Raw genomic sequence first — 70,572 nt, 5'->3', positions numbered from 1 at the left:
TCCTTGGAGACATAGCCAGGAAGTTTCCACTGTCAGTCCTCCCAGGCCCACCAGAGGGTGAGGGTAGATGCCATTCACTGTGGCTTTTCATCCTAGCCACCTAGATGGTATTTAGAGCTCTTCCAGTTCTGAGAAGGGCCAAAGGAGTGGAGAGGAGGAGGAAGAATAGGATCGTTAAGGCCTTCCTCCCCCCCCCCCCCCTTTTTTTTTTTTGCCGGTCCTGGGGCTGGAACTCAGGGCCTGGGCTCTCTCTGTCCCTGAACCGCTCTGTGCTCAAGGCTAGCACTCTACTACTTGAGCCAGAGCGCCATTTCCTGCTTTTCCTGTGTATGTAGTAGTGAGGAATTGAACCCAGGGCTTCATGTATACTAGGCAAGCACTCCACCACTAAGCCACATTGCCAGCCCCTTCCTTTTTTTTTGGTCAGTTGCGGGGCTTGAACTCAGGGTCTGGGTGGTGTCCCTGAGCTTTTCTGCTTGAAGCTTAACACTTCGAGCCACAGCTCACCTTGCAGTTTTCTGGTGGTTCATTGGAGATGAGTCTCTTAGGTTTGTCTGCCTGGGCTGGCTTGAACCGTGATCCTCAGATCTCTGTCTCTTGAGCATTCAAGTGTGAGCCACCAGAGCCTAGCTCCTTGTATTGGTTTTGGAGAAAGTCCAGGATGTTGGAAAGTGAAAACTTGTCAAAGGATGAAGATACAGACTAAGATACTTTTGTTACCACAGGCCCTTCATTCCCATGAACAAAGAGATTCATAAAACTATGCAATAGGTTCAGTTTTTGAGGAATAATGCCTTGGATCTTTCTAGATCTTTTTGTACTTCATGCATAGAAAGCAGTACTTGGCCATTAACTTATGCACTTTTCTATCACCCATCACCTGTAATACATTACAGAGAGGTTCGATCATTTACTCACTTTCTATTAGTTTTTGTGTCAATACTAGGGCTTGAACTCCGGGCCTGAGTGCTGTCCCTGAGGGTTATTATTATTTTTGCTCAGTCCTAGGACTTGAACTCAGGGCCTAGGCACTGTCCCTGAGCCTCTTTGTGCCCAAGGCTAGCACTCTACCATTTGAGCCACAGCACCACTTCTGGATTTTTCTGAGTAGTTTATTGGCAATTAGAGTCTCACAGACTTTCCTGCCCAGGCTGGCTTTGAACTACAGTCCTCAGATCTCAGCCTCCTGAGTAGCGAGGATGACAGGCGTGAGCCACCAATGATCAGCTTAAGAGCCTCACACTTGCCTGGTCGAGCTGGCTTTGAGCCTGGGTCATCTGATCTCAGCCTCCTGAGTAGCTACAATGACAGGTGTCAGCCCCCAGAATCTCGCCACCTAGGGGGATTTTTAAAGCATTTTCAAGCCTCAATATGTATGTGAAAATACCATACAGAGGGGTTACAATTACATGAGCAAGGTAATGAGTTCCTTATCAAGCCTTGTTGCCTCCTCTGTTTCCCCTTACCATCCTTGCCCTCCCAACCCCCTGCCCCCAATATTGTAAAACAGTTCTATAGGGCATTGCAATATGTAGCCAAAGTTAGGAGCCACTGCAGTCCTACAAAACCCAACAGGCCAGGGGTTGGGAAGGTGGCTCAGTGGTAGAGCGCTTGCCTTGCAAAACCCAACAGGCCAAAGTAATGGAAGGCCCCAGTGGTAAGCAGCTGGCACCTGGGCTCCGAGTTCAAACTCAGGGCTGGCAAAACATCAAAGACAAAACGGAAACCTTGCTTCATTCCCTTCACTGCCACCTGAAAACCCTTGGATTAGATTGGTTTTGTATCACCCTTCACGATGAAAATAGTTCCCTGTGGTAAACGTGCTAGGTTCTGGGAGTGCCAGAGCAAACTAGTTCTACTAACCTCTCTCTCGCCTCTCCGCTGGGAAAACTTGTCAGGAATTTCCCCCACGCTCTACACAGCTCTTCCAATCTCATTGGCCAGTGAGACAGATGGGTAATCTCATTGGCCAGGCCTCCAACCCCATTCTGACCGTTCCTCCTACTGCAGCGGAGGCACACCCTGCTCCCTCTGTGCCTTTGTTCACACCTGCTTCAGTGCCTGGACCATGTACGTGCCCACCAGTCTCCACGCTGGTCCTGTTCACCTAACCTTTAAGTTTCTTTTAAGCTTTGGTTCAGGGCTCATCTCTAGGGAACCTCTACCTAGTAGCCCAAGGGCATATTGAGAAATATAAAACCATGATGTATATCTAGTTTTCCTTTGGCTATTTAAAAAAAAAAAAATCTGGCTTGAAAATTAAATATGCAGCACAATTTTGCATATATGGTTGCTGTTACATATACTAACTTTTTAGTATTAAAGTATGTGAACAAATTACCTGAGAGAAATATGAAATGTTGTAAATGGTAAATCAACTTGTTCACAGCTGATTGATTAGATGGTAAATTCTAGAGCTTAGATTTGAAGTTATTCTGCATAATAGGATTATGGGTAATGAAACTTTTTTTTTTTTTGTCAGTTGTGGGGCTTGAACTCAGGCCTTGGGCACTGTCCCAGAGCTCTTTTGCTCAAGGTTAGTGTTCTACCACTTTGAGCCACAGTGCCATTTTTGGGTTTTAGTGGGTAATTGGAGATAAGAGTCTTATGGACTTTCCTGCCCAGACTGCTTTTGAATTTCAATCCTCACTTCTCAACCTCCTGAGTAGCTAGGATTAAAGGTGTAAGCCACTCTGGCCCAGCTAAACTTTTTTTTTTTTTTTAGTAGTTTTCATATTTTCTATGAAGAGCAAGAATTTTATAATCAATAATAAATTATTTATTTACATATTTAGTTTTATTGAATTAACTGAACCAGTGTCTCAGTTCACCTTAAGCTGTTGAATATTATCCCCTTTTCTCTTCCCCACCTCTGACATTGTTAAGTCTGATAATTTTTTTAACTGCTATTCTGTAACCATATTGTTTTATGATTTGTTTTCTGCTTTGGCTAAAAGTTGAAAATAAATGGCATGAACACTGATAACCATTTGAATACTGTTCACTGCAGATCGTAGCTTTTGTATTTGTATTTCTTTTGGGGAACAGCTGTTTGCTTTTTTTTTCACTATAGGTTTTAGTTGCTTTTGGTTTTACCTTGTATGAAGCATATAACTTTATAGCACATCTTCACTCATTTCCAAGTTGTCTACCCAATGTACTCTCTCCATTTTCCCCTATATATTTCTCTTCCAGGTACCTCTAGCTCCTGTTCTAGTCTGAGTTTTTGTTTTTGTTTTTAACTTCTGGGGCCTGGACACTGTCCCTGAGCTTTTTTGGCTACAACACTAATATCACTTGAGCCACTTCTGACTTTTTCTTTTTGTGTGATACTGAGGAATCGAACCCAGGGCTTCATGTATGCTAGGCATGCACTCTACCACTAAACCACATTTCCAGCCCCTCTACTCTGTTTTTGATGTCCCTTGTCTATTATCCTGTTATACTTGGTTCCATTGCTTCCTGAATCAATTACTTTAGTCTTTGTTTCACTGCAACATAGCTTGACATTACTTACCAAGGAGAACAGTTTAGCACTTAACCTACCTAAACATTTCTCTCTGTGCCTTGTGCTTGATTGGTAGTTTGAATCTGGAATTCTAGGTGGCAGTTTATCCCCAGAATTTCATGATTTTCATTTAGTGCTTGGATCCATTGTTACCAACGAGATAACTGAATCTAGTCAGATTTTTTTTTTTTTTTAATGTGCTTGAACTCAGGATATAGGTGCTGTTCTTGAGCCACAGCACCACTTCGAGCTTTTTACTGGTTATGGGGTTTCCCCGATTTGTCCTCCCAGGCTGCCTTTGCACCTTGATCTTTAGATCTCAGCTTCCTCAGTAGCTAGGATTACAGGCATGAACCGTGGCACTCAATGTGTGCACCATTTGTAGAACTGCATATATATCTTGGTTACAGTATTACCATTTTAAGTAAACTATTTAAATGAATAGTTAGACAATGTATACTTGGTGTTACTATTTTACAAAAATATTAACCCAAGTGACTGATTAGAAAGTTATGACTGCATGCAACATTGTAGTATAAACCCTAAAATAGCCACAGGCTGACAGAAACATTGAATGGATAATAAAACTCTACAGAGCCATATATCTATAACATTTTTGTTAAATGTAAATGCATAGGAGAGACTAAAGGGAAATCGAGAGATTAAGTGTTTACAGTGGTTAAATTGTCCTGTGTCAGCCTGTCTTTTGGGATTAGGAAAGCAAAGATTAAAAGAGATCAAATTAGCAAGGATTTGTTGTGTGTGAATGTAATGACCTCAGAGTGAGAAAATCCACAGAGGCACGGCTAGAGGTGACAAAGGACTTTTATTTACACTAGAATGGGGGCCTCCGACAACGACATTGTCCTGGGCTGGATACCCAGAACCCAGAGCAGCCTCCACCACCAAACTTCCAAGGAGGTGAGCCTCTGTCTCTTCCTGCTCTCGGCTGCTTTTCCTGGGAGGCCTGGACCGGCAGCAATCTTGGGTAGGTGATCCTGGTCCTGGCTGTTCCCACCAGTTCCCCACACAGCCCCCTGCAGCCCAGGGATGGATATATATATGTATGTATGTGTATATGTATATGTGTATGTATGTGTGTATGTATATGGTGCCCTACCCCCGCTCCAACTGCCTTCTGATGTCCCCCCACCTCCCACCAGCCTCCTGCTGCCCAACTGCTCAACCACTTCTTGATGCCCAGCCCCCACCACCTCCCCCAGGGCCAGATCCATGGGCAAGGTGATGTCAGAGTAGGGCGGGACTTCCTGCCCTGCTGGTTGTCACATGGGTCCGGTAGGGTCTAGAGAAATACGGCCACAGTTTATCAGGACCCTAATAACGCCAGGCAAAGAGTTCAATCAAGGCATGTAGGATGGTGACCTTGTTCTGTCTAGGGTGGGGAAGCTGGGTGGTGGGAGGGTATTTGGAAAAAGAAATCTCCTCTCAAGAAGAAAAGACCTCGCGCTGAGCACTGGTGGTTCACACCTGTGATCCTAGCTACTAAGAGGCTGAGATCTGAGGATCGAGGTTCAAAGCCAGCCTGGGCAGGAAAGTCCATAAGACTCTTATCTCCTCCAATGAATCAACCAGAAAACTAGAAGTGGCACTGTGGCTCAAGCGTTAGAGCACTCACCTTGAGCTGAAGAGTGTGGGGACAGTGCCTAGGCCCAGAGTTCAAGCCCCATGACTGACAAAGGAAAAAAAAGAAGACCCTTCTGGCCTGGGTCTTACACTAGAAAGTGGAGGTCCCCTTTCTAGTGTAATACAACAACAAAATAAACTTCAAAGTAATCCAGTGATGGAGGCACGTGGGTAACAGCACTCAGAACAACCTAGCAGTAAGTACTGTTGTGGTAAGCTGTCAAGAAGTTGGAGCCCAGAGCTCAGTGGTGTTTGTGTTCCCCCACTGGGTGAAGCTGGGTATGGTGGGGGCCACTTCATTGCTGGTCACAGAGGTTGTGGTTGCCTAGCAACTTCCTAGTTCCTCTGTGTTGACACTGTCACCTAAGCCAGGAGACAAAGTCTGGGTGGACCTTAGAGTCAAAAGTCTTGTGATATGTCTAGTTCTTTATTTTCCTGGTCACAAATTTGCCACAAAAAAATCCCCGCTTATTTTCTATTCTTGGACCTAACTAGAGGCATTATGACATGTTTAATGTCTAAAAGGCAATGGGAAAAAATGTGAGTATACTTTTGAATAGTTGATCCAATTCTTTGCCATTGTAGTAACTTTCTTTTATCCTTCTTTCCCCTCCCCCCCCCCCCCCCCCCCGCCCCTCTCTTTTTCTTTCTTGTCCTGGGGCTTAAACTCAGGGCCTGGGTGTTGACCCTGAGGTTTTTCTTTTTTGTCAGTCAGTGGGCTTGTACTTTGGGCCTGGGCGCAGTCCCTCAGCTCTTCAGCTCAAGGTGAGCGCGCTACCACTTGAGCCACAGCACCACTTCTGGTATTCTGGTGGTTCATTGGAGATAAGAGTCTCATGGACTTTCCTGCCCGGGCTGGCTTTGAACCATGATCCTCAGATCTCAGCCTCCTGAGGAGCTAGAATGACAGGTGTGAGCCATAGGCACCTGGCTCCAGCTCCAGTTTTTGACAGTTTATTTAAGATAGGAGTCACACTTTCCTGCCTGGGCTGGCTTTTGGACCTCTATCTTCAGATCTCAGCCTCCTGAGAAGCTACGATGGCAGGCTGGAGGTACCCAGGTCTGGCTTCTAGCATTGATTTTAATGAGACCTTAGGAACCAGGGTAGAGCTAGATTCATAGTTATCTTGGGGGAAGTTGCCCCATCCCCATGTTCTATCGACTTCCTAGGGTATTTTACGCATGCACACAGAACCTCTCGTAAAAAGGCCACACAGTTGCTTGAGTGGTAGACTTGAGTGAAGAAGGCTCAGACAGCACCCAGGCCCAGAGTTCAAGCCACATGACCAACCAAAACAAAACAAAAAAATGGACTACATGTGTAGATGTGTATTGCCTTTGTGTTTTCTATCTTTTATTTTTTGGTGCCACTGGGGTTTGAACTCAAGAGCTTCTCAATCTCCCAGCTTGCTTGCTTGGTGCTTTAACACGAGCCACAGGCCTACTTGGCTTATGTTTTACCACTTGAGGCACATCTCCAGCCTGGCTTTTTTGCTAGTTATTTTGGAGACTGGAGTCTTGCAGACTTTTCTCCTCAGGCTGGCTTTTAACCATCATTTCCCAGATCTCAGTCTCTTAAATAGCTAGAATTACAGGCATGAGCCACCTGGTACCTTGAATAATTACAATGATTATCACTGTATTTTGAATGTTATCTGTGCTCTCAGTTTTGAGTTGTGCTCAGGAAAAAAAAAAAAAAAAGGTAGGCTGGGCACTGGGTGGATCACACCTGTAATCCTAGCTACTCAGGAAACTGAGATCTGAGGATTGCATGCAGTTCAAAGCCAGCCTCTGCAGAAAGTCTGTGAGCCTCTTAGCTCTTATCAACCACTACAACATGGAAATGGACTATTCTGCTTTTTTTCCTTATGGTGTCACATTCTCATCCCAAGAATTATGGTGTAAATTGTTAATTTCCCTAGACAAAAGCGGTCTCTCTTTCTGTCCACTGGGACAATTGATCCATCTCTACCTTAACCCCTCCTCCCACAGCAGTGCTTGAATGATTTTCTAATGAAAGAGCCTTGTCGATATTCAATACAAAAGGAGATAGAGATTGGAAGTGAGACTTATCTAAGTAAGTGAGCTGGAGAAAGTATGTGAGAAATAGCCAGTAGAATGACTTGGACATTTTTGAAAGTAGTGGATAATAGTATTCAGGCTTGAGCTCGGCTTTGTGCTTACTAGGTAAACACTCTATTCTACTTGAGTCATAAACGTCCAGCTCTTTCTTTTAGTTTCTTTTATCGCTAGGCTATGGAGCTTTTACCTTTGGCCAGCGTTGGATTGTGATCCTCCTTCCACTGCTTTCCAAATAGCAGGGATTAGAGATGTGTGCCACCATACGTGGCTGGAAATTTTAAAAGCAATCAATTGCTGTATCTTCCAGGGATGTTGGAGACAAGTATGGGTGGGCATAGGTGGAGACTACTTTATTATTACACTCATTTTTCTGTCATTCCTGGAATTAGTCTTTTTAGAGACTCCTAACATTCATGCCTTGAATATAAACCACAAGTATTGCATGCTTTCCCCTCAGCTCAGCTTGGATGGTGGTGGTGGGTTTCCATTTGTTTCTGTTTCCTTCCTCCCTGTGTGTGTGTTGCTGGTCTTGCCAGCAAATCCCTCATGAACAATGATCACATCACCCTATGTGAATCTCTTCTACCACTTGTAAGTCTGAATTACTTTTTATTTATTTTTTTGCCGGTCATGGGGCCTGAACTCTGGGTCTGGGCACTGTCCCTCAGCTCTTCAGCTCAAGGCTAGTGCTCTACCACTGGAGCCACAGCGCCACTTCTGGCTTTTTCTGTTTATGTGGTGCTGAGGAATCGAACCCAGGGCCTCATGCTTGCAAGGCATGCACTCTACCGCTGAGCTACCTTCCAAGCCCTTACTTTTTATTCTTGCTTTTTTTTTTTTGGTGCTGGTCTTGGGGCTTGAACTCAGGGCCTGGGCTTTGTCCCTGAGCTTCTTTTGTTGTTGTTCCTCAAAGCTAGTATTCACCCACTTGAGCCACAGCTCCACTTTAAAGACTTGCCTGCCAGGGCTACTGGCTTCCAACCGTGATCCTCAGATCTCATTCTGCTGAGTTACTAAGATTAAAGGCACAAGCCCATTGGTGACTGGTCAGCTTGTTTTTATGGCTTCTGAGACCTTTAGAAGAAGAGTCTTGCGGCTTACAGGGTTCTACTTTGCTCCATGCAAGAGATTCACTAGGATGTTTTCTTTCAGCTTGGAAGAATTAGCATGGTGACTCTGAAATTCACCAAGACTTCCAGGAAGAAGATGTCAAAAGAATGAATACTAGGACTCTCTATTTGAAGAAAACCACTCACGTGAGAACACAAAAGAAATCTCTCTCAAAGAGATTGCTAGGCCTTGCCTTTTTCAGTGAAGGAGGGTTTGAGGGAATAACCTTCATTCTCCCCTCCCCACCCCGAAATGAGTAGTCAAGAAGAATCTAATAGAAAAAGCTTGATTTTGACCTCCAGCATAGTTACACATCTTAAAGAGTTTCTACAGAAAAAAAGCCCGCCTGAGTGGGAAGCAGGGAAGGTAACACAGCAATGAGATTTTGGACCAGCGGCCCCCATGCAAAGCTAAGAAGAGGGAAATATTATTCAGAGCTCACCCCTTACCCAGCATGAGAGAACTCATACTGGAGGGAGACCCGATGCGTGTGCAAGTGTGGGCAAACTTTTCATCATAGCTCATTCCATGTTCAACAGGAAAGAATTCACATCGGAGTGAAATCATACCTGCGGGAGCAGTGCAGGGAAATATTTCAATGTCGCTCATTCCTTTCTCAGCATCAGAGACCCCCCAACACAGGTTATCGATGTAATGGATATGGGAAGGCATTCCACCAGAACACATACCTCATCCATCCTCAGAGAATTCACACTGGGGACAAGCCTTACTCATGCAACCACTGTGGCTCTGCTTTTTGGCCCACAGTCAAATCTCACCTGACACCAGAGGATTCACACTGGGGCAAAGCATCATAAATGCAGTGAGTATGGGAAGTATTTCCGAAGATAGACTCCAGTCAGCCTCAGAGAATTCATACTGGAGAGAAAGCCTATAGGTGTAAAGAACATGGCCAAACCTTTTCTCAGATTCCATCCCTAACCATGCACCGATGATTTATCCCAGCCCTATAAATGTAAGAGGTTTTGGCAAAGCTTTTGTGTACAGAACCCCATGTACTAAACTTCAGAGGATGCGCATGGATCAGAGGCCCTACAAATGCAGCGAAAGTGGGAAAGCCTTCATTCTTTTTTCAGCACTAGAGATGTCACACTGATATGGCAAGTGCTCGAATCAGAATCCCTACCTCAGCCTACGAGAACTCACACAGTGTTGTGGCCTTCTGAGTGTGAACAATGTAGGAAGGCCTTCGCTCACAGCTCGTCTTTTACCAAACATCACAGAACTCACACTGGTGAAAAACTGTGTACATGTAGTAAGTGTGAAAAAGCCTTCTGTAAGTATGCATAACTGAGTGAGCATAAGCAAATTCACACCGTGAAAAGCCCCACAAGGGCTTGGACGATGGAAGAGTCAGTGCTTTCCAGACTTCAGAAACTTCACAGTGGTGAATAGAGTGAGTCACTAGGACTGTGCCTAGGAAGAGAGAGAGAATGTTGGAAAGATTGGGAGTTTGTGCGTGCGTGCGTGCGTCTGTGTGTGTGTGTGTGTGTGTGTGTGTGTGTGTAGGTCCTGGGGCTTGAATTCAGGGCTTGGGGATTGTCTCTGAGCTTTTGGTACTCAAGGCTAGTGCTCTACCACTTAAGCCACAGCTCCACTTCCAGTCTTTGGTGGTTAATTGGAGCTAAGAGTCGCACCAACTTTCCTGCTGACATTGAACCAGGAATCTCAGATCTCAGCCTCCTGAGTAACTAGGATGACAGGTGTGAGCCACCAGCACCTGGCTTGCATTTTGTACTTCACGGGCACTTTCTAAGTTTTGAGTTTTTTTTCCTCAATGCTGGAGCTCTACCACTTAAACCTCAGCTCCACTTCCAGCTTTGTCTGGAAGTCTCATAGACTTTCCTGCCTGGGATGGTTTTGAACCCTGATTCTCAGAGCTTAGTTTTCTGAGCAGCTAGGATGACAGGCATGAGCCAGTGTTCTCATTTCCTGAAAAAGACCCTTTATTGGTAGAAAGCAGCCTATCTGGGAATTTTAATGTGAATCATGTTCTCTGCTGCATGCCATTCATTTATACCAACTATTGCATGCTGCAGCTTAGGGATATAATGTCTCCCACAGTCCCACTATCCTGCAGGAATAGCTAGCAGGAAGCCAGGTGCTGCTCTCCTAATGCTTCATCCCTGCAGTAAATGTGGAGATGAGGAGGGTGTGCCCGTACTTGCTGAATGAGTACCATCCTGGAAGCTTTGCAGAAGGGAGAGATCAACGTCAGGGCTGTAAAGTCACTGGGGAACAAGTGAGACTGCAGCTAGGGTGTGAGAAACATGACAGTCCAAACACTTACTCTTGGTCTGTTGTTTCGGTGTTGGGTATTGAACTCATGGCCTCACTCAGCTACATTTCCAACCCGAACATTTCTTGTGCTCCTGAGATTTGAACTAAGGACCTCATGCATGCTAGGTTACAAGATACCATTGAGCGGGCTGGGAATGTGGCTTAGGGGTACAGTGCTTGCTTAGCATGCATGAAGCCCTGGGTTCGATTCCTCAGTCCCACATGAACAGAAAAAGCTGGAAGTGGTGCTGTGGCTCAAGTAGTAGAGAGCTAGCCTTGAGAAAAAGCAGTTCAGGGACAGTGGCTTTTAGAATAGGGGCTTGCTTCCCAACTGGGGGTGTGCCTGAACTGCCATACTCCCACTTTTAGGTTTCCCTTCTTTGCTGAAATCACAGGGATGACCACCTTCTGTGAAAAGGGAGTCTCTGGTACTTTGCTGAAAAGCCTTTTTCCTAATCTCAGCCTCGCACATAGTGTAGGATGGCAGGCATCCAGCTATGAGTTGAGATGGGCCGAGGCTGGCCTTGAACTGTGATTCTCTTGTTCTCAGCCTCTCAAGTCATTATTATTACAGATGGTCAACCTATCAACCTGTTATCATTATTTGATATTTACAAGTATTACCCTAATTTAATCTTTGGTATCATGATTTTTACAAGTACAGTAGGCACTGCTGGGTGATGTGGCTCATGCCTGTCATCCCAGCTGCTCAGGAGGCTAAGATCTGAGGATCAAGGTTGAAAACCAGCATGGGAAGAAAGAGGTGACATTGTCCAAAAAGAAATGTACACTTTACCTGACTTATGTAACTAAACCCTTTGCACATCACCTTTATAATAACAATAAAGTAAACTTGCCGGGTGCTGGTAGCTCACACTTGTAATCCTAGCTACTCAGGAGGCTGAGATCTGAGGATCATGGATCAAAGCCAGCTCAGGCAGGAAAATCCATGAGACTCTTATCTCCAATGAACCACCAGAAAATTGGAAGGGGTGCTGTGGCTCAAGTGGTAGAGGGCTCGCTTTGAGCTGAATAACTGAGGGGCAGTGCCCAAGCCCAGAGTGCAAGATCCACGAAAAAAAAAAAATCCAGCCCAGGCAGGAAAATCCATGAGAATCTTTTCTCCAATAAACCACCAAAAAGTCAAAAGTAGAGCTGTAGCTAAGTAGTAGTAAAGCATTAGCCTTGAACAAAAAAGCACCTTGTTCATGAGTTCACTGCCCAGGAATGGCACAAAATACTAGTATGCAGAGACGACAAACCCAGATTCATGCCTTGAGAATCTAGGATTTAACCTAAAGCAGAGATCTTGTTCTTTTGGTCACTTGTTGAGAAACGATCATCTGGTGTTCATGATGAGGTATGTCGATCTTTCTGGCAAGAGGATATTAGTGAGTCTAGCGTGATGAAAGGCTTGACAATTATCCAAGGAAAGTGACGTGGGGCGATAACGTGATGGGAATCCAGGAGGAAATGACACTGAGCTCCTTATGTTCAACCTTCTTTCAGAATCCAGGAACTCACACTGAGGTGGTTGTGTTGGTCCTTTCTATAGTCTCTGCAGTTAAGTTCAGGGTTCCTGCCTAGAATCTTGGCTACTGTTAGGAGGAACCATGGAGACGAAACTGCTAAACCCTACCCTACCAACAGGTTCTCAACAGTGGCACAGGTATATGATGTCACAAAGGTGGAGAGATTTAATGGTTACTTCCAGTTACCTGGGAAACATCCAGGAATTGTGCTGGCAGTTTGTGTAGAGGTTTGTTGTTGTTGTTGGTTGAGGGGCTTGAACTCAGGACTGGGACACTATCCCAGATTTTTAACACTCAAAGCTAGCACTCTACCACTTGAGCCACAGTGCCACTTCTGGCTTTTTGTTAATTGGATATGAGTCTCTTGAACTTTTCCTTACCAGGCTGGCTTTGAACTGCAATCCCCAGATCTCAGTCTCCGAATAGCTAGAATGACAGGTGTTGAATATACTTCTTTTTTTGCTTTATTTGTCGGTCATGGGGCTTGAACTCTGGGCTTGAGCTCTTCAGCTCAAAGCAAGTGCTCTACCACTTGAGCCACAGCGCCACTTGTGGTTTTCTGGTTAAATGGAGAGAAAAGTCTCATGGACTTTCCTGACTGGGGTGGCTTTGAACCGAGAATCTCAGATCTCAGCCTCCTGAGTAGGATTACAGGCATGAGCTACCAGTGCTCAGTGAGTATATTTCTTTTGTTTGGTTTTTTTTTTTTTTTGGGTCCGGTCGTGGGGCCTGAACTCTGGGCCTCGGCGCTATCCCTCAGCTCTTCAGCTCAAGGCTAGCACTTGAGCCACAGTGCCCCTTCTGACTTTTTTCTTTTTGCTTATGTGGTGCTGAGGAATTGAACCCAGGGCCTTATGCATGCAAGGCAAGTGCTCTACCACTGAGCCACATTCTGAGCCCCATTGGTGAGTATATTTCTTTAAAAAAAAGTTTTTTTTTTTAATTATAAAGGTGATGTACAGAGGGGTTACAGTTACATAAATCAGTTAAAGAGTACATTTCTATCAGGGTGTTGGTGGCTTGTGCCTGTAATCGTAGCTACTCAGTAGATAGAGGTCTGAAGATTATAGTTCAAAGCCAGCCTGGGCAGGAAAGTACATGAAACTGTTATCTCCAATTTACCCCTAAAAGCCAGAAGTGGTAGGGTGGGTCAAGGAGTAGAGTAGCAGCCTTGAGCAAAAAAGCTAAGAGAAAACACAGCCCTGAGTTGAAGTCTAGTACCAGCAGCCAAAGAACACATATTTTCTGTACCGTTATGTTAGATTTATAAAATTTATCTTGCAAATCACTTATAGTATTAACTGGGATGTGAGACGAATGTACATAGTACAATCTCAGTTTTGCTTAAAAACACAGTTTACATATACGGACCCCCAGAGAGAGAACTAACAAAACACTGTAATAATAGTATTTAGCATCTACAAAATTGGAATTTCCAGTGGGGGTATTGATCAGTTTTATCAAAAGTTTTCCTGTATTTTCTAAATATTCTATAACTAACTTGTAGTATAATAGGAAAAAAAATGCTATCTTAAAAGTGACAGGAAAAATGTTATTTGAAAAAAATACCTCATATAATTTCAAAGGAGACTTTAAGTCCAAACATTTACACTTACTCATTTTCTTCTTCATGGCCGAAAGAAAGGAGGCTACTGTTTTTGATTTGCTTTTGTGAATTCTTTTTAACTGAGTCCTGCGTATTTACTTCATTTTCATTTGTTTTCTTCTTTTTTGAGCTTGCTGTTAAACCTGAGTATTTTTCGCCTGCGGTGCGCTTCTCTGGTTTTCGATACATGATTCTCCCATCAGCTGGAGCTGGTTCTTCATCTGTAACAAACCAAAAATTTAAGAATTGTCTTGTAGCCAAGCACAGTGGCTCACACCTACGATCCTGCAGCTTGAAGGCAGAGGTCAGAAAGATAGCAGCTGGAGGCCAATCTATGGAAATAAGTACCAGTTACCTAGACTCTCGTCAATTGCTTTGTTAGCTTAAATACCTAAGGGTGTAAGGGGGTGTGTGTGTGTGTGTGTGTGTGTGTGTGTGTGTGTGTGTGTGTGTGTGTGTGTGTGTGTGTGTGTGTGTGTGTGTGTGTGTGTGTGTGTGTGTGTGTGTGTGTGTGTGTGTGTGTGTGTTTCCAGCTTTTTGGTGGTTCACTGGGGATCAGGGTCTCACAGACTTTCCTGCTCAAGCTAGTTTTTAACTACGTTCCTTAGATCTGTCTTCTGAGTAGCAGGATGACAGTTATGAGCCACCAGCGACCATTTAACCACTTTTTTTTTTTTTTGTTGGTTGTGGGATTTGAACTCAGGGCCTGGGTACTATCCCTGTGCTCAAGGCTAGCGTTCTGCTCCTTTGAGCCACAGCACCACTTCCGGTTTTCTGGTGGTTAATTAGAAATAGAGTCTCACAACCTGCCTGGGATTGGCTTTGAACGGTGATCCTTAGATCTCAGCCTTCTGAGTAGCTAGGATGACAGGCTCGAGCCACTGGCGCCCAGCTTATTGGCTTGGAAAAAAAAAAAAAGTTTATTGGGGATAAGAGTCTCAAAGAATTTCCTGCTGGAACTGGCTTCAAACCACAATCCTCAGATATCAGCCTCCTGAATAGCAAGGATTACAGGTGTGAGCCACTGGTTCCTGGCTCCACCTACTTTTTAATAGACTGCATTTACTTAAACTTGCCAGTGTGGCAAGTTTACTTAAACTGCCAGTGTGGCAGGTATACTTATTGTCTCCATTTTACCGATGAGGTAACTGATACTCTGAGGTGGAAAAAACTGGCACAATGTTCTACATATGGTTTCAACACTGAAGATGGAACCAAGGGCCGCCCCCTGCAAATGAAGGGTACAATTATAGAAAATGATGCATAATCTACATTATTTACATTGCTAGGGAAAAAACCCCAACAAAACAGATTACTTTCAGACATACCGGCTTTGGCAGCCTTTATTTCTGCTTTAATTTTCATGACTTCTTCAGCAGTCAGGTCTCCCTTTTTCAAAACCACCACTTGGGGCTGTTCGTCATCTTTGTCACTGTGCTCACCATCTTCGTCTGGGATCTGCGGCTGGATTCTCTAGAGGAAAATGTGCAAATAACCTGGTAAGTGGCTGATCTTGTGAACCAAATATAACCACTGCCTCTGTAAGCAACTTCAATGATAACAGTAAGAGAAGAGGAACTATCAACTAAATGCAGTAGGTGGTCAATTTTCAATTCCCAGCGCTCCCAATTGCTACATAAGGAAAATGACTATCAGCAGATCACCCAAGGATTCAGCTCCATCTTACCATGATAGATAGTTAATCAAGTTGGGGGTTCTCTGCTTTGGGTACTACCAATCATTCCCAGCCTATTCAGGAATCTGCTGAGCTGTATCCATTCCCTTTGGTCCTAATCAACACTTGGACCTTCATTTCTTCTCAGAGTTAGACTAAAATCAAAGCAGCATATAAAACATTTGTTGTCCTCAGCCAGGCACCAGTGGCTCACTCCTGTCATCCTAGCTATTCAGGAGGCTGAGATCTGAGGATCATGAGTCAAAGCCAGCCCGGGCAGGAACGTCCATGAAACTTCCCACCAGAAAACCAGAAGTGGAGCTGTGGCTCAAGTGGTAGAGCACTAGTCTTGAGTGGAAGAGCCCAGAGTTCAAGCCTTACAACTGACAACAAAACATTAGTTGTCCTAATATAAGAACCAGTGGGCAGGAAGGCCCGCCCCTGCACTGACATCATTGCCCTGTTCCAGGGAGGTGGGGGGGGGGCAGGGTGTCAAGGAGCCATTGGGCAGTGGGCAGCTTGGGGGAGGGGCCTGAGTGGCAGTTGGAACAGTTGGAGCTGTTGGAGTGGGGGAGGGGCACAGCCTAGATATAGGCTGCGTGTTGTAAGGAGCAATAGGGTAGAGAGAAGGTGGAGAGAGAGATGGCACCAGGTGGCTCCTGGAGCAGAGCAGGGCAGGCCTGTGGAGAGGCCTGCGGTTTGCAGAGAGGCCTAGGGAGAAGCCTATGGAGAGTGGAGAGGCCTGCAAAGGAGGAAGGAAAAGGAAAAGCCTTCCCCTTTGGAGCTTTGCAGACCAATTGGAGGTTTGTAGACTGACAAATTGGTGGTTTGAAGACCAACTAATAGGAGGTTTGCAGACTGACTAATAAAGGTTGGGGGTGACCACTGGAGGCTTGGAGGTCAAGGTTGCTCTTGGTTCTGGGTAGCTAGCCCAGGACAAAGTAGTCACAGACCCCATAATGTAAATAAGCATTTTTAGTGAAAATCAAACTCCTTTGTCACCTTTAACCGTGCCTCCGTGGATTTTCTCACTCCAAGGTCATAATATTTGGAGGCCCCCGTGAGATAATCCATCTGGATGGCATCGGGCCTTGGCCCTCGGGAAACCCCCTTGTAGGTGAGAGCCTCAGCCCTCAGGGGAGAGAGCCTCCCTTGAGTGTGTGTTTCCTGAGGATCAACATGGGCAGGAGTCATTTGGAAACTCTCCAGGGGTGAGTCTGGGCAGGTTTGCCGGACTGCATCTGGGGAAACTCAGTGGAAGGTGTAACTTCTCCGAGTTGGAGGCCGGGATGAGGCATCTTACCACGCCTCCTGGGGCTTCATCAAGAAGCCATCTGGGACCTCTTCCAGAGGCCATCTGGGACTTCTTCAGGAAGTCATCTGGGACATGTGGGACATGTCTGTAGCTACTTGGTTACTAGTTCTGTGTCCTGTATATACCTCTACTCACTCCTTTTCTCCAGGATGAGAAAACAAATGTCCTGAAGCTCTTGTAAGTGAAACTGTAATGGAAAATCTCCTTCCCAGAGGAAGACCCATCGGTGCACACTACCTCCTGTTCTGTGCCATCAGCACTTCCTAGACAGGCACCTGGGGGAGATGGTGGGCAAGCCCCCTTTCTGAAGTGCATCTTCCCTTTACAACCCGTGACCCTGTATAACTGGAAACAACAAAATCCATCCTCTTCTGAAAAACCCCAGGGGCTCATCTCTGTATTAGAGACAGTATTTTTCACACAGCAGCCCACCTGGGATGATCATCAGCAACTTTTACAGGTGCTTTTCACCTGGGAGGGAAGGGAGCGAACCTGGTGCAGTGCCTTGAAGGCGGTCCTTGGACCAAATGCTTCCCCCACTGATGATCTGGTCGGTCTGGAGGGAGTCTCTCCCCTGACTCACCCAAGATGGGACTACAACAGCAATCGAGGTAAGGAGGCGGTTACCAATGATTGTCAGACTCCATAGCAGGGATACGGGCAGTGGCTAGGAAGCCAACTAATTTATCTAAGGTGAGTGAGACTGTGCAGCTCCCCAGTGTGTCCCCAGCTGCTTTTCTGGAATGGCTCTTGGAGGCCTACAGGACCTATACACCTACAGATCCTGAGGCCCCAGAGAATCAAAGAGCCCTAAATATGGCCTTCGTTACCCAGAGGCCCCAGATCTTCAAACTGCTGATAGCGGTTGCCCAGCAGGTGTTTGATAACAGAACTACCCTGGAAGAAAAAGTTTAAAAAAAAAAAAAAAAGGCGATTCAAGGACAGGGATCAAGAAACCCTCAGCTGCAATGATATAACTCATTTGTAAATGGCAGTAGGGAACCTCTAGGACTAGACCGATTTGCTTATTGCAAGCAAAATGGACACTGGAAAAAAAGAATGTCCAAGGAGGAGAAAGGAGGTTTAGATTCTAAACCTGGGAGAGGATGAAGAATGATGGGCTCAGGGTTCCAGCCCCCTGAAGCCCATGGTAACATTGTGAGTACTGGAGCTGCCTATTCGGTATTGAAAAAAACCAGAAAGACCAATAACTATGCAAAGACTAAATGTCCAAGGAGCCACTGGAATGAATGAATCCTATCCACGGTCCCTGGCTGGAATAACCCACTGGGAGAAGGAACGATTACCCACTCCTTTCTCATCATCCCACATGTCCTTATCCACTCCTGGGACGAGACTTATTGAATAAAAGCCACAATTTCTTTCCAAGAGGAAGATGTGAAATTATCATTTGTCTGCTGGTAACCTGTCCCCTTGGAGAAGAATATATGTTGCTGCCCGGAGAAGAAAGCAAAGAGCTTCAACCATTACTGACTTACTTCCAAAACAAAGTTCATGAGGTTTGGGCGGAGACTAACCCACCTAGACTGACTGCCCATCCCTGCTCAATTTACCAGTCAGGCACTGCTGGTCAGAGTGAGACAAGATCCCATATCAGCAGAGGCAAGGGAGGGGATGGTGGCTCACATTAAATGCCTGGGGGGAAATGGAATTCTTGTTCCCTGCCATTCACCTTGGAATATCTCTCTTCTACCTGTGTATAAACCAGGCACCAATGACAGACAATCTGTGCAGGATTTGAGAGGAGTAAACAAGCAGGTGGAGACCATCCACCCTATCGTACCTAACCCTTACTCTCTTCTCGGCATGTTACCTCCAGAACAGCACATTTACACCGGGTTGGATTTAAAGGGTGCTTTCTTCGGGCTGCCACTGGCCAAGGTAAGCTAAGCCTTTGAGTGGACAGATCCAGAAGGGAGATTATCTGGAGAACTGACTTGGACCAGCTTGCCACAAGGTTTTAAAAACTCCCCCACCTCATTTGAAGATGCCTTGAGCTAGGACTGGTTAAGTTTTAGGCAGTTACATCCTGAAGCAATTCTACAATACATCAATGAGGAAGTGGTGCTGTAGCTCAAGTGGTAGAGCACTCGCCTTGAGCTAGAGAGCTGAGGGACAGCGCCCAAGCCCAGAGTTCAAGCCCCACGATCCACCAAAATAAAATAAAATAAAATATGTTAATGACCTGCTGCTGGCAGCCCTGACACATGAGAAGTGTTGGCAGGCCACAGAGGACCCCCTCATCACCCTGTGCCAAGTGGGGTATCCAGTTTCTGCCAAGACCCAAATGTGCACCCAGAAAGCAACCTATTTAGGTTACCAACTGGAAAAAGGGAAGCGTATGCTCTCCTTAAACAGGATAGAGGCCATTTTGAGGATACCGACACCTCAGACCAAGGAGCAGGTCAAGGAATTTCTGGGAGCTGTGGGTTCCTGTAGACTGTGGATCTTGGGGTGTGCAGATATGCTAAACCACTCTTCCAGCACAGCAGGAGAGGTAGGGCCCTTGGAATGAGAACAGACCAAACAGGCAGCCTTCAAGACATTAAAACAGGCTTTGATTTCAGCTCCAGCCTTGGCCTTTGCTGGACCTCTAGAAGCCTTTTCAGCTCTTTGTGGCAGAATCCACAGGTATTGCCAATCCACAGGTTCTGATCCAGATCTTGGGGCCTTGGAAAAGACCAGTAGCCTACCTCTCCAAGAGACTGGGCTCGGTGGCAACCACCTGGCCATTTTGTTTGAGAGCAATAGTGGCGACAGCTATCCTGGTAAAGAGGCTGATTAACTCTGAGACAAGATCTGCAGGTAACTGTGCCACACTGGGTGGCAGCCTGATAAGAGCTACTCCTGCAAGGTGGCTAACAAATGCCCGAGTTATGCAGTGCCAGGCCCAGCTATGAATCAGCCAAGAATCAACTTCATGAAGGTAAACGCTCTCAACCCAGCTACTCTTCTCCCAGATGACCCCAGGGAACACATCCACAACTGCACTAAAATCCTGCAGAATATCGGTGGGCTTCGGGGAGACCTGACAGACATTCCTGTGACCACTCCTGATGAAGTAGTTTTGTCAAGGATGGAGTTCGGTATGAAGGGGCAGCCGGGGTGTCAGCAGATAATGTAATCTGGGCACACGTCCTAAATCACGGGACCTCAGCTCAGAGGGCTGAGCTAATCATTCTCACTCAAGCCTTGAGGTGGGCAAAAGGAAAACAGTTAATAGTTACACAGACAGCTGGTATGCTTTTGCTACAGCTGATGTTCATGGGGCCCTATACAAGGAGAGAGGATTCAAATTCTGGAGGAAAATTAAAAAACGTTGAGCTATTGGCCCTCCTGGACGCCATTTGGCTTCCCCAAAAAGTGACTGTTTTTCATTGTAAGAGTCATTAAAAAGAAGAGACCCCTGAGGTTCAGGGAAACAACCGAGCTGACCAGGCAGCTCAGGAGGCTATTCTGAAATTAGGGGTGCCTCTAGAGCTACTAGTTATTACAGCCCTACCAGAGCTGCCAGAAATGCCTTGCTATTCAAAAGAAGATTTAGAGTTAGAGACACTCCCCTCTGGATGGAGAAAGCTGCAGGATGGATGGATATTCATCCCTTGGGCTCTGGGGTGGACCTTGGTGACATTGACACATCAGAACATTCATTTAGAGTCAGTTATTGTGAAAACATCTCTACATTTTGGTGTAAATAAAACTCCCTTAGTCAGGCGCCAGTGGCTCACGCCTGTAATCCTAGCTACTCAGGAGGCTGAGATCAGAGGATCACGGTTCGAAGTCAGCCCGGGCAGGAAAGTCCGTGAGACACTTATCCCCAATAAACCACTAGAAAATCGGAAGTGGCTCGGTGGCTCAAGTGGTAGAGTGCTCGCCTTGAGCTGAAGAGCTCAGGGTCAGTGCCCAGGCCCAGAGTTCAAGGCCTAAGACTGACAAAAAAAAAGAAAAAGAAAACTCCCTTGTCACCTTTAACTGTGCCTCTGTGGATGTTCCTGCTCTCAGGTCATTGTACTACCTTTGTTCATCCCTTATTGTGCCTTTCTTGTTTGATGGGTAGAGAGATATATAGTTACATAAAACATTTTGTATATAATACGTATTTTTTTCTGTGACTTCTTGGTTTTAATTAGAAAAATTTCTCAAACCTCAAACTGTGTACTCACTGTACACCTATAAATACAGCATTTTGCCTGATGACTTGGCCTGGACAGGTAGTAAGCCAGTAGCTCACGCCTATATTCATAGCTATTCAGCAGGCTGAGATCTGAGGATCTCGGTTCAAAGCCAGCCCGGGCAGGAAAAGAGTGAGACTCTTATCTCCAATTAACCACCAGGAAACCGGAAGTGGCACTGTGGCTCAAAGTGGTAGAGTGCTCGCTTTGAGCTGAAGAGCTCAGAGATAGCGCTGAAGCCCAGAGTTCAAGCCCCATCACCCACAAAAAAAGTAAATAAAAAGCTAAGCTGTGCACATGACTATTTTTTAAATTTATTTTTTAATGTAGTACTGAGGAGTAGAACTCAGAGCCTCATGCATGCTAGACAAGCACTCTACAACTAAGTCACATCCCCAGCCCAAAAGCTATAATTTTTAAGTGTTTAAAACATTTAATTCAGTACTGGAGACTAAACCTAGCCCTTTTATTTTGATTTTAAGATTGAGTCTCCGTTGGGAATGTGGCTTAGTGGTAGAGTGCTTGTCTAGCATGCATGAAGCCCAGGGTTCAATTCCTCAGCACCATATAAACAGAAAAGGCCAGAAGTGGCACTATGGCTTAAGTGGTAGCATGCTAGCCCTGAATAAGAAGCAGCACAGGGACCGTGCCCTAGGACTGGCTAAAATAATGAGTCTCTAAATTTGTTCAGGTTGGCTTTCACTTCCCAATCTTTGTTTCTTTCTCCTGAAGACCTGGTACTACAGGCTGGTACCATCTTGCCTAACCTCTTCATTGACATAAAAAGTCTTCTCACAATGCTTTGAGATAATGCATATCTTATTTTTTCCAAACCAGTATCAAGCATTCATATTCATTTATTGCCTGAGCTTCCAAAGTAGCTGAGTCAAGAAAAGCTGCGACACGTTAACCAGCAAAACGCCAGAAGTGGAGCTATGGTTCAAGTAAGTAGTCGAATGCCATTCTGCAGCGGAAAAAACTCAGGAATGGGTTAGACCCTGAGTTCGAGCCCCAGTACCGACACACACTAATAAAAACAAACACAACCATTCCTTGGAGCCTTCTGTTCTCTGAGCAAGCTTCACTGGGCAACTACAACTCAGGTAAACCTCCGAAGGTTTGGAGCCTCTAGCCGGCCTAACCTCACCTCACCTTCTCTGCTGGACACTGTGCCCGACTCATAGATAGCAAATAAATACATTATTTTGTCTCCATTCGACACGGGCCTTTATGGGGGTGATACCGGTGTTCCACCTTGCCATTCTAGCACCTAACCTGGGAAACAGCAAGGGACCCTTTCTGCAGCAGGTAATCCCGCAGACGCGAGTCTGGAACCTGTCTGGAGGATCGCGTCGCCTCAAAAGTTCCTGGAAAAACGGGGACGGCACCCGCCGCGCCCCTCAGTCCCGCTCACCCGCTCTGCGAGTGGGTTACGAGAGAAGGGGGGACAGGAGCGGGCTGGGTCTACAGCCTTCTTCCTTTCCCGAGGACCGGGTTGAATGAAGCAAAGTGACGCGTCCCCTAGCCGTTCAGAGGCTGGCTGGAGGATCCGCCTGGGATCCGAGGCCGATCGGAAGCGGGGTGTGTGTGGGGGGGGGGGTGGGTAATGGACGATGGGGAAGATGAGACTCCAGCGGGAAGAGGAAGCTGTCAGCACCCGGCCGAAGCGCCTCGCTCTCTCGGGCTCACCTTGGTCTCCACGGTGGGCCCTTCCTTGTAGCCCACCCGCTCCTTGAAGCGGGACAGGAACGCGGGCTCCGCCGGCCGCACGTAAGACACTCGATTCCGCTTGCTCATGGCCTCGGCGGCGACTGGAGCGTAAACGCCCGCTCCCGCGTCGCCGGCGCGCTCTCATGACGTCACGCACGACCACGCCCCCGTTCCCACCACGCCCCCCCGGAGGCAGGCGGGCGGGCGGGATGGGCGGGGCCTGCGGTGACGTCACACGCCCGCCCAGCGCGCCAGATTCAAATCGACGGCCATCTTGCGAGCGCGAACGGAGAGCGTCGAACCTCTCTCTCCTCGCCCGCCTGCCCCCGCCCGCCCCGCCCGCCCGCCCTCCCCCTTGGCCCGCGTCGCGCGTGGCGGCCGGGCGCTTCCTCTCAGGCGGGTGTGTGTGTGTCCTCATTTTCGTCTCCACTCCGGGACCCCCGTGGGTTGCTATGGCGTCGGTCTGCAGAAGTAAGTCACGAGCCGCGGGTTGGCGGGCCCCGGTCCCCGCATGTGGGGTGGCGGTGGGAGTGGCGATGCGGGGTGGGGAGCGGAGGCCTTGGGAGGACGGAGGCCCGCGGCGTTCATCCCACCCTGAGGTGACCGACGCCGCCGGCCCGGGCCCGGCGTCCGCCCCGGCCTCTTCCCCTGACAGCGACGCTGAGGGAAGGAGGCAGCTCGTTCGATCCCTTGTCCTTCGCGGGGGTGTCTCAAACCCGGTCCGGGGAGCGGTAGGGCCGGAGACCCCGAGCCTCGCGTGTCTTCCCCCCGAGCACCCCACCGCAATCCCGAGGGAACCCCCCCCCCTTCCCAACTCTTAGTCTTGAGGTGTTTTCTCTATCCGGGTCTCACCCCAGGAGGGTTGCATCTCTGCTGCGTTCATTCGATTGTGTGTTGACGGTGCCGATCCTGGGGTTTGAACCCCTCCGGGCCTGTGGGCAAACTGTCCCCGAAAGCTTTACTTGGCGTTCTACTCCTTGAACCCAGCTTCAATTCCCTCTTCCTTTTCCTGAGATGTTTATGAGAGAGAAGAGTGTCAACGAACTCCTGTTCCTGCCCCAGGGCTGGCTGGCTGGCGGGCTGCGGATCGCGATCCCCGGATCTGTTTTCTGAGCAGTGTAATGACAGGTGTTGAGCCACCAGCCCCTGAGCTCTTACTTAGCCTTCTTTTTACCGTTATTGCCTTCCTATCGGCCCGTGTCACCGCCACCTAATATGTGTTTCCACATTTCTTACCTTTTTTTTTTTTTTTTTTTTTTACGACGAGTGATGTTCTTAAAAGGAAGATTCCTCTTTCTCAGATGGTGAATTTACAGATTTCTCTCTCTCTTTCCCCCTCCCTCCCCCCATAAACACATACACACTTGCCCCTCCAGTCACAACCCTCCCCCTTATCCAAACCCTTACTTGAATATACCTTAGTACACAATCTATAGATACTGTTTTAATTTTTTTTTAAATCTATGATTAAGTTTATGCTAGAGATGCACAATAATGTCAAAAGAAAATGGTGTGTGTGTGTGTGTGTGTGTGTGTGTGTGTGTGGTGTGCAGTTCCTGGGTTTGAACTCAGGGATCTGTCCCTTCGTTTTTTCCACTCACACTGGTGCTCTACCACTTGAGCCACAGCACCACTTTTGGCCTTTTTTCCTTCCTTCCTTCCCTTCCTTCCTTCCCTTCCTTCTTTCCCTTCCTTCCCTTCTCCCCTCCCTCCCTCCCTTCTTCCCTTCCTTCCTTCCCTCCTTCCTTCCTTCCCTCCTTCCTTCCTTCCCTTTTTTTGTGCTTAATTCTAGATCAGAGTCTCAAGGACTTTGCTTCTGAGGTTGAGATGTTTTGTAATCATCATTTTGTCGATGTATATTTGTCACACTATTATACTGTGTTGTACTTATCCTTTTATGGTTGTCCCAGATGAGATGAATGATACAGGCAATCAGTGCCAACAAGGTTATCTGAACAGAAGGATACTTGATTCTGCTTGCTTGTGACAATCTGTTAGTTGTCCTACTGTTAGTTGATTTGACAATTGACAAGGCTGGCTATTTAGTGACTATTGGAAAGGTTGTGTGTACCACACGAATTTGTCCCCAGGTTTTGGGGAGCACAATGGCATCTTGCTACTCAGCATTTAAAACTGAATAAGTTGTTAAACCATTTTTCCATTTAAAAGTTTAGTACTTTTGGATTCCTGCTGATAGGTGATAACATGGAAAGAGAGGTGGCAGACAAGGGAGAGGACTACAGTATTTTCACAATAGGTTCTAAACTCAAGGACATCTGTCCTGAAATCTCCGCCCCCCCCCCCCTTTTTTTCTTTCCTCCATTTGTGCTTGTTCTAAGCCTCTCCATTTTCACTAGATTCTTAGTCATTTGCTGCTTTTGTGTATATCTAGCACCTCTTACATTGCATCTATTTTATGAACTTATTGGATGGGATGTCTGTTAATGGAATGAGGGCAGGCCTGTGGTTGAAGAAACTGAACTCTGTGTGTATGCCTGTGCTTGCCAGTTCTTGAGCTTCAAATCCTCACATCTTAGCCTCCTGAGTAGGATTACAGGCGCCAGGCAAGCTTTCAAAATTTTACCTTATTATTATTGTTGTTGTCAGTTGTGGGGCTTGAACTCAGGGCCTGGGTGCTGTCCTGGAGCCTCTTTGTGCTAGTGTTCTACCACTTGAGCCACAGTACCACTTCTGGTTTTTGAGTGGCTAATTGGAGATCAGAGTCTCACAGGGACTTTTCTGCTCTGCCTGGCTTGGAACCATGATCCTCAGATCTCAACTTCCTGAGTAGCTAGGATTACAGGCATGAGCCACCGGCACCCAGCTCATAATTTTTTTACCTTATTCTTACCAACATAAATTGGAATGAAGTGTGAGCAAGCATGGGGTTGGGTGTCGTGTGCTAATGGTTCACACCTGTAATCCTAGCTATTCAGGAGGCTGAGATCAGAGGATCAAGTTTAAAGGCAGCCCAGGCAGGAAAGTCCGTGAGGCTCTTATCTCCAATTAACCACCAGAAAACTGGAAATGGTGCTGTGACTCAAGTACTAAAGTGTCCTTGAGCTGAAGAGCTGAGGGACAGCACCCAGGTCCCACATCTGACCAACAAAACAAAACAAAACGGGGTTAGTGATGACTGTGGTTTTTGGCCTGTGCCAATGGAAAGATGAGTTGTCATTTACTGACTTGAAGTAACACTTTTGGGTAGGCAGAGAGGATCAGGAATTTGGTCTGGGAATCAGGTTTGATATTATCCATTGGCAGTATTATAATGGTCAAGTGTGTAAGAGTCTGAGTTTGAGGAGGATAGACTAGTGGGAATGTTAAATTTGGGGATCATTTCTGTGTGTGTGTGTGTAAAATATATAGTCATGAAACCAAATATCATCAGTACCAAGAAAGTACACAGGGATAAAATGGACAAGATGGTGCTGGGCTGGGCATAACACTGTGGATTGAGGAGTCTGGGCAATAGAATCGGCCCAAGCAGCACCTGAGCAACGTGTTATAGGTCAAGGAGATTTATGCAATACTAATCCCCTTTTCTGACTTTTTATCTTTTTTTCCTTTTAGCTAATTTTCGAAATTTGACAACTCAGTCTGACCAGCCAAGGTAAGAAAATAAGAAAAAAAATCTTGTCCAGCCCCAAAGAATTGGTGATGTGGTATTTCTAAAAGAACTGTTTAACATAATGGGACACCTGCTTCAAAATTTAGCTTGTCCTTAACTAGTGGAGATGTATGGGGAAAATGAGTTACCTTTCCTCCCTCCTATAAATTGTATAATTATCCTGTTGAGGTACTTACTTTATTATTATTAGAAGGAAATAAGGGACAAATAGCTTTTGGAGTTCTTTGAAATGAACTGTCTTTGAATTTATTTTTGGAAAAGCACATGAATGTACCTATCAGGCAGTAAATCAACATCAAGAAAAGGTTGGGGTGATTTGAAGCAAAAAAGTTAAGTTGGGATAGATCTCATGCTTATTGGCAGAAACATTATAAAACATTATAGACAACACAAGACTCAGACCCATTTAGTTAGTTGTTGTTTTTTTCTGGTCCTGGGCTTTGAACTCGGGGCTTGGGCACTTTGCCTCAGCTTTTGCTCAAGGCCAGCAGCATTCTACCACTTGAGCCATGGTATCACTTCGGGCTTTTTCTGTGATTAATTGGAGATAAAGTGTCTCATAGACTTTCCTGCCTGGGCTGGCTTGGAACTGTGCTTCTGAAATCTCAGCCTCCTAAGTAGCTAGGATAACAGATGTGAGCCACAAGTACCCAGCTTAGTTTTCCTTTGTACAATTAGCTTTGTTATTTTTTTCCTTTGGATTGGCCTGCTTGTTTGTGTTTTTCAGTTGTCATTTGTTGTTGGTTTGTGTTGGTGATAGTACTGGGCCTTGTGCTCCCACTTGGTTTTTCAGTGAAGGTCTGCCACTTGAGCCACACCCCCACTTTCTGCTGTTACTTTTACTTGTTGTCTTTAGTCATGAAGGTGATGCCATCAAAGTTTTTGTGCGGATTCGTCCACCGGCAGAAGGCGGGAGATTTGCTGATGGAGAACAGAACTTGTGCTTGTCTGTGCTCTCGTCCACTACTCTGCGGCTACATTCTAACCCAGAGCCCAAGACCTTTATGTTCGATTATGTTGCGGACATGAACACCACTCAGGTAATGATGACTAGAAACTTGACATTTTCTTCTTGGAGAGTGGAAGGCATGGTGATTTGTAAGGATTTCATTTCTGGCTGGTTTAGTTTGGGAGATCTCAATCACAAACATTCCATGAATATTTCAAATCTAATTTTGTTAATTTTGTTCTTTAAATCATCGAACTATACCAGAATGACCCTTGCCCATTTTATTCCTCCTCACCTCAGAGATGGAGGTGAATGGTGGCAGTCTGGGGCTTGAACTCAGGGCCTGAGCACTGTGGTGAGGTTTTTCTGCTAATACTCTACTACTTGAGCCACAGCTCTACTTCTGGCTTTTTGCAGATTAATTGGAGATAAGTGTCTCATGGACTTTGCTGCCTGGGTTGGCTTTGAATTGCCAACCATAGTTTGGAGGCATGAGCCACTGGCACTTGGCTGGATATATACTCTTTAGAGACACTTGATAAGTGATAAGTACAGTTCATGGCCTAGTTAATGGATTTAGTATTATTGCCAATAACTACTCTTCTAATTGAGGTCAATATAATTGAAACTTAGTGCTATCTCATACAACTTTTGGTAATTTGGATGTGTTTTATGTCTGAGCTGTCTGTTACATTAACCTTTTGCTACTTAATTTTAAGTTAATATTATATAAAATTTAAAGTCTGTACAAATGGGTATGTCTCCCTCTATTGTGGGTAGTATGTCTGAACTAAGTTTAATTTAAATTTAAATAGCTGCATAGTAGCTAATGACCACTGTACTGGACATCATTGGTCTGGAATATTCTCTTTTATTTTTTGTTGATTGTGGAGCTTGAACTCGGCCTGGGCACTGTCCCTGAGTCTTTTGTTCAAGGCTCTACTACTTTGAGCCACACCTCCACTCCCAGTTTTTTAGTGGTTAATTGGAGATACTAAGTTAACAATAAGTTAAATATATATTATATATATGTTAAACAATAAGACAATAAGTTAATTGGGACTTTTCTACCCACATTGGCTTTGAACCATTATCTTCAGATCCCAGCTGCCTTAGTAGCTAGGTTTACAGGCATGAGCCACTGATGCCCAGCTGGAATATTCTCTTGTTCATGCACATGAACCTTTTTGGCAAGATCTCCCTCCCTCCCTCCCTCCCTCCCTCCCTCCCTCCCTCCCTCCCTCCTTCTTTCTCTTTACCTCCTCCCCCCCACTCTCTCTCTCTCTCTCTCTCTCTCTCTCTCTCTCTCTCTCTGCCAGTCCTGAGGCTTGAACTCAGGGCCTGGGCCTGAGCTTCTTTTTCTCAAGGGTAGCATTATACCACCTGAAGAAGCACAGTGCAACTTCCAGCTTTTTCTGTTTATGTGGTACTGAGGAATCGAACCCACAGCTTCATGCATGTTAAACAAGCACTCTACCACTAACCACATTCCCAAACCTCTTTTAAAAAAAAAAAAAAAAAAAGTGTCTAGTTCACTACTGGCAAGTAGAAATAAAACATTTAAACAATGTTACTAAGTTAGCTTGATTAGATGTTACATATGGTCTGGTTCCTAACCTGCACCTCATCTTGATGGTCCAAAACAATAAATGGCCATATAAATCTACAGAAGATAAATGGAGCTACGTGTGCGTGTGTGCGTGTGCATGTGTACGTGCGCGCGTGTGCGTGCGTGTGTGCGCATGCTTGCGTGCATGCATGCAATGCGAGAGTGCTGCTCTTGGGACTTGAACAGCCTGAATGCTGTCCCTTAGCTATTTCACTCAAGGCTGCCACTCTACATTTAAACCACAACTCTACTTCCCTTTTGATGGTTAAGTGGAGATAAGGGTCTCATGGACTTTGCTGCCTCTGCTGTCTTCAACCCAGGATCCTCAGATCTCAACTTCTTGAGTAGCTAGAACTACAGGAGTAACAACTCACCTATCATTAGTTGAAGTTCTAGCATCTTAGATATTTTAGCCATTATTCTATAGTCAATGTAATCTTTATGTTGTCAAGTAGGTCTAAGCACTCTCATTTTTTAAAAAATTGTATTTCTTTTTTCTGAAATGTGAACATGTTGGGTGCTTACATTTGTAGGAGTCGGTGTTCTCAACTGTGGCTAAAAGCATTGTGGAGTCGTGCATGTGTGGTTATAACGGCACCATTTTTGCATAGTAAGTGTCCACTGTGTTCATGGTATAGGAGTGAGCACTTGTATTAATTTCCTATTGTGTTTTTAATGAATTATACCAAATGTAGTGGCTTAAAGCAATATAGACACATAATCCTACAATTCTGTAAGGTAGAAAGTCAACATATGGGTCTTTCTAAGCTAAAATCAGGGCTGTTTTCCTCCCTGGAACCTGAACAGGAAAATCTGTTACTCTGTGTTACTAGGACATAAGCAAGTAGACTATTTTTTTCCCCAGATTTTTCAAAAAGTAAATTTAGAATTTGATATTTTTGCTATGCATCTGAGTCATTTGAAAACTCAGTTGCTATCTACTGTGACATATAACTTTTGTTGTTTGTTTTTGTTACTCTGATTTCTTTTTAAGTGGAATAATGTAAGGAGATAAGATCTTATTTTAAAAAAATTTAAATCTGTAAGAATTTCTTCTTTTTTTTTTTTAAAATAATTCTGGGGTTTGAACTCAGCTCTGGCCTTGCTAAGGAAGCACTGTACCATGTGCGAGAGGAGTGAGCACCAACATGTGAGACACTCTCCCCAGCTCTTTTTTTTTTTTCTTTTTTCTTTTTTTTGTCAGTCATGGGTATTGAACTCAGGGTCTGGACACTGTCCCCTGAGCTCTTTTGCTCAAAGTCAGTGCTCTATCACTGTGAGCTACAGCACCACTTCTGGTTTTCTAGTGGTTCACGGACTTTCCTTATCTTCAATTAGCCACTATAAAACGGGAAGTGGCACTTTAGCTCAAGTGGTAGAACACAAGCTTTGAGCAAAAGAGCTCAGGGACAGCGCCTAGGCCCTGAGTTCAAGTTCCACAACCGACAAAGAGTCTCACAGCCTTTCTTGCCATGCAGGCTTTGAGTTGCAATCCTCAGATTTCAGCCTCCTTATTAGCTCAAGTTATAGGCACAGAGCCACCAGCACCTAGCCTCCCTGAGCTGAGAACTGAAGGAAAGCTTGTATTTATTGTCTGATATAAAATTAAGGTATAGGCCTAGTACAGACCAGTATAAAGATACTGTCCACTTTTTGCAAAAGAAAATTCTGATGGCCATGTTTTTATTATATTGAAGCACTTGTCTGTACTTAACTCTTGGTTATGGTACTGGAAGAAAAAAAAATAGATCATTCCTTTTTCACCTCATAGAATTCTAAAAGAGAGCCAGGTACCAGTGGCTCACACCTGTAATCCTAGCTACTCAGGAAGCTGAGATTTGAGGATTGTGGTTTGAAGCCAGCCCAGGCAGAAAAGTTCCCATGAGACTTATCTCCAGTGTAACCACTCAATAACTGTAAGTGGCACTGTGGCTCAAGTGTTAGAATGCTAGCCTTGAGCACAAAGAGGCTCAGGGACAGGACCCAAGCTCTGAGTTCAAGCCCCACAACTGACAAAAAAAAAAAAATTATAAAAGAGAAAATAAGTTTTTGCGGAGACATTTTATGCACTTGTAGCCCATATTGAACTAGAGAAGGTAGGAGGGTTTTTTTTTTTTTTCCAATTTTTCTTTTTTGTGTGTCAAAATACTAAATAGCACATTGTTTTTTACAGTGGGCAGACTGGCTCAGGGAAGACTTTTACTATGATGGGTAAGTAAAGGTGAATGTTTGTGGCTTATTGTATTTTTTTCTGTGATGACAGCAGGGGAACATTTTGTGGAAGACATTTTAAATGTGATGTTGACTAAATTTAAGTAACAGTGCTCCCCAGGCTTCTGCCATATATTGAGATTCTGGATAGCAAATCCATTGGTTAATCATGCTTGTAGCAGTGGCTCCTACTCAGTCCTTAGCACAGACCAGTTTTTTTTTTAGTGGGGTTTAGTAGATTTTCATATATGAGTATATCTCTGTAAACTCTCTGTCAAGATCAAGATTCTTGGTAATAACTCCTACTACTGCTTCATCCCCTATTGTCATTAATTAGGTTGGTTTGGCTTTGTACTTCCACATATGAAATTGTACTATAGCCATTCTTCTGTTTCTGGCTTCTCTGCATTAAGCTCCTATTGCTGTTTGTACTAGTTTATTTCCTTTACTATGCCTTCCTGTAAAACTTAACCTAGTACCTATGGGTTTTTTGTTGTTGTTGAAGTTGTTGTTTTCTCATCCAACAATAGCTATTTTAAAATACTGCTTGATGGCTTCTGTGGGCCATTGACGCAGACCCATGACAGGCAGGTTTTCTTACTCTATCTTCACAAGCTTAAATACAACTTGTTTGAAGAACAAGTAGAACATAGTACAATATGTTATCTTATTTACAAATTGGCTTTCAGTGTTGCCATTGGGTTAGAATAAAAATCAAAAGGCTTCTTATTATCTTTACCTTCTTTTTTTCTTTTTAGGACCATCTGAATCTGATAATTTTTCTCATAACTTGAGAGGACTAATCCCCCGAAGTTTTGAATATTTGTTTTCCTTAATTGATCGTGAGAAAGAGAAGGTAAGAATGTACAAACAAAATTGTTCCGTGAAATGTCGTTTTGAGTTCATTAGCTAGTAATAAAGTTATCTCATGAGCATGATCTTTCATGAATCTGAAAAGTAGATAGATAGGCTAGTGTGGTATAAATGTCCTGTCAGTTCCCAAGATAAAGTTAAAACTCTAGGGACTGGGCAGGTGGCTCAGTGGTAGAGTGCTTGCCTTGCATGCATGAGGCCCTCAGTTCGATTCCTCAGCACCAAATAAGCAGAAAAAGCCGGAAGTGGGTCTGAGGCTCAAGTGATAGAGCGCTAGTCTACAGCTGAAGAGCTGAGGGACAGCATCCAGGCCCAGAGTTCAGGTCCCACAACCGACAAAAAAATAAAAACGTTGAGAGTTTTCAATTTGAGGTTTTAGGTTATAAAGCATGCATCACCCTTTAACTGGTGTGCTTGCTTACAAAAAAGAACAGTACTGCTTCTCAAAAGATTTTACAAGATACAAAGTGTAAAGAAAATCTCAACCCAAAAAAAGAGAAACTCTAATATGCCACATCCCATCTACCAGTACCCATCATCTACCAGTATCTCAGCTCACAGGTGATCATGGGTGTCACCTGATGTCCTGTAGTGATGGACTCCATCCTTGCTTCCTTCCACTCACCATGATCAGGCTGTGTGTGTGCTATGGCCCTAAAACCTGCAATGTGCTCTTCCCTTTCTCTCTGGTTCACAGCTTGAGGTGTTCTAGTGATTGTATTTTCTTGTTAGCTTTGAGAATTCCAGGCTTACTAACCCTTAGTGTTTATGTTTTATTCCTTATATATCAGGGCAACTGATATATAATATTGTTTCTAACATTGCAGTTAAGACGTACAAATTACTTGTAAGTGAAATGATTAAGTTCAGCACCATGCATTTAAAAGCCCAGTGTCTGCCTGGTTCCAGGGGTTCACACCTATAATCCTAGCTAGTGAAGAGACTGAGTTCTGTGGATCACTGTCAGAACTAACCTGGGCAGGAAAATGCATGCCTTCAATTACCTACCAAAAAACTAGAATTAGAGATGTAACTCAAGTGGTAAGAGTGCGAAGCCTTGAGCAAAAAGGCTAAAGGACAGCACCGAGGCCCTGAGTTCAAGCCCCAGGAGCCGCCCCAAACCAAACAAAAAGAATGCAGTTACAGTCATCAAATTATGGTGGTCTTTGGCACCTCTGGAAACATCTAGAAATCAAAGGAGCACAGTTCGGTGTTCTGAAAGGTGAGACTAGTGATGTGGATTTTTTTAGGCACTTTATTTTGTATTTAAGGAACCTATTATGGGGAATTAACAACTTGTGAAAATGAGTGCTGGTGAAAGCTGGGGGTGAACATGTAAACATAATGCATCTAAGTAAGGCTTGTCCTCCACAGGCTGGAGATGGGAAGAGTTTCCTTTGTAAGTGTTCCTTCATCGAAGTCTACAATGAACAGATCTACGACCTGCTGGACTCTGCTGCAGCTGGCCTGTACTTGAGGGAGCACATCAAGAAAGGTGTCTTTGTTGTGGGTGCATCTGAGCAGGTGGTGACCTCAGCTGCCGAAGCCTATCAGGTATCGCGCACTGTTGGTTTGATACATAGGCAATAAACAAGCGTGTGATTGCATCTCAGTCTCAGGACTAATAAAGTCATATCACAAAATGTTCATGGTCAGTAACTTAGTTAATATAAAACTTTGGCCATGCTGGGTGCTGGTGGCTCACGCCTGTAATCCTATTCTACTCAGGAGGCGGAGATCTGAGGATCGCAGTTCAAAGCCAGCCTGGGCAGGAAAGTCCATGAGACTCTTATCTCCAATAAACCACCAGATGTATAAATAAACCACTGTAGCTCAGTAGAGCACTCGCCTTGAGCTGAAGAGCTGAGGGACAGTGCTCAGGCCCAGAGTTCAAGCCCCATGATCGACAAAACAAAAAACAAAAAAACTTTGGCCAGGCATGGTAGTGCTTGCCTGTAATCTCAGCTTTCAAGAGAATGAAGTAAAAGGATTGTGAGTTCAAGGGTACTCTTCTTGGCTATATAGTAAGATACTCTCTCTGACTTCTCTCCCACCAAAAAAGGAACTTAGGGTTATTTGATACTGTAGTGTTTGGGTGTTATTATCCCCCAGGCCTGGGGCTTGAACTCTGGGGCTGGGTACTGTCCCTAAGCTCCTTTTGCTCAAGGCCAGCACTCTACCACTTGAGCTAAAGCACCACTTCTGGCTTTTTCTAAGTAGTTTATTGGAGGTAAGAGTTTCACAGGCTTTCCTTCCTGGGCTGCCTTCGAACCGTGATACTCAGATCTCAGCCTCCTGAGTAGCTAGGATGACAGGTGTGAGCCACCAGCGCCTGGCTTATTATTCCCTCTTATCAGATACTCCTAAAATAAATTACCCTGCAATGTGGAGTGCTTCTGGGTTTGTGAACCACCCTTGTCTTCTCTTTCCTCCTAGTCCATTGTTCCTTTGTGTGAGAGAGAGAAAGAGAGAGAGAGTATGTATGTGTGTGTATGTGTGTGTGTGTGCATGTGAGAGAGAGAGAGTGTGTGTGTGTGTGTGTGTGTGTGTCTGTCTGTCTGTCTGTCTGTCTGTCGGTCGTGGAGCTTGATCTCTGGGCCTGGGTGCTGTCTAGTGCCACCTCCAGCTTCTGTTTAGGTGGTACTGAGGAATTGAACCTAGGGCTTCATGCATGCTAGGCAAACACTCTACCACTAAATCATATTCCCAGCCCTCCACTGTTCCGTTGTTAAATTAAAAAAAAAAAATTATGGGCTGGAATGTGGTTTAGAGGTAGAGTGCTTGCCTAGCACGCATGAAGCTATGGGTTCCAGTCCGCAGTACCACCTAAGCAGAAGAAGCTAGAAGTGGCGCTGTGGCTCAAGTGGTAAGATACTAGCCTTGAGCAAAAAAACGAAAATAAAAACTAAATAAAATGTGTTTGACTATTCATGATTGAATTAGCATGCATGTTTCTGTTGATTTTCCCCATGGAGCTCCTTATTTTAGGAGATCCTGGGTATGGTAACCTTTTACCAGGTGGCTGTTCTTTTTCTACCTCTGCTTGCTTGTGGTGGCACTAAAAGCCAGCTTCTGAATTTTCAGCTCAGGGTAGACAAACCCACTGACAGAGCTCTTGATAGGTCATACCTACTGTCCTAGCTGCTCAGGAGGCTAAGATCTGAGGATCGTGGCTTGAAGCCAGCCGGGGTAGGAAAGTCTGTGGGACCTTTATCTTCAGTTAACTAGCACAAAGCCAGAGTGACTCTGTGGCTCAAGTGACAGCCTTGAGCACAACAGACTAAGTGAGATTATGAAGTTTGAAGTTCAAGTTTTATGACCTACATACACACAAAAGTAGAACATTAACTGTTAGACTATTCTTGTTAGAACGAGCACTTGTAAGGTGCTTACTTTGTGATTCAGTTGTCTTAAGTGTACCTGTGTGGCTCCTTTGACCCAGGTATTGTCTGGAGGATGGAGGAACAGACGTGTTGCATCTACATCAATGAACAGAGAGTCCTCTAGGTCTCATGCAGTCTTTACCATCACCATAGAGTCAATGGAGAAGAGTAATGAGACCGTGAACATACGGACCTCCTTACTAAATCTGGTGGATTTAGCAGGATCTGAAAGGCAAAAAGATACTCATGCAGAAGGGATGAGGTTAAAGGTAAGGATGAAATTATGAGTCAGGTGCCTGTGGCTACTCAAGAGACTGAGCATTGCAGTTTGAAATCAGCCCAGGCAGGAAAGTCTATGAGACACTTATCACAGATTAATCACCAAAAAGCCAAAAGTGAAGCTGTGGCTCAAGTGGTAGAGCGCCAGTCTTGAGTGAAAAAGCTAAGGGAATGTGTTCAGGCCCTGAGTTCAAACACCAGGGACCAGCACACACACACAAAAGTTTACTAGATAAATGTTTTCTTTGTTTTTTTGCTAGTCCTGAGGCTTGAAATCGACCTACGAACTGTCCCTGGGCTGTTTTTTTTTGTTGTTGTTGTTTTTTGCTCAAGGGTAGCACTCTATCACTTGAGGCACAGCGCCACTTCCAGCTTTTTGTGTTTATGTGGTACTGAGGAATCGAACCCAAGGCTTCATGAATGCTAGGCAAGCACTCTACCACTAAGCTACATTCTCAGCCCCTAGATAAATGTTTTGTAAATACTTTCTCTCTGATAGGTGGCCTTTCCCTTTGTTTCCTTTGCTGTACAGAAAGTATTTCCATTTGTTGTTAAGGTTACCTGTGTTTTGAGTCATTATTGCCTTTGTTTACAAAAGATCACTCATGTCAGTGTTAAGGAGTATTTATCTGTTTCCCTATAGGAATTTTTTATTTATTTTTTTATTGTCAAGGTTACATAAGTAAGGTAATAAGAACATTTCTTGTCAAACTTGTTATCCCTTTCCTCATTTTTCTTCTACTTTCCTCCTCCAAACCCCCTCCAAGTTGTACAGATCATTTCCGACATATTCCCTACAGGAATTTTATGGTTTCAGACCTCACATTTAAGTTATTAAGCTGTTGAGATCTCATCTTCAGTTTTAGTTATTAACCTTCTATGTCATATGTATTACCAGTAAGAATACAGGTATTGAATGTGAATTGTCATTAAAGTACATAGGAATTCTATATTTTAAGATACACATCATTAGACGTCAGAATTACAGATACACCTTTTCTATTTAAAGTGAGATTTGAGGGGCTGGGAATGTGGCTTAGTGGTAAAGTGATTGCCTAGCATGCCTGAAGCCCTGGATTCAATTCCTCAGTACCACATAAGCTGAAAAAGCTGGAAGTGGTGCTGTGGCTCAAGTAGTAGAATGGTAGCCTCAAGCAAAAGAAGCTCAGGAACAATGCCCAGACCCTGAGCTAAAAGCTCCAAGACTGGCCAAAAAAAAAAGTGAGATTTGAGTCTCATGGATTCTCAGGCAATCTCAGGTAACCTGACATTCATTGTTTCTATTGGTATTAGCAATATATGTATCTATATGTTGATATAGATATATATCAATATATGTCTATATGTTAATATATGAGTATATATGTAGCTATAGATATATATCCATATTTATATATGGATATGGATATATATCCATATCTATATATTTGGAGCCTAACAACTTGTTCACACAGTTTTCCATGGATCCATAGTATGGTTATGTTCCTAAACCTATTGTAGATTCAAAATCTCCTAAATCAAAAATACCTTTCAAGCCAGGTACCGGTGGCTCACATCTGTAATCTTAGCTACTCAGGAGGCTGAGATCTGATAATTGCAGTTTTGAAGCTAGCCCAGGTTGGCTTCAGTTAACCATGACAAGCTGGAAGTGGAGCTATGGCTCAACTGGTAGAGTCCTATCCTTGAACATAAAAGCTCAAGGAAGGTGCCCAGTCCCAGAGTTTAAGCCCCAGGTTCAAAAATTTTAAAAATGACTTTACATATTTAGTCCTTGCTTAGCAGGTAATAATAGAATAAGTGTTTCCCTCTTGCTCTCAGGACTGCCCATCATCGTAAGTGATTTCAGCAGCTTGGGAAAATATCAAAATTCATAAGTTGAAGTACAGGGCTGGGAATGTGGCTTAGTGGTACACTGCTTGCCTAGCATGTGTGAAGCCCTGGGTTCCATTCCTCAGTGTCACATAAATAGAAAAAGCTAACAGTGGTGCTGTGGCTCAAGTGGTAGAGTGTTAACCTTGAGCAGAAAAAGAAGATCAGGGATAGCACCCATGCCCTGAGTTCAAGCCCCAGGACTGGCAAGCCAAAAAAAAGCATTTTTGAAGTACAGATAGCAGTTTATTGCTTTTGTACTTTTCTAAAGTTACTGTGTATATCAAACAGGAAAAGTTGAACATTCTTTTAACTGAAATTCACTTGTCTTTAACAGTGCCCATGTGTTACTTTCTGTCTCTAATGGTCAACTTACTAAGACTATTTTAGGCCAAAACACAAAATAGTAACCATTGTGCCTTGGCGCTGTCCTTGAGATGCTTTGTGCTCCAGACTAGTGTTCTACCACTTGAGACACAGTACCACTTCTGGCTTTTTCTGAGTAGTTTACTGGAAATGAGTCTTATAGATTTTCCTGTCCAGTCTGGCTTTGAATTGCAATCATCAGCTCCTAGCATCCTGAGTAGAGCTAGGATTACAGGCATGAGCTACCAGTGCCTTTGTTTTGTTTTTGAGACAGGGTCTTGTATGCGACCTTGGCTGGCCTGGATCTTACTGTGTAGCTCAAGCCAGCCTCAAACTCTCAGTCCTCATGCCTTCGTCTCCTGAGTGCTTAGACTGTAGCTGTGTACCCCTACTTCTTGCTCTGAGTTTTTGCTCTTTTTTTTTCCCTGATGCTTTAGGAAGCAGGTAACATAAACCGATCCCTGAGTTGCCTGGGACAAGTGATCACTGCTCTCGTTGATGTGGGTAATGGAAAGCAGAGACACATTTGCTACAGAGACTCCAAACTTACCTTCTTACTACGGGTAACAGACATCTTGGGTGTTGGGTCTCCTTTAATATTGCTAAGACCGATGGTGGGACAGTTTGAGCTGTACTAGTTTGCTTTAAAGGTTCTGTGCTTTCTCACCTAACATGTGTATCATTCATGTTATCGAACAGGATTCTCTAGGTGGTAATGCCAAAACAGCCATAATTGCAAATGTTCATCCTGGATCCAGGTGCTTTGGAGAAACACTATCAACACTTAATTTTGCCCAAAGAGCCAAGCTGATTAAAAACAAGGTAATTACCTGACTATATTTTACTAAGTTAGAAAAATACTTAAACTTTTAAGTATTTCATATTTGTGATTCCCCCAGTAATAATGTTCTTTATAAAAGCTTATCTTAACAATATGCAAGTATATGGTAGGGGTGTGAGTGTCATTTGATAACAGTGACAAACATCACCTGAGCTCAAGCCCATGACTGACCAAAAAGAAAAAGAGTGTGTGTGTGTGTGTGTGTGTGTGTGTGTGTGTGTGTGTGTGTGTGTGTGTGTGTTCGTTCGTGGGGGCTGAAATCTGGACCTGGGGGCTATCTTCAGTTCAAAGCTAGTGCTCAACCACTTGAGCCACAGTGCCACTTCCAGCTTTTTCTGCTTACGTGGTGCTGAGGAATCGAACCCAGGGCCTCATGCATGCAAGGCAAGAACTCTACCATTGAGCCAACTTCCCAGTCTACTACCTGTGCTTTTTTTTGCTCTAGTCTAGCACGCTACCACTTTGAGCCACAGAGTCACTTCAGATCTTCTGGTGGTTAATTGGAGATAAAAGTCTCATAGATCTCCTGCCCTGGCTGGCTTTGAACAGCAATCATCAGATCTCAGGTTCCTTAGTAGCTAGAATTACAGGCATGAGCCACCATCACCTATGAGACTCTTACCGCTAATGAACCACCTGAAAACCGGAAGCTGAGCTTTAGCATTGAGCAAAAAAGCTAAGGGACAGTGCCTAGGCCCTAAGTTCAAGTCTCAATACACACACACATACATTCTCTCTCTCTTTCTCTCTCTCTCTCTCTCTCTCTCTCTCTCTCTCTCTGTATCCTCCAGAATTTTGACCCCCTAGCTTTGTGGCTATTAGCAATTATATGAAAAGGAAATATCACTAAAGCTTCCTGACCCTGACTCTTGGAACTTAGAACAAGTGCTTAGAGAGTATAGAACTGCAACTGAGAGTATGAATTATGATATCACTGAGGTGTAATGATGTCACAGGTGTTCTAACACACACAACAGACCCAGGGAGCTTTGCACTTGTCACTATACATGGTAGGTCCCCCTGATATGTCCTCTCATGGAAATACTACCTATCTTGGACTTGTTTTATGATTAGCTTTTTTTTTTTTTTCCCCTATGGAGGGTCTTGAACTCTGGGCCTGAGTTGCTGGTCCTGAGGTCTTCAGTTCAAGGCGAGAGCTCTGCCACTTGAGCCACAGCGCCACTTCTGGTTTTCTGGTGGTTCATTGGAGATAAGAATTTCATGGCCGGATGGATGTTCCTGCCCAGGCTGGCCTTGAACCACGATCCTCAGATCCCAGCCTCCTGAATAGATTACAGACATGAGCCACCTACTCCTGGCTAAGTCTGTGTGACTCTTATCTCCAGTTAACCACCAGAAAACTGGAAGTTGCGCTGTGGCTCAAACATGCTCCTTGAGCTGAAGAGCTTAGCTACGGTGCCCAGGCCATATCCAATCCCTCACAATGGGTGCTATTTTAAAAAAAGTTTAGCTGGGCACCGTGGCTCATGCCTGCAATCCTGGGTACTCTGGAGGCTGAGATCTGAGGATCATGGTTCAAAGCCAGCCCTGGCAGGAAAGTCTGTGAGACTCATCTCCAATTAACCACCAGAAAACCGGAAATGGTGCTGTGGCTCAAGTAGTAGAGTACTCACTTTGAGCTGAAAAGCTGAGGGACAGCGCCCAGGCCCAGAGTTTAAGCCCTGTGATTGACAAAAGATTTAGTTAACATGTGGAGAGGAAAAGTAGTCTTAATGCTTTGTGGTTCTTACACAGGCAGTGGTGAATGAAGACACCCAAGGAAACGTGAGCCAGCTGCAAGCTGAGGTGAAGAGGCTCAGAGAACATTTGGCTCAGTTTACCTCTGGACTGGTCCAACCAGAAAACTTTCTTGCCACAGGTAGGATGAACTCAGTCTCCTTTCTTGCTTGATAAGAGTCCCTTGATGACAGATAGAACACAATGCATATAGTAAGGCTTTCCAGAATTTTCCGCAACTCTCTTCATTCATTTCACTTGTATAGGAACATGGTGGTTATATTCAGATACAGGTGCCATAGGTGTTCCATCCTGTGAGATAGGACTAACAACTTTATCTCCTTTTAGCAGGAAGAAGTACTAAGAGATGAATGAATTTTATGTATATTACTTCTAAGCAACTGCAGTTTACAATCTACATTTATTCACTAAATAGGATAGGAGTGATTTATGTTATTCAAAGGATCCAAGACCTAATTCTGTCTACCATATGGAGTCTGTATGTTAACTACATAGCGTTTTTTTTTTCCCCAAGAATAACTAATATGTTTGATGGGTTAATTTGAAACCATGATCCAGCATTGACAGTCCAATTCTTTCAGAGTCATTGAGAGCAGGGGCTGGAAATGTGGCTCATTGATAGAATGCTTGCCTACTATGCATGAAGCCCTGAGTTCAATTCCTCAGTACCACACAAATAGAAAAAGCTGGAAGTGGCACTGTGGCTCAAGTGGTAGATTGCTAGCCTTGAGCAAATGAAGCTCAGGGACAGTGCCTAGGCCCTGAGTTCAAGCCCCAGGACTGGCAAAAAAAAAAAAAAACAACAAACACCAACAACAAAAAAACAGTAATTGAGAGCCATTAATCAAAGACTGCCTTTTCGTTCATCTCTTAAGTTTTGAAAAATAAGCCATTTTTCCCTCTTTTCCTTCTTTTTCTTACTGGTTCAATTACAGACCAAGAGAAGCCTAGTTACCTAGAGCATTTCCTGGAAGCAATGTTGTTCTTTAAGAAATCTGAAGAGGAAAAGAAGGTAGGAATCTGCATTAGGATAAGGACGAGTGAGGAAAATTTTAAGATTTCTTATTGTTGCTTTTTTATTTCCTTACTGAGTGAAATAAATGCATCACATTAATAAGACGCTGTGAAAATCTAGCTTTACATTTTAAAATTAAGTCTGAACGTAGTGTTGGTTTCTGAATTTATGCAAACTTTTAAGGTAGCTGCATGATTCTTCATGTCTGACCAAACTATGAATTTCTAAGTCTCTGGCAGAAAAAATCACCCAACTGGAAGACCTCAACCTCAAAAAGGAACAGTTTATTCAGTCCAATAAAATGATTGTGAAATTCCGGGAAGATCAAATCATGCGCCTGGAGAAGCTCCAGAAAGAATCCCGGGGCAGTTTTCTGCCTAAGGAGCAGGAGTGTTTGCTCTCAGAATTAAGGCTTGAGATCCAAACTCTGCGAGAACAAGTGAGTGCGTAGCAGTGGAATATTTCTGTCTCCAAAAAGGAGGCTAGCAGAAATTTGTCACCATATCCTTCCTTTCTTTTTATTGTCATACATTTTAAATGTATCTCAGTTTCCCACCTGTTCTAAAATGATTATGTCTGCAGAGAAAAAAAAGCGTGAGTGTAAGCTTGAATGCATACCATTTGCTCTTGGTCAGCCAGGCAGAATTTGCCATGTTGGTTAATTAGGATGATCCAAATCCAAAGTATCTTTAAAATTGAGCCTTTGGGGGTCTTGCTTTTTTGTTTTTTCTCTTTTCCTTTCCTAATGGAATATGTAAGGTCTCAAAACTGTTATGTTACCAGCATTTGTGTATTTCTCCACAGATGTTAATGCACGTTTGATTAGAATAGATATTGCCGGGCGCTGGTGGCTCACGCCTGTAATCCTAGCTACTCAGGAGGCTGAGATCTGAGGATCGCGGTTCAAAGCCAGCCAGGGCAGGAGAGACCGCGAGACTCCTATCTCCAATAAACCACCAGAAAACCGGAAGTGGCGCTGTAGCTCAAGTGGTAGAGCGCTCGCCTTGACCTGAAGAGCTGAGGGACAGCGCCCAGGCCCAGAGTTCAAGCCCCACGGCCGACCAAAAAAAAAAAAAGATATTAATTTTTTGTTTTTTGGGTTTTTTTTTGTAGGTTGTAGGGCTTGAACTCAGGGCCTAGGTGCTGTCCCTGAGCCTTTTTGCTTAAGGCTAGTACTCTACTACTTTGAACGGCAGCTTCCCTTGTGGTTTTTGAGTGGTTAATTGAAGCTGAGTCTCGTGTATTTTTTTGTCCCACCTGGCTTTGAACTGCAATCCTCAGATCTCAGCCTCCTGAGTAACTAGGATTACAAGCATGAGCCACCGGCGCCCGATTGTCTTTTTCAATTAATGTTCCTTGAACAGTTGAATCTTAGTAGACAGAGTTTCTTTACTCATTTTAGTAATTTTTTTTCTTACATAGATTTAGCTCTACTCTTTTGTGTGCAGAATGGGCCAGGTTGCATATGCTTGTGTTTCTTTTTCTCTCCCAGAGCCTGAGAGAATGAATGTTTCATGCATCTTAGGGTAAAGAAGAGTTGTAGGATCTCCTATTTCAATCCGAGTGCAGATGTCAAGTCTTTCTTCACAGTAGTTGCAGCAGAATACAACCAGTACTGCCTGGGTGTTCTACTATTTTCTAATGGCTTTTTAGTGAGACTAGTTCATTACAGGAGCGGTCATAAGAAATAATTTGTGTAATCCTTCTATACAGATAAATCACCACCCTAGAGTTGTAAAGTATGCGATGGAGAATCATTCTCTCAGGGAGGAGAACAGGAAACTGAAATTACTGGAGCCTGTAAAAAGGGCCCAAGAAATAGATGCCCACACTGTTGCGAGACTACAGAAAGCTTTTTCAGAAGTGACCGGCACAGAGAAAATCGAAGAAGGTAACTGATGATTATCCTGAGGAGCTTCAGTTTGTTTGTTTGTTTGTTTGTTTATTGTGGTAGTGGAGACTAAACTTAGGGCCTGACTTGAACTATACTCTCAATATCATTTCGTTTCTGAGTGTGTGTGTGTGTGTGTGTGTGTGTGTGTGTGTTGGTGTATGTAAGATGATCAAACCCAGAGCCTTCTGCATGTCTGGCAAGGCACTAAACTGCTCTAAAACCCTAAATCTTACTACTTTTGCAAAACAGTGGTGGTAATTTCTTAGAGCACAGTTTATATAAACATCTAGCATTCTCTAAGTGACTTTTATGTGATATCTGCCTGTGCTGGAACCCAATAGACTGACCTATTCAGTCTATTAAACAATCCTAGAACACTAACATTTTCTATCTAATAGACAATACTTGCTTCCTAAGTAATTTATTGACCAATTCCTTAAAGTTCAACTGTTCAGTTTTTCTGTTCAGCGGAAGATGAGTCTTGTCCCATAGTGGTTAGTTTGGTTAGCTTTCTCCCGATAGAGGAGGTGTCTGTGCCTTTGTTGTTATTATAGTCCTAAAGCTTGAAATCAGGGTCTGTTCCTTAACTTGGAAATAAGAATCTTATGGACTTTACTATTGAGGCTGGCTTTGAACCACAGTCCTCAGATCTCAGCCTCCTGAGTAGCTAGGATGACAGGCATAAGCCCCCGTGCCTGGTCCTGTGCCCTTTTCTAATCCTTCCTTGGCACATTGTGTCATCCTCTGTCTCCTGTTGAGGGATAGGTACTTAACATTATAGGCACCACCTTCAAACCCCTTATTTTTGTTTCTTTTTTGAGATAGGACCTCTGAAACTCAAGATCCTCTTGTTTCAGCCTCATGAGTGGTTAGATTTTATCTTCCACCACCACAACTAGGCTGCACTCCGTTTCTCATTTCTGTTCCCTGTAGCTTAAACTTGATGCTGGTTAGAGTACTCAGAACATGAGTTTTGTTGTTTTTCTCAGTGTCTGTTTGTCCTTTTATTATCAGGTCAACAAGGATTTTCTCCCAAAATTTCAAAACAACCAAATTCGTTCATAAACACGAAAAAGTTAAAAGCACAACTCCTGCAAATTCAGTCAGAGCTGAATACTTCAAAGCAAGAATATGAAGAATTCAAAGAACTAACTCGGTAAAATGGAAATTGACATGCATACTAACACCTCTTATAAATTGTATTTGCTTTCATGATAATTTTGGTAATTTAATTGGGAATTTTACTTTTTGTTTTTGGTTCCAGTATTGGGGCTTGGACTCAGTGTTTACATGTGTTTAGTTTGTTCACTCAAAGATGGTGCTCTACCTCTTGAGCCCAAACTCTACTTCTGGCTTTTTGGTGTTTAATTGGAGATTTGAGTCTCATAGACTTTTCCTAACTGGGCTGGCTTCTAACCAAGATGCTCAGATTTTAGTCTTCTGAGTAGGCTGAATTACAGGCGTGAGCCACTGGTGCCCTGTTTATTTTTAAAATAGCATGTTGCCTATGCTATTATTGAGAGCTATTTGGGCTTTTGAATTTGTGTTCCACCATATATATTTCTTGAATACCTTGCACATACCTGAACCCTATTTTGCCCAGCTGGAAAAAATAAAGGTTAATGATAGAAGCAGTATTTCTTATTTAAAAAGATAACTGTAAGTTGTGTGACCACATCACCTGTTAAGTATTTTACAAATATTTGATGTTACTTATTGCTTCCAATTCTTTCTTTCCAATATCTATTAGGAAGAGGCAGCTGGAATTGGAATCAGAGCTTCAGTCTTTGCAAAAGGCAAACCTGAATCTTGAAAACCTTTTGGAAGCAACAAAAGCTTGCAAGCGGCAAGAAGTTTCTCAACTGAATAAAATTCATGCTGAAACACTTAAGGTAGGTTATGTGAAGCAATGCTCTCTCACTCTCTCTACATATTTATATGTTTTAGGGCAGACTTTGGTAGTTAATTGAAGATAAGAGTTTCATGGGCTCTCCAGCTGGCTTCAAACCTCTGTTCTCAGATCTCAGCCTCTTGAGTAGCTAGGATGATAGGTATGAGCCACTGGTGCCCAGCTGTTTTATTCTTGAATGGTATAGAGAGATTGAACTTTAAAAATAATCTCGTGGGGCTTGAACTCTGGGCCTGGGCACTGTCCCTCAGCTCTTCAGCTCAAGGCTCTACCAGTTGAGCCATAGCGCCATGTTTGGTTTTCTGGTGGTTAATTGGAGATAAGACTCACGAACTTCCCTGCCCGGGCTGGCTTTGAACCACAGTCCTCAGATCTCAACCTCCTGAGTAGCTAGGATTACAGTTGTGAGCCACTGGTACCTGGCCATACTGGACTTTGTATTGTTTTCTAGTGTTCTCTTTGATTACAAATGTGCTAACTACTGAATAAGTGAATATAATGTTTTTGTAACCTAATTTTATATTAGATACATAGCTCTTCTTGTTCCTTTATTCCTTGTTTGAATGTAGATATCAACTTACCAAGTTGCATTTTGTTTTGTAAATTTTTCATGAGCTCATTTCTATGTTGCTTTTTAATGACACTTTTCCCAATGAAACAATTCAAATTTTTATGCTTTGTGTTTATGTACAAAATATGCTGTTTTCTATGTATGCTAATATTCTTTTCCATAATGCTTATTTATAGATTATAACTACACCAACCAAGGCTTATCAACTGCATTCACAACCAGGACCAAAATTAACCCCTGAAGTGGGCAATGTGGCCTCTTTGCAAACTCATGACATATTAAATGAGCCAATTCCGCCTGAGATGAGTGAACAAGCTTTTGAGGCCATTTCTGAAGAGCTTAGAACAGTACAGGTAATGTTTTAGTTTTAGAAAATATTTATTAAATATTTATTAAATACTCATTTAAATAACTACAATTCATCTTGATCTATGTCACCCCTTTTGTGTGTCTGAGCGTGTGTGTGTGTGTGTGTGTGTGTGTGTGTGTGTGTGTGTTCTGGGGCTTGAATTTTAAGGGACTCTTAAGATTTTTCCCTCAAGGCGGGTAATCTACCACCTGAGCTACACTTTCAGGTCCAGCTTTCTGCTTATTAATTATAGTTTCATGAACTTTCCTGCCTGGGATAGCTTCAAATCTTAAACCTCTGATCTCAGCCTCCTGAATACCAAGGATTATAGGCTTGAGGAACTGATACTCTGATCATTTAACTCTTTTAACTGTATAATTCATTGTGTTCAGATATATTTAAGATTATCATTTAAAGTATGTGTATTTTTACACATGTCTGGATTGCAGCCATTCTTGCTCTCTTGCAGTCTTCAGCAAATTATCCTTCACTCTTCTGTGAGCTTTGACTCCCTCTTGTAAAACATAGCCAGCTACCACTAGCTTCAAGGTTCAGAATTGGTTCACTTACCTAGTGCTATATATGTTAAGAAATGTCAAAAGTACAGTTGCACATGGTAGTACATACCTGTAATTGTAGCACTAAGGAGGCTAAGAACGAGAATTTATAGTTTAAGAGCAGCCTCGGAAACATGGTAGGAACGTGAGTCTCAAAAATGAAGCAAGATAGGAAGGGAGAGAGGGAGGAGAATATTTTACAGAATATTACTATAGAGCAAATTTTGACAGGTTTTAATGTATTTGAACTAACTTGTGAAATTTGATAATCTAGGAATTCTGCTGGCTGAAGTGGTAGAATGCTAGCTTTGAGCAAAAGAAGCTCAGGGACAGTGCCCAGGCACCGAGTTCAAGCCCCAGGACTGGCAAAAAAAAAAAAAAAAAAACCAAAAAACATAAAGGTTTGCAAATTCAATGTTTGGGGTTGGGTTGCAGGAACAAATGAGTGCTCTTCAAGTGAAATTGGATGAAGAAGAGCATAAAAACCTGAAGCTTCAACAGCAGGTTGACAAGCTAGAGCACCATTCTGCCCAGATGCAAGAGGTAAGGGGGGTTGGGAAGGTGGGGAGGGAAGGGATGGTAGGGAAAAAACAGAGGAGGAGGTAACAACGCTCGATAGCCAATGTATTCATTACCTTACTCATGTGACTGTAACCCCTCTGTACAGTATTATTAAAATATACAAAGGAAAAAAAGAGGTGTGTGTGGAGCACAGCCTCAAATAGCATGAGGCTCACCCGCAGAGTCCATGCATTGTGTGACCCTGGTAACTCAGTTCGATGCACCGTCTTAATGGAACGTGTCGCTTCCCCAAAGCTCTTCTCTTCAGAAAGAACCACATGGGCCCAACAGCAGCACGACCACCTCTCACACTTGAATATCCTCGGAAAGCAGCTTCAAGATACCCAGACCAAGAATGACTGTAAGTGTGAGCAGCCTGGGATCTTGTGACCAGCAAGAATGTAGTAATGCCACTGCTTTTCAGTCACCTAACCGAATGTCCATATGTTGTTGGTTGGTTGCTTGGATGTTTTTGTTACTGTCATCAGACGACCAGACTTGAGTTTGCGTGGAAAAGTTTTATCGTGAGGCTTGAACTAGGCCTGGGCGCTGTCCCTCAGCTCTTCAGCTCAAGGCTAGTGCTTGAGCCATAGTGCTACTTCCAGTTTTCTAAGTGGTTTATTGGAGATAAGAGTCTCATGTAATTTTCTTGCCCCTGCCCCGGCTGGCACTGAACCAAGATTCTCAGATCTCAGCCTCCTGAGTAGCTAGGATTACAATAGGGTAAGCCACCGGTACCTGGATTGCTTAAAGTTTTAATTGACTGTGTTGAACCAGGTGCTGGTGACTCACGTCTGTCTGTAATCCTAGCTATTCAGTAGACTGAGATCTTAAGATCACAGTTAAAGGCAGCCCTGGCAAGAAAGTTCGTGAAACTTTACCTCCAGTGAACCACCAGAAAACTGGAGATGAAACTGTGGCCCAAAGTGGTAGAGTGCTAGCCTTGAGCAAAAATTGTTCAGGGAGAGCATCCAGGCCCTGAGTTTAAACCCCATGACCAACCAAAAAAGAAGTTTTAATTAACTGTGTTGAGCTGTCCGGTGACTTACCCTGTAATCCTAGCTACTCAAGAGGTTGAGATCTGTGGATCACGTTTCTAAACCAGTTTCAGCAGCAAGTCCTGTGAGACTCTTATCTACAATTAAGCACCAAAAAAGCCAGAAGTGGAGATGTGGCTCAAGTGGTAGAGCACTAACCTTAAGCAAAAATGCTCAAGGATATTGCCCAGGCTCTGATTTCAGTCCCTTAGGACACCCCCCTACACACACACACACACACACACTCTCTCTCTCTCTCTAAAAGAACTCTCTTGAGGATTTGTTTTTATGTGCTTTTTAGTTTTGAGAAGTGAGGCGCATGATCTGCGAATTGTTCTTCATTCTGCTGACAAGGAGCTTTCTTTGGTGAAAATGGAGTATAGTTCATTCAAAGAAAGTCAGGAGAAAGAATTCAGCCAACTTTCTGAAAGATACATGCAAGCTCAGCTTCAGCTCGACAATGTCAGGTAGAGTTGTGATTCACCATGTCTGATTGGCTATAATCTTGAGCTACTTGAAATGTGAGTGATGTAAACCTAACTCAAACTGCTGGGACAAACAGTAATTTATTGGTAATTATCACAAGATATACTGTCTTTTCTTGCACATGGCATTTATTTGCTTTAGCTTATGAATGACTGAATCTAATCTTGCCTTTATACACTAGTTTTAGTTTTAGTTTTTTATTTTTTTGCCAGTCCTGGGGCTTGAGCTCTGTCCTTGAGCTTCTTTTGCTCAAGGCTAGCACTCTACCACTTGAGCCATAGCACCACTTCTGGCTTTTTCTGTTTATGTGGTACTGAGGAATCCAACCCAAGGCTTTATGCATGCTAGGCAAGCACTCTGCCATTAAGCCACATTCTGAGCCCCAAGTTTTTTGTTTTTATTTTTGTTTTGGTTCGTTGTGGGTCTTGAACGTGCCTGGACACTGTCCCTGGGATTTCTCACTCAAGGCTAGTGCTTTACCACTTTGAGCCACAGTGCCATCCCAGTTTTCCGGTTATTACTTGGAAATAAGACTGTCATAAGGGGCTGGGAAGGTGGCTCAGTGGTAGAGCGCTTGCCTTGCATGCCTGAGGCCCTGGGTTCGATTCCTCAGCACCACATAAGCAAAAAGAAAAAAGCCGGAAGTGGCGCTGTGGCTCAAGTGGTAGAGCACTAGCCTTGAGCTGAAGAGCTGAGGGACAGCGCCCAGGCCCAGAGTTCAGGTCCCATGACCAGACCCCCCCCCAAAAAAAAAAAAAAAAAAGTCTGTGATGGACTTCTCTGCCCTGGCTGGCTTCAAACTGAAATCTTCAGATCTCAGCCTCTTGAGTAGCTAGGATTACAGAAGTAAGCCACTGGCACCTGGCCACAGACTATTTTTATGTAACCTTTTTTTTTTCTTTCTAAACAACTAGTAATCTCAGTGTATTTTAATTTCCTTGTGTTGACTTCCCAGAGTGTAAGTAGATAAAAAAAAATCCAGGTGCCAGTGCCTCTCACCTATATATAATTCTAGCTACTCAGGACTGAGCTCTGAGGATCACAATTTGAATTCAGCCCAGGTGGGATATTCCTTAAGATAATTCGAGATCTGTCTGTAATTAACCACCAAAAAGCCAGAATGGAGCTCTAGCTCAAGTGGTAGTCTGGGCTAGCCTGCCCCAGGGCTGGTACCAAAAAAAAAGGGGGGAGGAGGGGAAGAATGTTTATTTAGCTATATACTTAAAGTATTAATGTACCTCCTAGCTTTTTAACTATATTGGATAGAATGTAATACATAACATGTGTGGTTTTTGGCAGTGGCTAATTCATTTACTCGTTCTTATTTAATTTACATTTATTATTTATTTTCCAGTGTGTTACTCAGGCTATTAAGACCTCTGAAGGAAATAGCAGTATACTAGTATGTGGTTGTTGTTTTTTTTGTTGTTGTTGGTTGTGGGGATTGAACTCAGGGCCTGGACTCTGAGCCTCTGTGCTCAAAGCTAATGCTCTACCACTTGGTCCACAGCACCATTTCTGATTTTTGAGTGGTTAACTAGAGATAAGAGTCTCACGGGGACTTTTCTGCCTGGGCTGGCTTCAAAAAAATCCTCAGATCTCAGCCTCTTGAGTAGCTAGGATTACACGCATGAACCACTGGCATCTGGCAAATACCACATGTTTATTGAATATTTTTACCTACTGTATACAAGAGGTACATGTGTGTATTCCCATTTTCTGCTACTTATCTTCTAGCATCTAATTTACTCTTTGTAATTTGATTCTTGTCATATTTGAATAATGTAGATAGCTCCATATCTAATAACTTTCTGTGTATAAACCAAGGCATCTATTTTGCATAGGGTAGTGATCAGATTTTCATTCATTCTTGGCTGATGCATGGATGTCATCACAACGTATTCGAGATGGACAAGAGAATAAAAACAGAAAAAGCCATACATCATTCTTTGCTGAGAGAATTTCCCTCTTGCTCAGATTAGAACCTTCATTTTACAGAAATCTTCCTAGAGTTGGAAGAATGGATACGCATTGGCTAGAGTTGAGCTATCGACAAAACTTGGAAATTAGTGCTTACTGCTTAGGGTACTTGTTTAGTCACCCTGGATTACCAATTATGCCTGCATGGACGAAGCCTCATGAGAAAGGATGAAGAAGTGGCCGGCTGGAGGCTGTCCATCCCCACCAAACTGCTCTCAAATAGCTGCCATGTATCTTTCGTTTAATGTCCTCCAGGAGCTTTATGTCTAGTCTTGAATGAGGAATGATCTGCTGATGGAATAGATTATATTGTGGATCACCTAACTGGCTGAAAGATATTTAATGTTTCTCTTTACCCCTTGAAAATGTTTTCCTGGTAAAGGTTGGAAAATGAAAAGCTTCTTGAGAACCAAGCCTGCCTACAGGATTCCTACGAAAACTTACAAGAAGTCATGAAGTTTGAAATCGACCAGCTTTCAAAAAACCTACAGAACTGCAAACAAGAAAATGAAACTTTGAAAATGGACCTGAATGTGAGCGAGAAAGGGTAGTGTGTGTGTCATGGGTCTGTGGCTGCCCTCTAGGGGGAAAGGCAGGAACTGTCCTGAGCACTCTGTACCTTTTTGTACTGACCACAGTACCTGTGGCCCACAAGGTACTCACCATGCATGTTGACTCTACATGGCTCGTCATAGTCATTTAATCTAATCTGAGCTTGTCTTTTAGAATTTGATGGAGCTTTTTGAGGCAGAGAAAGAACGCAACAGCAAATTATCATTACAGTTTGAAGAAGACAAAGAAAACAATTCAAAGTGAGTGCTATTGATCATTCCATTGGCTGATGCTAGAATATTACTCATGACTTCAACACTTCACCTTGTTGATTTTTTTCCCTTGGTATCACTGTGAAAAGTTACTTCAGCTGAGTATGTAGCTGAATAACAATTAAAAACAAAAAGATTCTCTTTCAAAGCATTCCAAAATGAATCACAGATTATTTCGTACAAATGACTATACTTAAAAAACCTACTTTCTTCAAAGCATTTAATAACTAGTTTATGGTAGGTACTAATCAGAACTCAGTACCTTCTTTAAATAAGTTAGAGTATATATGATATGACTTGTAACCATGTTTCTATTACTGGGAAGTTGGGTGTGACTTTTGCCACGGATTTTCTTTTTTTTTTTGGGTCCGGTCATGGGCCTGAACTCTGGGCCTGGGCGCTGTCCCTCAGCTCTTCAGCTCAAGGCTAACACTCTACCACTTGAGCCACAGCGCCACTTCCAGCTTTTTTCTTTTTGCTTATGTGGTGCTGTGGAATCGAACCCAGGGCTTCATGCATGCAAGGCAAGCGCTCTACCACTGAGCCACCTTCCCAGCCCCCAGATTTTCTTTTACCTGCTTTTTTATTGTGTTTGTGCGTCAATCCTGGGGCTTGAATTCAGGGCCTGGGCACCGCCCTGAGATTTAGTGCTAAATAGTGCCTAGAACTTAAATGTAACCCAGGCTTGCCTCAAACGAGCAGTCCTCCTGCCTCCACCTCCACAAATGCTGGGACTACAGGCATGCACCACCACACTAGGCACAAAGAACCTTCTATATTGACTACATGTTGAAATGATCACATTTTGGGTCTATTAGGTTGAATAAGATAATCCCACCTGTTGTTTTTTTGTTTTTGGTAAGGTATAGGCCTTGAATTCAGGGTCTGGGTACTGTCCCTGAGCTTCTTTTGCTCAAGCTAGCACTCTACTACTTTGAGCCACAACTTCACTTCTGGCTTTTGGTGGTTAACTGGAGATGAGTCTCATGGCCTTTTCTGTCCATGCTGGCTTTTGAACCTTGATATAAACATTTTATTTTATTTTATTTTGGTCCAGTCGTGGGGCCTGAACTCTGGGCCTGGGCACTGTCCCTCAGCTCTTCAGCTCAAGGCTAGCGCTCTACCACTTGAGCCACAGCACCACTTCTGGCTTTTTTCTTTTTGCTTATGTGGTGCTGAGGAATCGAACCCAGGGCCTCAGGTATGCAAGGCAAGCGCTCTACCACTGAGCCACCTTCCCAGCCCCTAATATCAACATTTTAACCTCCTGAGTATAGCGTTATAAGCATGAGCCACCAACACCAGAATTCTCCTTGTTCTTTCTCTTGTGTTTTCCAGGCTCCTTTACTGGAATACTCTGCCCCTTCTCCAACTTCTTTTCCTTAGTAATCTCAGAAAATCAACTAGTAGTTTTACAACTGCTAAAGAGAACTATTTGTTCCTTCATTCAATACTTAAAGATAGGGTAGCTCTTCTAGGTCCTGATAATGCAGAGGTAAATAGAGATCATATATCTAGCGAGATAGTTAGCATTGTCTCATTCATAGCCAACAAGCTAGGTGGTACTATGGTGAATGCTAGAATGTTATAGCAGTGAAGCTGTGATCAAGGAATTTAGCTTCTAGCACAGAAGACAATAATAAATACATCCTATATGTTTTTACATATTGTATTGAGTAGTACACACTTCGGTGAAAAAAGTTCTGGCATAAAAATAGGTTCTCACTGAAGAAATAGGAACACTCAGACTATCCTCTGCCCATTGCTGAGGATGTGCCTAATAAAGTTCATTCACATTGCATTTAAGTTCACCTGAACTAACTTGATTCCTGTTGCCATTACTTGAAATTAGATAAAGGATGCTAGTTACCAGTTGCTTCTGTTTATAAACCTAGCTACTCAGGAGGCTAAGATATGAGGATGATTTGAAGCTAGCCTTGGCAGGAAAGTCCATGAGACTCTTACCTTCAAATTAAGCACCAAAAATGCTGAAAGTAGGGCTGTGGATCAACTGGTAGAGCGATAGTTGAGCAAAAGTGCTCAGGGACAGTGCCCAGGCCCTGAGTTCAAGCCCCAAGACCAACATCATAAAAACAAACAAAAAACTAAACTATAATTGTTTTCTTCCAGGGAAATCTTAAAAGTTCTTGAAACTGTACGTCAAGAGAAACAGAAAGAAATGGCCAAGTGTGAACAACAGGTGAATTTCCTATTTTTCTGACTCTAGAATTTGTTGTGAAGGCTGTAACTAATTTTTTTCCTGGTATCTACAGAGATTTGTTATAAAAAACTTTCAGTTGTTTGGTGCTGGTGGCTGGCTTTGAACCATGATCCTCAGACCTCAGCCTCCTGAGTAGCTAGGATTACAGGCGTGAGCCACTAGCACCCAGCTGTCCATGAGACTCTTACCTCCAGTTAATCACCAGAAAACCAGAAGGGGTGGTGTGGCTCAGAGTGGTAGAGTACAAAAGCTCAGGCACAGTATCCAGGCTCTTTGAGTTCAAGCCCCACAAAAAACCAAAAAAAACCTATTTCAGCTTTCTTTCAGTGTTGGAAATTAGTTAAAAATATGGAAGGTTTATCTTCCTTTGTTTACTTTCCTGCAGTCTTGGTGATTGTACCTAGTGCCTTGCCCTTGATCTAGGCAAGCAATATACCACTTAGCTACGTTCTTAGTTTTATGAGACTAGGGTTTCAGTATAGATCTCAGTATATATTTGTAGGCTAGGCTTATCTTGAGATACAGACTTAAACCACCACTCCTGAGTATCTGAAATCACACATACCATGATCATGTCCTTCCTCTCCCCATTCCTCAACACCCTGCCCATCCAGGGGCTTGAACTGTGCATTGTCCCTGAGTTGCTTTTGCTCAAGGCTAGTGCTCTACCACTTTGAGCCACAGTGCCACTTCCAGTTTTTAATGGATAATTGGAAATAAGAGTCTCATGGGGACTTTTCTGTGGGGGTTGGTTTTGAACCACAATCCTTAGATTTTAATCTCCTGAGTAGCTAAGATTACAGTTGTGAACCACCAGCGCCCGCTTACACTTTGATTTTTTTAATGTATGTGATTTAATTCTTTTTCTAAAAACTTGGTTTTTTTCCCCCCATAGATGGAGAAAGTGCAGAAACTAGAACAGAGCTTGCTCGCTACTGAAAAAGTAATCAGTTCTTTGGAAAAGTCTAGAGATTCTGACAAGGTAAGGTGGTAATTTTCTTTCTTCCCCTGTTTGTTTATTGAAACAGACTTTATGTGCCTCAGTCTGGCTTTGAACTCTCCCTAATCCTGAGATTATAGGTATGGGCTACCACACCTAGCTTTGTTTTTGCATTTTCTTTGTAAATGCTAGTTTGGTGCTCTAATCTCCTACACCATTGTCTGCTTCCACGTCCAGCTAAGCCTTACTCAGCTTCCAGAAGTGCCAAAGGAGCTGTTGCTGAGCCTGCTGGCTCATGGCTGTAATTCCTAGTTACCTAGGAGGCTAAGATCTGAGGATCACAGAAAATCTGAGCTCTGAGGAAGCCAGCCCTGGCCAAAAAAAAAAAGTCTGTGAGACTCTTATCTTCAATTAACCATCAAAAATCCAGGAGTAGTAAAGCTGTGGCTCAAGTGGTAGAGCACTAACCTGGAGCAAAAAGAAGCTCAGGGACAGCGCCCAGGCCCCAATTGTGCACACACAAAAAAAGAGCTTTGAGACATCACATAAAGCATAAAGCTATTGAAATCTAAATTGCTGCTAATAATTGGATGTTATTTGATATTTGGTAGAATAAAACTGGCTTATATTAAGAAAGATATACTGTGATGGATTGTTTAAAAAGTATCTTCATGTTACTGGGTATGAAGATAACTGTCTATTGTCCTCAACAGGAAGTGGTGGCCAACCTCATGAACCAGATCCAGGAGCTCAAAACATCAGGCTGTGAGAAAGCGGAAATCATCAACAACCTGCAGCAAGAACTGAAGGATATAAATGTAAGTTCCGTGACCAGAACGTTAACTTGAGTGACGTGAGTGTATACTCCAGCTCCTCAAGGGTCTTACAGTTGTTTCCCTCTGTGGGAATTCTGTGACTTAAGTTTAGAAGCAGTACTTCAGGATTGGGAACGTGGCTTAGTGATAGAGTGCTTGTCTAACATGCATGAAGCCTGGGTTCGATTCCTCAGTACCACATCCACAGAAAAAGCCAGAACTGGCGCTGTGGCTCAAGTGGTAGAGAGCACTAGCCTTGAAAACAAAAGAAGCTTAGGGATAGTGCCCAGACCCGGAGTTCAAGACCCAGGACTTGCAAAACAACAACAAAAATAAAACCCTACTACTTCATGCCCAGTTGGTTTCCAAGACTTGCAAGGCTTTTATTGTGCAGAAGACACACCTTTGGGGGACCCTGAAGGTCGCCAAATGTCTCAGCTTTCCCCTCGCCTCTCCCTTTTTTTCCTCCATGGGTGGAGGGAAGGCTTCCACCAGTGTCTTAGTAGTGTTCTGAAGGGAGCTCGCTACCCCACCTTTACTTCTTTCTTTTTTTTTAAGTTGCTTTATTGAGATTGATTACATAAACTTCACAATATTGTGGGATAGTGGTACTTAGCTAAAGTTACAAACACATTTCAACCTTCACAAGGTGAATTGTCATTATGATGGTCTATAAAAGCTTGTGAACTCTACAAACGTTGACAATGCAACTATATCTTCCAAATAGAGTGATAGTACATTTCTTTCCTTTTGCTTAGTGGAAGCTGTTCCCTGTTTTTCTCTCATTCCCTCCTTCCCATTTCTGCCTTTGAGTTGCTTAGTTCATTTCCATCAATGTCCAATGCAGCTGATGGGCCCCTCTGCTGTATTTTTTCATTGTTTCCCTCTGATGCTGTGCCCTCCTCCTAGCTTCCCTCAGATGTGCGCATTTATATACCATCTGTGGGGTCAAGAACATAGAGTCATCTAAAAACAATATGACAAATTAAGAAGAGGGCCTTTGTTTCTTGAGTCTTGTTTACTTTGTCATATCTCCTAGCATTTTGGATTTAACATCCGCATATCAGGGAGACCATGTGCCATTTGTGTCCCTGCTCTTGGCTTATTTTACTCAACTTGTGTTCTAGTGCCCTCCATTTCCCTGAGAATGACATTATTTTGTTCTTTCTAATTGATGAGTAATATCCCATTGTATATAGGTAACACAACTTACGGATCCATTCATCTGTAGTGGGGCATCTGGGTTGTTTACATATCTTGGCTGTTGTGAAAAGTGCAGCAATGAACATGGAGGTGCATGTGTCCTTATTTCCTTGTTCCTGTTGCTCAGGGTAGATGCCTAGGAGTGGTAAGGCTGGATCATAGGGCAGGTCTATATTTAGCTTTGTGAGGTACCTCCAGACTTTTCCAGAGTGGTTGTATTAGTTTACATTCCCACCAGCAGTGCAATAGGGCTCCTCTTTCTCCGCATCCCCGCCAGCATTTGTCATTGTTTGAATTTAGGATATAGATCATTCTGACTATGATATGGTGGTATCTCAGGGTTATTTATATTTGCATTTCCTTTATGGCCAGGGATGATGAACATTTCCTCATGCATTTCTTTGCCATTTTTATCTCTTCTTCTGAGAAGTCTCTCTTTAGTGTCCTTACCCATTTCATGATTGGTTTGTTAGATTTGGGAGGGATCCGTTTCTTGAGTTCTCTGTATATAATGGATATTAGACCTTGGTCTGATATATTGCTGTAAATACTTTTCCCAATTGGTTGGCTGTCTTTCTAGTTTGGTAGCCATGTCTTTAGCTGTGCAGAAACTTTTTATTTTAAGGTAATCCCATTTGTCGGGTCTCTCCAATTTGTTGTGATCCTGGGACTCTGTTCAGGAAGTTTCTGTCTGTGCCTGTAAGTTCTAGTGTCTCTCCTACTCTGTCCTGCAGTAATTTCAGAGTTTCAGGTCTGATGTCGAGGTCTTTAATCCATTTGGAGTTGATGTTAGTGCATAGTGACAGGCTGGGGTTCACTTTTAGTCTTCTGCATGTGGCTGCCCAGTTTTCCCAGCACCAATAGTTGAAGAGGCTGTGCTTCTTCCACTGGATGTTTTCTGATCCACTCTGTGGTTCTTTTCCTTTTGATTGGTGAATTGAGTCCATTAGTGTTTATCGTTATTATAGAGAGATGCGTTGTGTTTCCTGCCATTTTCTTGCTTCTTTCCTTTTCCTGTGCTTACTCAATTGATCTAGTGATTTCTGATGTGGTACTCTGGTCTTAACTGTTTTCTTTGGGTTGTATTCCTCCTTTTAGTGTATGTTGTAGTGCTAGCTTCTTGTTTGTGAATTCCTTTTTTTTTATTAAAAGTTTAGTCCGTGAAACTCTTATCTCCAATAAACCACCAGAAAACCGGAAGTGGCACTGTAGCTCAAGTGGTAGAGCGCTAGCCTTGAGCTGAAGGGCTGGGGGACAGCGCCCAGGCCCAGAGTTCAAGGCCCATGACCGACAAAAAAAAAAGAAGAGTTTCTCCATCGAATGTGAATGCTAGCTGTGCTGGATATACCAGTCTGGGTTGGCAGTGTTTATTTTCAGGGCTTGGATGGTACTTTTCCAGGCTCTTCTTGCATTAAGGGTTTGTGTAGAGAGGTCCACAGTGATTCTGGTTTTCTTTCCATTGTCGTATAGCTCCATTTTTTGATTTTGCAGCATTTAAAATCAGCTCTTTGCAGTTCAGGTCTAGTGTCTTTACTGTGATGTGTCTAGGAGTGTTTCTTCTAGGATCCTGTCTACTAGGTGTTTTGTATGCTTCTGTTATGTGAGTGAGGTTTTCTCTTTTGAGATTGGGGAAATTTTCTGTAATAATCTTATTGAAGGGGCTGGGAAGGTGGCTCAGTGGTAGAGTGCTTGCCTTGCATGCATGAGGCCCTGGGTTCGATTCCTCAGCACCACATAAGCAGAAAAAGCCAGAAGTGGCGCTGTGGCTCAAGTGGTAGAGCGCTAGCCTTGAGCTGAAGAGCTGAGGGACAGCGCCCAGGCCCAGAGTTCAGGCCCCACAAACAGACTCAAAAAAAAAAAATCTTATTGAATAAGTGTTGTATCCCACTATTCTGGTATTCCTCTCCATTGATCCCAATTATATGAAGATTAGATTTCTTGTCATTGTCTGCCAGTTCTTGGACTTCCCTTTGGTAATTTGAGTGTTTTTTCCATATCTAATACTTTCTTCTCCCAAGCCCCTGTTTTATCTTCAATTCCTGATGTTCTATTTTACATCTCATTCATTCCGTTACCAATGGCTTCCATTGTGTTTTGCATTACAGAAATTGATCCATTTATGGTGTCAATACCTGTTCTCAAAGTGTCGCTTTCTTCTTTTACGAGGTTTTACTGCATCTATTTTTGATTGCATTTTGTTTTTAGGTCTTGGAATTCCTTGGGTATTTCTCTTCTTGTGCTCTTGAAGTTGCTGTTTTGTCTCACCTTTGTTTCTTTGGCCAATTCTGCCATCATCTCTTTAACTGATCTTCTGTCCTCCGTTTCTTCTTCACTCTCACTGGTGCTCTTTCCTGGGTTGCTGCAGGCTTTTGGGTTAGGTCTGTTGTCTTGATTGTTCAGGAATCTTGTATTTGGCTTCAGGATTTGTGATGTCTGTGGGCCCAGCTGTGCTGGTTGGTGTCCAACAGGTGGGAGCCCTTGCTTGGCCCGGGCTGGTTCCCAGTGGGTCGCCTAGCCTTAGGGCCACCGTGCCTACTCTCTTGGCGGCTCCCAGTGTTGGTGGGTGATCCTACTGCGGCTGGAGCATGCACGTGTTTCGAGGTACCAGTCAGGATCCAGTGGCCTAGGCGGCTTGGGATCCCAGTTGGAGCACACTTGCTTGTCAGTTCCCAGCAGGCTGAGGGGACTCCTCCAGTTGCTGGAGCTCACGTGCCATTCCCCGCTCCACTCAGAGGCCAGTGACCCTGGCCGCTTGGGTTTCTACCCAGGGCACACTAGGTTGGCAATTCCCCGAGGGTGGGAGGCACTCCACGGGCTGCTGGGGCTCACATGTGATTCCCTGCTTCAGAAAGGCTAGTGGCCCAGGCAGCTCGAGTCCTACCTAAGGCATACTGTTGGTTGATCCTGGTGGGCGGGGCATGCTCCCACTGGTTGTGTGGCCCCAACCTGATTCCCAGAGTCAGTCAGGGACCAGGGGCTCGGGCAGCTGGAGTTCCCAATCCTGGCAGTTCTCTATGGGCAGAGTCTGCTCCCCCAGCTGTGGGGCACACACACAATTCCCAGCTTCAGGCGAGCCTGCTATAGTTCCTGCCTAAGGCGCTCTCTTGGCAGACTCTGTGGGCAGGGACCCTCCATGGGCCACTGGGGCATACTTGCAAATCCTGAGATGAGTCAGGGATTGATGGCCCAGGCCCCACCTTTATTTCTACAGGCAGTCTCCTGAAGATGACAAAAAACACATGCTTTATGTATGCATACCACTGAAATTTCTCCATTTCTCTTTTCCACATGCATTTATACTTCCATTCTTTGATTTACAAATAAAATTAAATTAATTTGTATGAATCTTGTCATCAGCTTGAAACGCACAGTATTGTTGTTGATTTTGGTTTCTTTGTGTATGTGTGTGTGTGTGTGTGTGTGTGTGAGAGAGAGAGAGAGAGAGAGAGAGAGAGAGAGAGAGAGAGAGAGAGAGAGAGAGAGAGAGGGTTGTCTAGGGGCCTTGCTGTCTCTGAACTTTTTTCCCCCCAAGGCAAGCCTTTCATCACTTGAACCACAGCTCTACTTATTGGTAGTTAATTGGAGATCAGAATCTTGCAGCTGGTGCTAGAGGCTCACACCTGTAGTCCTAGCAATTCAAGAGGCTGAGATCTGAGGATTGAGGTTTGAAGCCAGCCTGGGAAAAAAAGTCTGCGAGACTTATTTCCAATCACACACCACAAAACAGGAAGGGGAGCTCTGGCTCAATGTGGTAGAGCCCTAGCCTTTAGCAAAAGGACCTGCTCAGGGACAGCACCCAGTCCTTGAGTTCAACCCCTATGACTGGCAAAAAACAAAAAAAAGAATGTCACAGACTTTACCGCCTGGGCTAGATTCAAATCACAATCCTCAGATTTAAGCCTCGTAAATTGCTAGGATGACAGGTGTGAGCCACCGGCATCTGGCTTCTTAGTTGTTTTATTTATTTTATTTTTTTTTTTTTGGGTCCGGTCGTGTGGCCTGAATTCGGCCTGGGCGCTGTCCCTCAGCTCTTCAGCTCAAGGCTAGCGCTCTACCACTTGAGCCACAGCGCCACTTCCGGCTTTTTTTCTTTTTGCTTATATGGTGCTGAGGAATCGAACCCAGGGCCTCAGGCATGCAAGGCAAGCGCTCTACCACTGAGCCACCTTCCCAGCCCCTTCTTAGTTGTTTTAATATACAGATTAACATAAAAAGTAGACAGCTCTTGTATCATGACTCTTTTTCCTGCAGTGCAAATATAACTCTGCTTTGGCTGAGAAAGAAGAGAGCAAAGATTTGATCAAGAAACAGGAAGCGGATATTCTAGACCTGAAAGAAACCCTTCGGCTGAGAATATTCTCTGAGGACCTTGAGGTAGGCCTTAATATGGCACAAACTATTTTGGCCTTATTATCAGTTACATGGAAGATTTTTTTTTTTTAAAGGAGTAATTAGTAATTATAGTAGTAATAAACTATCTCAATTGTTATTTTATAATTAATTTTATTAATGTCCTTAGTAGCACTGATGATCTTAATAACTAATTATAATGAAGAATTAGCTAATGGTTACTTCCCAAGGGAGGTCAAGCCTTAAAGAGATAACAGTAAAATTGTGTTCCAGACACTGCCCTGTGCTTCACTTTCCCTTGACCTAGTTAATGTTGCCCATTTCTTATGTGTTCTTCAAGAGATATTTTAGGCTGGTTCTGTATATTTTTACTATGTTTTTTGTTTTTGTTGGTTGTGGGGCTTGAACTCTGGGCCTGACCACTATCCCTCAGCTCTTCAGCTCAAGGCAAGCACTCTACCACTTGAGCCACAGCTCCACTTCCGGTTTTCTAAGTGCTTTATTGGAGATAAGAGTCTCATAGCCTTTCCTGCCCAGGCTGGTTTTGAATCATGATCCTCAGATCTCAGCCTCCTGAGTAGCTAGGATGACAGGCATGAGCCACCAGGGCCCGGCTAGGGTTTTGTTTTCATGCAGATTTTTTCCCCCCTGGTCTTGAGGCTTGAACTCAGTGCCTGGGCACTGTCCCTGAGCCTCTTTGTGCTCAAAGCTAGTGCTCTACCACTTGAGCCACAGTGACACTTCTGGTTTTTTCTGAGTAGATTGTTGGAGATAAGAGTCTCCCAGATTTTCCTGCCTGGGCTGTCTTGGAACCGCAATCCTCAGACCTCAGTCTCTTAAGTAACTAGGATGACAGGTGTGAGCCACCAGCGCCCAGCCACACAGATGGCATTCTGTGTATACTCTTCCTCATTTGCTTTAGAGTAAGGCTTTCTTATGAAATTGTTAACTAGAGACCAAGGTCCACAATGCTTGTTTATAAATAGCTACTGTACAGTCTCTACTTGACCTAGCATTTGGGAATGGAAGAAACACAGGAACAGTATGCATTCCACCGTAGGTGTATTACAGTGTTAAAACTGACCCTGATGCCAGGACCTGGTGGCTCACGCCTGTCATCCTAACTCCTTAGGAGGCCGAGATCTGAGCACTGCGGTTCAAAGCCAGCCTGGGCAGGAAAGTCCTTGTGACTCTTACCTCCATTGAACCACCAAAAAACCAGAAGTGGAGGGATGGCTAAAAGTAGTAGAGTGCTAGCCTTGAGCAAAAAAAAAAATAACACAAAAGACAGCACCCAGCCCCTGAGTTCAAGCTCTAGTATTGGCACTCAAAAACCACAATGAAAAAGAAGAAAAAAAAGTCTTTTTTGTGATGGTTCCCTAACAGAGAGACATGGTCTGTGAGGATCTGGCCCATGCCACTGAGCAGCTGAATTTGCTCACGGAGGCCTCAAAAAAGCACTCGGTGCTGCTGCAGTCTGCCCAGGAAGAGCTGACCAAGAAGGAGGCCCTGATCCAGGAACTGCGACATGAGGTGAGAGGCACGGTGGAGGCGGTCCTGGCATTCCTAATGCCTTGTCTACTTCTGCACATATGGAATGACAGCTTCATGGACTAGATTGTGAATCTTGTAGATACACTATGGGCTGTGAACTCAGATCCACTCACGTGTATTGAGTCTTGTTCTAATTAGCCTAATATTATCCATGGAAGATACTGCAAATGACACTTGGCTCCTTTATAAAGGCTGCTTAGTATTCATTTGTGTAGACATACCATATATACTTTACTCATTTATTTTTTAATCAGTGGCCATTTAGATTTACTCTGTACTTTGACTTACAGATAAATTGCAGTGAACGTAGGAATTATACTCTTTCCATTTCTTTGAGTACACACCCAGAAATAAGATCACTGCTCATATGGTGGTTCTCGTTCTGGTCAATTTTGCTGGGAGCCTCCATGCCGTTTTTCTACAAGGGCTGTACTAATTTCCATGGTCAGATAGTGCCCGAACATTCCCTATTTTCTTTTTTTATTTTTTTTATTTTTTATTTTATTTTATTTTATTTTTTTGGGGTCTGGTCGTGGGGCTTGAACTCTGGGCCTGGGTGCTGTCCCTCAGCTCTTCAGCGCAAGGCTAGTGCTCTACCACTTGAGCCACAGCGCCACTTCCGGCTTTTTCTTTTTGCTTATGTGGTGCTGAGGAATCGAACCCAGGGCCTCAGGCATGCAAGGCAAGCACTCTACCACTGAGCCACCTTCCCAGTCCACATTCCCTATTTTCTACATGCATCTCTCTCATCTTTTTTATAAGTTGCCATGCTAGCAGATATGAGATGATACCTTGATACTTCTTTGTGGTTTTGCTTTGATGATGGGGAAGTTTGTCTTTGCCAATTGGACCCATGTGTGCCTAACTTGTAACCTCTTCCTAGCTAAACCAAACGAAACAGGAAGTAGAGCAGAAAAACAACGAGCATAATTTCACAGAAGAAGAAGTAGTGATAGATTCTGCTACCCAGGTACCTTTCTTTTAGTCTTTGGAAACGTTTTTAATCAGTGTATATTGTACAGTGTTGTGACATTTTCCATACACACACCCATGTACCCCAATCAAACTCAGCCCCTCCAATTCTCCCTTATCCAGCTTCCCTGTTCCTTAAAACAATTTCAACAGGTTTGTTTTATTTTCATACATGCATGTAAAGTACTGAAACCATATTCACCCTTCCCCTCAGGTACTTTTCAAAAAATCTTTTTGAAAACTCTGGCCCTGAGCTCTCTAGCTCAAGGCTAGTTCTCTATCACTTGCGCCCTCAGCTCCACTTCTGGTTTCCTGGTGGTTAATTGGAGCTAAGAGTCTCACAGACTTCCCTGATTTGAACCACGATCTTCAGACCTCAGCCTCCTCAGTAGTTAGGATTACAGGTGTGAGCCACTGGCACCTGGCTTAAGACTGTATCTTTATATGAAGAGTTTTTTTAACTCCCTAACATGAGTCTGCTTTCCATTTGATAAAGGTAGCAGTCTTTTGTGTCTTGGATAAGAATTAGAATACTAAGCGAATTGGCTTGTGTCTGGGCATATCCTGTGTACTAGATACTTGGAATATACATTGAAAAGCCCATTCTGTGTGTTGGATGTATAGATTTAAAATGAAATCTTTATTGTCATTGGTTAAGATCAAATTTTCTTTGTCTTTAGAGTCCTAAAACACCCCCTCACTTTCAAACACATTTGATGAAAGTCATGGAAACACAACAGGAACACGAGATCAAAGATGGAAGAGACTTAAAGACTTTGCAATACCTTGTAACAAAACTAAATGAAGACCGAGAAATCAAAAATGCTGACATCCTCAGAATGAAGGTATTTGGGTAATTTTTTTTTTTTTCTAGCACGTTTTTTTTGTTGGTTGGTTGTGGGCCTAGGCACTGTCCCTGAGTGCTTCAGATCAAGGCTAGTGCTCTACCACCCCAAAACTTCTGGTAAACATTAATACACATTAATCTTATGTTCAAGGCACTGTGGGTATGATTATGAATCATTTTTCGATCTCCAGAGGCTGTTACGGTCTGTATTTTATCCAATGATCCCCGGTAGTTTTATGTGCAGAAAAGGAACCTAGATGAAGAGTATCTGCCTTGGTCATAGGGAGAGAGGCACACATTATCTGTCGTGTGGTGTAGTGTAGAGTATATGTTACAGTGTACTCCCCATGTGTTTTCTTGTTTTTTGCTTGTTTTTGTCGGTCGTGGGGCTTGAACTCTGGCCCTGGGCACTGTCCCTCAGCTCTTCAACTCAAGGCGAGCGCTCTACCACTTGAGCCACAGCACCACTTCCGGTTTTCTGAGTGGCTTATTGGAGATAAGAGTCTCATGGTCTTTCCTGCCCAGGCTGGCTTTGAACCATTGTCCTCAGATCTCAGCTAGGATCATAGGCGTGAGCCCCCAGCACCCGCCTTCCCCAGGTGTTTTCTGAAAGGCATGATTTGGTGTGTTCTTAGGAGCAGTTGTGTGAAATGGAGAACCTACGCCTGGAGTCCCAGCAGTTAAGAGACAAAAACTGGCTCCTTCAAGGCCAGCTGGATAATATTAAAAGACAGAAGGAGAGCAGGTGAGAAAAAGCCACCAGAACTCAGTGGAATCGTCTCGACCTGCCTGAGTCTAGTTGTGTGAAGAGATTGCATCAGACACATCTAGAGAAGCCCATGGCATTCAGGCAGGTTCTCCAAGAGGAGAAGAGATTGTCTCACCAGCGCCAGGACTGCCCACACAGCTCAGCTTCTCCTGACTGGGTGGCTCTGCGTGATGTGGGTGCCATCCACAGGGTGCTGGTCTTGCCTTCTTTATGGAACATTCCTTCTCCACCAAGAAATTCATGTCTGGGACTTGAGCTATGCCCCAGCGACTCCACAGGAGTCAATGGAAAATGGTAAATGATGAGAGAATGGAAGCAAAAAGAAATTGGAGGCTCCAAGGTGTCAGGCGAGTGTGGGACCAATGAAACATAGCTGCCACAAGCCAAAACCCCTTTCTAGTTCGTGCCAGCGCTGGCCTGCCCTCTTAACCTGCCTCATGTTCACTCTTCCTTTTGTGTGTGTGCATGTGTGGGCACACCAGTCCTGGGCCTTGAACCTCAAGGCTTTTTTACTCAAGGCTAGCGCTTTACCACTTGAGCCGCAGCTCTGCTTGTGGATTTTTTGGTGGTTCATTGGAGATAACAATCTCATAGACTTTCCTGCTTGGGCTAACTCTGAACCATGATCCTCAGCTCTCAGCCTCCTGAGCCGCTAGACTGATAGGCATGAGCCACTGGCGCCCGGCTTGATACTGCTGTTGTGCTGGGAGATATTTGAGTTGGTTTCTGGGAAGATCCTTCACCATATATATACTGCTCATGGGTGGGCCCTAATCATGTTGCTTCTCTTCACATAATTTGGCATTGCCGTGCATAAGGTAGAAATTGATCCTTAAATAGACTTGACTGGATAACCCTATCTATCCCCTTCATCTGCAGTGATCAGAATTATCCAAACGACCAAGAGTTGGAGAGTGAAGAAGATGTCATCAGAGAAAGTCTTGCTAATGTATGGTATTTTTATGCAGTAGTTTTTTTCTGGGAAAAATGCTTTATAATTAACATTTATAGCTAATGTCTGTGCTTCACTGCTATAATCCTAGCTGCTCAGGAGTCTGAGATCTGAGGATCCCGGTTTGAAGCCAGCTCCACCAGACAAATTCTAGAGGCTCTCTTATCTCCAGTTAACCACCAAAAAGCCAGAAGTGGAACTGTGGCTTGAACAATAGAGAGCCAACCTTGAGCAACAAAACACCTCAGGAACAGTGCCAGGGCCTTGAGTTCAAGCCACAGTTCTAGCACCAAAGAAAATTAATTTTAACATATATGTTTATTTATTTTGAAAGTCATTTTTCCATTGAAAGCCGGTCTTCTCTGCAACCCTGCTATTTAGCCTGATATGTACCTGTAGTATTTACACATGGCTAAGAAGGAAGAGGAGGTGTGTGTCTTCATGCTTCTTCGGGATGCCCACAGATACTGTGACATGTAGAACAAGCAGGGAAACTAATTGGATCATAGCACCTGGAAGCTTGTGTATTGGCACCTTTGTATGTATGGGTCTAGCTGGGATTATAGAAAAGGACACTGGTTTTATTAACAAGAAGAGTAGGCTTCATGAAAGAATAAGCCAGCATAGTGTTACATGCCTGTAATCCTAGCAGGCAGAAGAATCTTGAATATGAGGCTAGCCTAGGCTGTATAGTTAAAGCCTATCTCAAAAAGCAAAACAAAATAAAAATTCAAGACCCCCAATTCAACCATCTTTTTAATGTTGTTTTAAATTTTTCAAATTTTCTTATTTATAGAGTAAAATTTTTGAAGAAATGCTGAAAATGAAAAAAAAGTAAGTGTGCTATTTTGTAGTCCACATTCTTGATAATAATGTCTTTATTCTTTCCTAATGGGAAATACATCCACGAGGTATGTCATTTCTTTCCTTCTGTGTATATGTGAACATAATTAATGTTTACAAAATTATTTTCCTGATGCCACTTGCTCAAGGGAATCCTTTAGTGTAAAGGTGCCCTAAAAATATCATAAAGAAATAAGTACATACGGCTGGGCACCGTGGTCACGCCTGTCATCCTAGTAACTCAGGAGGCTGAGATATGAGGATCGCAGTTGAAAGCTAGCCCAGGCAGGAAAGTCTGTGAAACTCTTACCTCCAAATAACAACCAGAAAAGTGGAAATAGTGCTGTGTCTCAAATGGTAGAGTGCTAACCTGGAGCTGAAGAGCTCAGGGACAGCACTGAGGCCCAGAGTTCAAGCCCACGACCCTCCCCTCTTCTCCCCGCACCCCCCCCCCCAAAAAAAAAAGTGTATGCGTAAGGCATTTATTAGTGGCTCACACCTCACTCAGGAGGCTGAGATCTGAGAACTGTGGTTCAAACCCTTCCTGGGGAGAAAACTCCCCAAAACTCTTATTTCCAATTAACCAACACAGAGCCAAAAGTGGAACTAGTGCATTAAGTTTTGTGTATTATTTCATTGCAGTAGACAATATCCCATTCCACACGCACTGTTCCTGTTGGGCAATTTTTCCCCAGTGCTGGGGATAGAAGCCAGTGCCTTACGCATGCCAGCACCCCAGCACTGAGCTACTCCCAAAATCCTAGGTATCTTCTTTGGCAACTTTACAGGAGAGCTGAAGATTACTGATACTTTTTCAAATCAGAAGTCTAAGCTGGAGAGATTTAACTTGAGTGATGTCTTGTCATTCTGTTCCGTGGAATACTGAGAAGTGATGTTTATACTTATAGTCTAGAAGAAATCCAAAATGCCCTGCACAGCAAGGAGATGGAATGTCTTCGGATGAGTGAGGAAGTTGAGCGGACCAGAACTTTGGAGTCTAAAGCATTCCAGGAAAAGGAACAACTGAGATCAAAACTGGAAGAGATGTATGAAGAGAGAGACAGAACATTACAGGTGTGTTCGTGTTCCACAGTACTTTTGCATATTTAAATAAATACAACTGATCAATAACATAACAACTTGTACATCTCATTGTTGCGATGGATCCACCTCTATCCCTATTTAAACGATTTGTTTTTTCCCTTCCCTATACAACTTTGGTGGTGGGAGGGCACGGAGGAGGATTGGGTTGGGGAAGGTGGGGGGATGATGGGTAGGGGAAACAAAGGAGGAGGCTACAATGCTTGATAAGAAATATACTCATTATCTTGCCCGTGTAATTGTAACTCCTCTGTACAGTATTTTCACAATAAAAAAATAATAATTAAAAAAAATTTTTTAAAGAAAAATTTTGGCTGGGCTTGGTGCCTCATGCCTGTTATCTTAGCTATTCAGGAGGCTGCTGAAGATTGAGGCTCAAAGCCAGCTCAGGCAGGAAAATCTATGAGACTCATCTCCCAATTAACCACCAAAAAACCAGAAGCAGAGGTGTGAACCAAGAAGTTGAGCACCACTCTTGAGTGAAAAAGCTAAGGGACAGTACCCAGGCCCTCCACTACCAGCAGAAAAAGAAAAGAAATTATGTCCAGTTTCTCATTTTCCCTTTCTTGGATTGATTTCCCTGAAGGAGATAGAACTGTTGCGGAAGCAAGTCAACTATCTCTCAGAAGAAAATGGAAAATTGGTCGGTCACCAAAACCTACATCAGAAGATTCAGTATGTAGTGCGGCTGAAGAAAGAAAATGTCAGGCTTGCTGAGGTAAACTCTGAAAACATTCTCAGTTTTTTACCACTCTTTTCAAAGTGATCGTTTCAGCAAAAATAGAGTTAGGGCTGGGGATATGAGTCCAGTGGTTAGAGGGCTTGCCTATTAAACACAGGTCCCTGAGTTGAGGCCCTACTCCCTCAATCAATCAAAAAAACTTACTGTTTAAGCTGGGCAAAGTGTCACACACCCATAATCCCAGCACTTGGGAGGCTGAGACTGGAATGTTGAAAGTTCCAAGCTAGCTTGGGCTACAAAACAATATCCTGCCTTTATAATGAAAAAAACAAAAAGTGATAATTAAATCAGTTAACTCTTACTTTAGCTTTCAAGAATTTCAAAGAATGTCTTGATTTTTTAAAAATGTTAGTCACTGCTATTCTAATGTTATTCAGTTAAATTCTCAAAGATTTTTTTTTTTTTTTCCATGAAATGCTAGGTATCAAAACCCAAGGTCTAGGCTGGGGATGTGGCTTGGGTGATTAGTATGCACATTGAACTATATCCCTTATTCCTAGATGCCATTGTCTTATGTTAATTAACAAATATAGTATTTGCATTTTGACACATAATTAATGTCAAGAAGAATAGTACTCTCTATAAGAACTTAGAGCCTTGATTTTTTTTTTTCCTTCCCCCTCTCCTTTCCTCCTTTCCCCTCTCCTCCTTTCTTTTTTAAAATTACTTACAGGAGACAGAAAAGTTGCGTGTTGAAAATGTATTTTTAAAAGAAAAGAGAAAAAAGGAATTATAACGATCATGGCCAACTCCTGAAGCATCACCTGGTTCGGAGAATTTTTTTTTGTTTTTTCACAGTTGTAAAGAGTTGATGTAGCAGAGAAAGTAAAAGGCACTCAGGAGACTGAGCAACAGGACCTGGAAATGATTGTCCCAAATTTTGTTTTCTTTCTCTTTAAAAGTAAGAACTACTCTTACCCACAGAGTAGAGCTCAATTAAGGCCCTTCTTTACAAAATGTGTGCATGGTGGTCGTGGATGACCCTTGACTTCTAATGAGCAGTCTGGAACAGACCAGCCCATTTCCTGTAAATATGGGAAGGCACTTTGTCCTGTTTGAAATAAAGCATGTACCTGATTCTGTGTTAGCTCTAACAGTAGTATATGGTGGTGCTAAAACTTGAAGTGAGCTTGATCCCTTGATTTTGTAGATAATTTTTGTTAATATAGATTATTTTTGTATTATGAGCATTTTCTATGATGTGGCCCATGTTTTGAATAAATATGTTTACAACAAAACACTCTAACAAAGTGATACACATTGTTCTTTTGTGTGATACACATTGTTCTTTTGTTTATCAGTAAATGTGCTGCTGAAGCAAAAATATCTTAAGCCATCGTCGAAGTTTATTTTTCCCAATAAATGTGGGGTGAGATATCTCTTCCCTTCCATTCTGTGCTAGTTCAATCAGCTCATTCTTGCACTGATTGGAATTTTGGTTGCTTGTGTATGTGTGTCTGTGTGTGTCTGTGTCTGTTTATGGGCATGCACATACACGCAAGCAGTGCCTAGAGACAGAGCCTTGATTGTTTTTTTTTAATATATATAACTCAATGTATCTCAAACTCGTGATCCTTCTCCCTCAGCCTCCCAAGTGCTGGGATTTCAGGCCTACCTCACCAAGTCCAGCTGAAG

General features: G+C 43.5%; 2 protein-coding genes across 2 annotated transcripts; one reads left to right on the top strand and one right to left on the bottom strand.

Annotated features, from left to right (window-relative positions):
- Positions 1-13,430: 13,430 nt before the first annotated feature.
- Kiaa1143 (KIAA1143 ortholog) lies at positions 13,431-22,800 on the bottom strand. Its single transcript, XM_042666065.1, has 3 exons — positions 22,656-22,800; positions 15,112-15,256; positions 13,431-14,004 (listed from the first exon to the last, which is right to left on the bottom strand). Exons 1-3 carry the CDS (start codon positions 22,761-22,763, stop codon positions 13,790-13,792), a joined length of 468 nt encoding a protein of 155 aa, XP_042521999.1. The 5' UTR covers positions 22,764-22,800; the 3' UTR covers positions 13,431-13,789.
- Positions 22,801-23,082: 282 nt separating this feature from the next.
- Kif15 (kinesin family member 15) lies at positions 23,083-70,175 on the top strand. The gene is made up of 35 exons (XM_042666090.1): positions 23,083-23,147; positions 26,250-26,289; positions 27,164-27,347; positions 29,399-29,475; positions 31,039-31,076; positions 31,835-31,932; positions 33,324-33,503; positions 35,392-35,601; positions 38,284-38,409; positions 38,546-38,668; positions 40,443-40,566; positions 41,381-41,457; positions 41,690-41,899; positions 43,174-43,351; positions 44,369-44,510; positions 45,105-45,246; positions 46,011-46,187; positions 47,176-47,283; positions 47,557-47,662; positions 48,640-48,805; positions 51,187-51,337; positions 51,531-51,616; positions 53,759-53,828; positions 54,745-54,831; positions 55,503-55,607; positions 61,059-61,181; positions 62,544-62,690; positions 63,595-63,681; positions 64,364-64,528; positions 65,166-65,275; positions 66,179-66,248; positions 67,048-67,085; positions 68,003-68,168; positions 68,782-68,913; positions 69,611-70,175. The coding sequence occupies exons 1-35, from the start codon at positions 23,129-23,131 to the stop codon at positions 69,671-69,673; spliced, it is 4,125 nt and encodes a 1,374-aa protein (XP_042522024.1). The 5' UTR covers positions 23,083-23,128; the 3' UTR covers positions 69,674-70,175.
- Positions 70,176-70,572: the final 397 nt, after the last annotated feature.

Source organism: Dipodomys spectabilis, unplaced genomic scaffold (assembly GCF_019054845.1).
Source record: "Dipodomys spectabilis isolate Male_0828 unplaced genomic scaffold, ASM1905484v1 ptg000360l, whole genome shotgun sequence".
Taxonomy (NCBI): Eukaryota; Metazoa; Chordata; class Mammalia; order Rodentia; family Heteromyidae; genus Dipodomys; species Dipodomys spectabilis.
Note: the sequence above shows the minus strand (reverse complement) of the source record. Positions and strands in the feature narration are given on the sequence as shown.

Excerpts from the sequence above, each read along its gene's own strand:
- Kiaa1143 (XM_042666065.1), bottom strand. The coding sequence starts at position 22,763 with ATGAGCAAGCGGAATCGAGTGTCTTACGTGCGGCCGGCGGAGCCCGCG. Across the intron at positions 15,257-22,655 it reads GGCCCACCGTGGAGACCAAG|AGAATCCAGCCGCAGATCCC; the intron begins GTGAGCCCGAGA and ends ATTTTCCTCTAG. Across the intron at positions 14,005-15,111 it reads AATAAAGGCTGCCAAAGCCG|ATGAAGAACCAGCTCCAGCT; the intron begins GTATGTCTGAAA and ends GGTTTGTTACAG.
- Kif15 (XM_042666090.1), top strand. Across the intron at positions 31,933-33,323 it reads TTGATCGTGAGAAAGAGAAG|GCTGGAGATGGGAAGAGTTT; the intron begins GTAAGAATGTAC and ends TGTCCTCCACAG. Across the intron at positions 68,169-68,781 it reads AGAGAGACAGAACATTACAG|GAGATAGAACTGTTGCGGAA; the intron begins GTGTGTTCGTGT and ends ATTTCCCTGAAG.